The sequence below is a fragment of the Xylocopa sonorina genome, unplaced genomic scaffold (assembly GCF_050948175.1).
Source record: "Xylocopa sonorina isolate GNS202 unplaced genomic scaffold, iyXylSono1_principal scaffold0085, whole genome shotgun sequence".
NCBI classification, from domain to species: domain Eukaryota; kingdom Metazoa; phylum Arthropoda; class Insecta; order Hymenoptera; family Apidae; genus Xylocopa; species Xylocopa sonorina.
In genome coordinates, this window is record NW_027490156.1 from 107,781 (window position 1) to 179,869 (window position 72,089).

Consider the following 72,089-nt stretch of genomic DNA (forward strand, 5'->3'; position numbering starts at 1 on the left):
ACGATACGTTGACATCTGCAAACGCTATTTCCTAGCATGGAAGTTTCGCATTTACATTCTTTTGAAGTGAATACGAGATATACATGACACTTCGCAAAGAATATTATATCTTATCATGAAACATAGGAATGAGTTGCGATATCGCGTTTTGAGAAGCATTAGAAATCTATTACTACGATACGTAGACATCTGCAAACGCTATTTCCTAACATGGAAGTTTCGCATTTACATTCTTTTGAAGTGAAATCGAGGTATACATGACACTTCGCAACGAATATTACATCTTATCATGAAACATAGGAGTAAGATGCGATATCGCGTTCTAAGAAGCATTAGAACTCTATTGCTACGATACGTAGACATCTGCAAACTCTATTTCCTAGCATGGAAGTGTCGCATTTACGTTCTTGTGAAGTGAAATCGAGGTATACATGACAATTCGCAATGAATATTATATCTTATCATGAAACATAGAAGTGAGATGCGATATCGCGTTTTAAGAAGCATTAGAACTCTATTGCTACGATACTTGGACATCTGCAAACGCTATTTCCTAACGTGGAAGTGTCGCATTTACATTCTTGTGAAGTGAACTCGAGGTATACATGACACTTCGCAATGAATATTATATCTTATCATGAAACATAGAAGTGAGATGCGATATGGCGTTTTAAGAAGCATTAGACCTCTATTGCTACGATACGTTGACATCTGCAAACGCTATTTCCTAGCATGGAAGTTTCGCATTTACATTCTTTTGAAGTGAATACGAGATATACATGACACTTCGCAATGAATATTATATCTTATCATGAAACATAGGAATGAGTTGCGATATCGCGTTTTGAGAAGCATTAGAAATCTATTACTACGATACGTAGACATCTGCAAACGCTATTTCCTAACATGGAAGTTTCGCATTTACATTCTTTTGAAGTGAATACGAGGTATACATGACGCTTCGCAATGAATATTATATCTCATCACGAATCATAGATGTGAGATGCGATATCGCGTTTTAAGAAGCACTAGAAATCTATTACTACGATACGTAGACATCTGCAAACGCTATTTCCTAGCATGGAAGTGTCGCATTTACATTCTTTGGAATGAAATCGAGGTATACATGACACTTCGCAACGAATATTATATCTTATCATGAAACATAGGAGTAAGATGCGATATCGCGTTCTAAGAAGCATTAGAACTCTATTGCTACGATACGTAGACATCTGCAAACACTATTTCCTAGCATGGAAGTGTCGCACTTACATTCTTGTGAAATGAAATCGAGGTATACATGACAATTCGCAATGAATATTATATCTTATCTTGAAACATAGAAGTGAGATGCGATATCGCGTTATAAGAAGCACTAGAAATCTATTACTACGATACGTAGACATCTGCAAACGCTATTTCCTAGCATGGAAGTGTCGCATTTACATTCTTTTGAAGTGAATACGAGATATACATAAAACATCGGAATCAATATTATATCTTATCATGAAACATAGGAATGAGTTGCGATATCGCGTTTTGAGAAGCATCAGAACACTACTGCTTCGATACGTAGACATCTGCAAGCGCTACTTACTAGGAAAGAAGTGCCGGTTTTACATTCTTGTGATGTGAGTACGAGGTATACATGACACTTCGCAATGAATATTATATCTTATCATGAAACATAGAAGTGAGATCCGAATTCGCGTTTTAAGAAGCATTCGATCTCTATCGCTACGATACGTAGACATCTGCAAACGCTATTTCCCAGCACGGAAGTTTCGCATTTACATTATTTTGAAGTGAATACGAGGTGTACATGACGCTTCGCAATGAATATTATATCTTATCATGAAACATAGAAGTGAGATGCGACATCGCGTTTTAAAAATCACTAGAACTCTATCGCTACGATATGTAGACACCTGCAAACGCTATTTCCTAGCGAGGGAGTGTCGCGTTTACATTCTTTTGAAGTGAATACGAGATATACATGACACTTCGCAATGAATATTATATATTATCGTGAAACATAGGAATGAGTTGCGATATCGCGTTTTGAGAAGCATTAGAACTCTATTGCTACGATACGTAAACATCTGCAAACGCTATTTCCTAGCATGGAAGTATCGCATTTACATTCTTTTGAAGTGAATACGAGATATACATGACACTTCGCAATGAATATTATATTTTATGGCGAAACATAGAAGTGAGATGCGATATCGCGTTTTATGAAGCATTAGAACACTATTGCTTCGATACGTAGACATCTGCAAGCGCTACTTACTAGGAAAGAAGTGCCGGTTTTACATTCTTGTGATGTGAGTACGAGGTATACATGACACTTCGCAATGAATATTATATCTTATCATGAAACATAGAAGTGAGATGCGATTTCGCATTTTAAGAAGCATTAGAACTCTATTGCTACGATACGTAGACATCTACAAACGCTATTTCCCAGCATGGAAGTTTCGCATTTACATTCTTTTGAAGTGAACACGAGGTATACAAGACACTTCGCAATGAATATTATATCTTATCATGAAACATAGAAGTGAGATGCGATATGGCGTTTTAAGAAGCATTAGAACTCTATTGCTACGATACGTAGACATCTGCAATCGCTATTTCCTAGCATGGAAGTTTCGCATTTACATTCTTTTGAAGTGAATACGAGGTATTCATGACGCTTCGCAATGAATATTATATCTTATCATGAAACATAGATGTGAGATGCGATATCGCGTTTTACGAAGCTCTAGAACTCCATTGCTACGTGCGCAGACATCTGCAAACGCTATTTCCTAGCATGGAAGTTTCGCATTTACATTCTTTTGAAGTGAATACGAGGTATACATGACGCTTCGCAATGAATATTATATCTTATCGTGAAACACAGATGTGGGATGCGATATCGCGTTTTAAGAAGCACTAGAGCTCTATTGCTACGATACGTAGACATCTGCAAACGCTATTTCCTAGCATGGAAGTGTCGCATTTACATTCTTGTGAAGTGAAATCGAGGTATACATGACACTTCGCACTGAATATTATATCTTATCATGAAACATAGAAGTGATATGCGATATGGCGTTTTAAGAAGCATTAGAGCTCTATCGCTACGGTACGTAGACATCTGCAAACGCTATTTCCCAGCACGAAAGTTTCGCATTTACATTATTTTGAAGTGAATACGAGGTATACATGACGCTTCGCAATGAATATTATATCTTATCATGAAACACAGATGTGAGATGCGATATCGCGTTTTAAGAAGCATTAGACCTCTATTGCTACGATACGTTGACATCTGCAAACGCTATTTCCTAGCATGGAAGTTTCGCATTTACATTCTTTTGAAGTGAATACGAGGTATACATGACACTTCGCAATGAATATTATATCTTATCATGAAACATAGAAGTGAGATGCGATTTCGCATTTTAAGAAGCATTAGAACTCTATTGCTACGATACGTAGACATCTACAAACGCTATTTCCCAGCATGGAAGTTTCGCATTTACATTCTTTTGAAGTGAACACGAGGTATACAAGACACTTCGCAATGAATATTATATCTTATCATGAAACATAGAAGTGAGATGCGATATGGCGTTTTAAGAAGCATTAGAACTCTATTGCTACGATACGTAGACATCTGCAATCGCTATTTCCTAGCATGGAAGTTTCGCATTTACATTCTTTTGAAGTGAATACGAGGTATTCATGACGCTTCGCAATGAATATTATATCTTATCATGAAACATAGATGTGAGATGCGATATCGCGTTTTACGAAGCTCTAGAACTCCATTGCTACGTGCGCAGACATCTGCAAACGCTATTTCCTAGCATGGAAGTTTCGCATTTACATTCTTTTGAAGTGAATACGAGGTATACATGACGCTTCGCAATGAATATTATATCTTATCGTGAAACACAGATGTGGGATGCGATATCGCGTTTTAAGAAGCACTAGAGCTCTATTGCTACGATACGTAGACATCTGCAAACGCTATTTCCTAGCATGGAAGTGTCGCATTTACATTCTTGTGAAGTGAAATCGAGGTATACATGACACTTCGCACTGAATATTATATCTTATCATGAAACATAGAAGTGATATGCGATATGGCGTTTTAAGAAGCATTAGAGCTCTATCGCTACGGTACGTAGACATCTGCAAACGCTATTTCCCAGCACGGAAGTTTCGCATTTACATTATTTTGAAGTGAATACGAGGTATACATGACGCTTCGCAATGAATATTATATCTTATCATGAAACACAGATGTGAGATGCGATATCGCGTTTTAAGAAGCATTAGACCTCTATTGCTACGATACGTTGACATCTGCAAACGCTATTTCCTAGCATGGAAGTTTCGCATTTACATTCTTTTGAAGTGAATACGAGATTTACATGACACTTCGCAATGAATATTATATCTTATCATGAAACATAAGAATGAGTTGCGATATCGCGTTTTGAGAAGCATTAGAACTCTATTCCTACGATGCGTAGACATCTGTAAACGCTATTTCCTAGCATGGAAGTTTCGCATTTACATTCTTTTGAAGTGAATACGAGGTATTCATGACGCTTCGCAATGAATATTATATCTTATCATGAAACATAGATGTGAGATGCGATATCGCGTTTTACGAAGCTCTAGAACTCTATTGCTACGATACGTAGACATCTGCAAACGCTATTTCCTAGCATGGAAGTGTCGCAATTACATTCTTGTGAAGTGAAATCGAGGTATACATGACAATTCGCAACGAATATTATATCTTATCATGAAACATAGGAGTGAGATGCGATATCGCGTTCTAAGAAGCGTTAGAACTCTATTGCTACGATACGTAGACACCTGCAAACTCTATTTCCTAGCATGGAAGTTTCGCATTTACATTCTTTTGAAGTGAAAACCAGATGTACTTGACACTTCGCAATGAATATTATATCTTACCATGAAACATAGGAATGAGTTGCGATATCGCGTTATAAGAAGCATTAGAACTCTATCGCTACGATACGTGGACATCTGCAAACGCCATTTCCTAGCATGGAAGTTTCGCATTTACATTCTTTTGATGTGAAATCGAGGTATACATGACACTTCGCAATGAATATTATATTTTACCATGAGGCATAGGAATGAGTTGCGATATCGCGTTTTGAGAAGCATTAGAACACTATTGCTTCGATACGTAGACATCTGCAAACGCTAGTTCCTAGGAAGGAAGTGCCGCTTTTACATTCTTGTGGTGTGAGTACGAGGTATACATGACACTTCGCAATGAATATTATATCTTATCATGAAACATAGAAATGATATGCGATGGTGTGTTTTAAGAAGCATTAGTACCCTAATGTTACGATACGTAGACATCTGCAAACGCTATTTCCTCCGAAGGAAGTGCCGCATTTACCATCACCTGAAGTGAATACGAGGTATAAGCGACACTTCGCAATGATTATTATAACTTATCACGAAACATAGAAATGAGATGCGATATCAGGATTTAAGAAGCATTAGAACTCTACTGCTTCGATACGGAGACATCTGCAAACGCTATTTAATAGGAAGGAAGTGTCGCATTTACATACTTTTGAAGTGAATACGAGATATACATAACACTGCACAATGAATATTATATCTTATCAAGAAACATAGTAATGAGAGGCGATATCGCGTTTTAAGATGCATCAGAACAATATTGCTTCGTTAAGTAGACATCTGCAAACGCAATTTCCTAGGAAGGAAATGTCGCATTTACATTCTTTTGAAGTGAATACGGGGTATATATAATACTCCACAATGAATATTGTACCTTATCACGAAATTAGAAATGAGGTGCGATATCGTGATTTATGAAGCATTAGAACTCAAATGCTTCGATACGTAAACATCTGCAAACGCTATTTCATAGCAAGCAAGTGTCGCATTTACATTCCTTTGAAGTGAATACGAGGTATACATGACACTTCGCAATGAATATTATATCTTATCAGGAAACATAGAAATGATATGCGGTATCGCGTTTTAAGAAGCGTCAGAACTCTATTGTTACGATACGTAGACATCTGCAAACGCTATTTCCTAGCAAGAAAATGTCGCATTTACAATCATTTGAACTGTGTGCGAGGTATATACGACACTTCACAATGAATATTATATCTTATCATGAAACATAGAAATGAGATGCGATATCACGTTTTAAGAAGCATTAGAACTCCATTACAACGATACGAAGACATCTGCAAACGGTATTTCCTAGCAAGGAAGTGTCGCATTTGCATTCTTTTGAAGTGAATACGAGGTATAAATGAAGCTTCGCAATGAATATTATACCTTACCATGGAACATAGAAGTGAGATGCGATATCGCGTTTTAAGAAGCATTAGAACCCTAATGCTACGATACGTAGACATCTGCAACCGCTATTTCCTAGGAAGGAAGCGTGGCATTTACATTCACCTGATGTGAATACGAGGTATAAGAGACACTTCGCAATGATTATTATATCTTATCCTGAAACATAGAAGTGAGATGCGATATCACGTTTAAAGAAGCATTAGAACTCTAATGCTACGATACGTAGACATCTGCAAACGCTGTTTCCTAGCAAGGAAGTTTCGCATTTGCATTATTTTGAAGGGAATACGAGGTATACATGACACTTCGCAATGAATATTATACCTTATCATGAAACATAGAAGTGAGATGCGATATCGCGTTTTAAGAAGCATTAGAACTCTATTGCTACGATACGTAGGCATCTGCAAACACTATATCCTAGCAAGGAATAGTCGCATTTACATTCTATTGAAGTGAATACGAGGTATACATGACACTTCGCAATGAATATTATATCTTATCATGAAACATAGAAATGAGATGCGATGGTGTGTTTTAAGAAGCATTAGTACCCTAATGCTACGATACGTAGACATCTGCAAACGCTATTTCCTCGGAAGGAAGTGCCGCATTTACCTTCACTTGAAGTGAATACGAGGTATAAGCGACACTTCGCAATGATTATTATTACTTATCACGAAACATAGAAATGAGATGCGATATCAGGATTTAAGAAGCATTAGAACTCTACTGCTTCGATACAGAGACATCTGGAAACGCTATTTAATAGGAAGGAAGTGTCGCATTTACATTCTTTTGAAGTGAATACGAGATATACATAACACTGCACAATGAATATTATAACTTATCACGAAACATAGAAATGAGGTGCGATATCGGGATTTAAGAAGCATTAGAACTCTACTGCTTCGATACGGAGACATCTGTAAACGCTTTTTAATAGGAAGGAAGTGTCGCATTTACATTCTTTTGAAGTGAATACGAGATATACATAACACTACACAATGAATACTATATCTTATCAAGAAACATAGAAATGAGAGGCGATATCGCGTTTTAAGATGCATCAGAACAATATTGCTTCGTTAAGTAGACATCTGCAAACGCAATTTCCTAGGAAGGAAGTGTCGCATTTACATTCTTTTGAAGTGAATACGGGGTATATATAATACTCCACAATGAATATTGTACCTTATTACGAAATTAGAAATGAGGTGCGATATCGCGATTTATGAAGCATTAGAACTCAAATGCTTCGATACGTAAACATCTGCAAACGCTATTTCATAGCAAGCAAGTGTCGCATTTACATTCATTCGAAGTGAATACGATGTATACATGACACTTCGCATTGAATATTATATCTTATCATAAAACATAGAAGTGAGATGCGACATCTCGTTTTAAGCAGCACTAGAAATCTATTGTTTTGATACGTAGACATCTGGATACGCTATTTTCTAGCAAGAAAGTGTAGCATGTACATTCTTTTGAAGTAAATACGAGGTATACATGACACTTCGCAGTGAATATTATATCTTATCAGGAAACATAGAAATGATATGCGGTATCGCGTTTTAAGAAGCGTCAGAACTCCATTACTACGATACGTGGAAATCTGCAAACGCTATTTCCTAGCAAGGAAGTGTCGCATTTACATTCACCTGAAGTGAATACGAGGTTTAAGTGACACTTCGCCATGATTATTATATCTTATCCTGAAACATAGGAGTGAGATGCGATATCACGTTTTAAGAAGCATTAGAACTCTAATGCTACGATACGTAGATATCTGCAAACGCTATTTCCTAGCAAGGAAGTGTCGCATTTACATTCTTTTGAAGTTAATACTAGATATACATGACACTTCGCAATGGATATTATATCTTATCATGAAACATAGAAATGAGATGCGATATCGCGTTTTAAGAAGCGTCAGAACACTAATGCTACGATACGTAGACATCTGCAACCGCTATTTCCTTGGAAGGAAGCGTGGCATTTACATTCTCCTGATGTGAATACGAGGTATAAGTGACACTTCGCAATGATTATTACATCTTATCCTGAAACATAGAAGTGAGATGCGATATCACGTTTAAAGAAGCATTAGAACTCTAATGCTACGATACGTAGACATCTGCAAACGCTGCTTCCTAGTAAGGAAGGTTCGCATTTGCATTATTTTGAAGGGAATACGAGGTATACATGACACTTCGCAATGAATATTATACCTTATCATGAAACATAGAAGTGAGATGCGATATTGCGTGTTAAGAAGCATTAGAACTCTATTGCTACGATACGAAGACATCTGCAATCGGTATTTCCTAGCAAGGATGTATCGCATTTACATTCTTTTGAAGTGAATAGGAGGTATACATGACACTTCGCAATGAATATTATACCTTATCATGAAACATAGAAGTGAGATGCGATATCGCGTTTTAAGAAGCATTAGAAATATATTGCTACGATATGTAGACTTCTGCCAATGCTATTTCCTAGGAAGGAAGTGTCGCATTTACATTCACCTGAAGTGAATACGAGGTATACATGACACTTCGCAATGAATATTATATCTTATCAGGAAACATAGAAATGATATGCGATATCGCGTTTTAAGAAGCGTCAGAACTCTATTGCTACGATACGAAGACATCTGCAAACGGTATTTCCTAGCAAGAAAGTGTCGCATTTACATTCTTTTGAAGTGAATACGAGGTATAAATGAAACTTCGCAATGAATATTATACCTTACCATGGAACATAGAAGTGAGATGCGATATCGCGTTTTAAGAAGCATTAGAACCCTAATGCTACAATACGTAGACATCTGCAACCGCTATTTCCTAGGAAGGAAGCGTGTCATTTACATTCTCCTGATGTGAATACGAGGTATAAGTGACACTTCGCAATGATTATTATATCTTATCCTGAAACATAGAAGTGAGATGCGATATCACGTTTAAAGAAACATTAGAGCTCTAATGCTACGATACGTAGACATCTGCAAACGCTGCTTCCTAGCAAGGAAGTTTCGCATTTGCATTATTTTGAAGGGAATACGAGGTATACATGACACTTCGCAATGAATATTATACCTTATCATGAAACATAGAAGTGAGATGCGATATCGCGTGTTAAGAAGCATTAGAACTCTATTGCTACGATACGAAGACATCTGCAATTGGTATTTCCTAGCAAGGATGTGTCGCATTTACATTCTTTTGAAGTGAATGGGAGGTATACATGACACTTCGCAATGAATATTATACCTTATCATGAAACATAGAAGTGAGATGCGATATCGCGTTTTAAGAAGCATTAGAACTATATTGCTACGATATGTAGACTTCTGCCAATGCTATTTCCTAGGAAGGAAGTGTCGCATTTACATTCACCTGAAGTGAATACGAGGTATACATGACACTTCGCAATGAATATTATATCTTATCAGGAAACATAGAAATGAATTGCGATATCGCGTTTTAAGAAGCGTTAGAACTCTATTGTTACGATACCTAGACATCTGCAAACGCTATTTCCTAGCAAGAAAATGTAGCATTTACATTCATTTGAACTGTGTGCGAGGTATATACGACACTTCGCAATGAATATTATATCCTATCATGAAACATAGAAATGAGATGCGATATCGCGTTTTATGAAGCATTAGAAATCCATTACTACGATACGTAGAAATCTGCAAACGCTATTTCCTAGCAAGGAAGTGTCGCATTTACATTCTTTTGAAGTTAATACTAGATATACATGACACTTCGCAATGGATATTATATCTTATCATGAAACATAGAAATGAGATGCGATATCGCGATTTAAGAAGCATTAGAACTCTGTTGTTTCGATTCGTAGACTTCTGCAAATGTTATTTCGTAGCAAGGAAGTGTCGGATTTACACTCATTTGAAGTGGATACGAGGTATACATGACACTTCGCAATGAATATTATATCTCATCGCGAAATATAGAAATGAGATGCGATATTGCGATTTAAGTAGCATTAGAACTCTATTGCTACAGTACGTAGACATCTGCAAATGCCATTTCCATCAACGAATAGTCGCATTTACATTCTTTTGAAGTGAATACGCGGTATACATGACACTTCGCAATGAATATTATATCTTATCATGAAACATAGAAATGAGATGCCATATCGCGTTTTAAGAAGCATTAGAACTCTATTGCTACGATACGTAGACACCTGCAAACGCTATTTCCGAGAAGTAAATGTCGCATTTACATTCATTTGAAGTGTATGCGAGGTATACATGACATTTCGCAATGTATATTATATCTTATCATGAAACGTAGAAATGAGATGCGATATCACGATTAAAGAAGCATTAGAACTCTAATACTACGATACGTAGACATCTGCAAACGCTGTTTCCTAGCAAGGAAGTTTCGCATTTACATTATTTTGAAGTGAATACGAGGTATACATGGCACTTCGCAGTAGATATTATATCTTATCATGAAACATAGAAATGGAATGCGATATCCCGTTTTAAGAAGCATTAGAACTCTATTGCTTCGATACGTAGACATCTGCAGACGCTATTTCCTAGGATGGAAGTGTCGCATTTACATCCATTTGAAGTGAATACGAGGTATACATGACACTTCACAATGAATATTATACGCTATCACGAAACATAGAAATGAAATGCGATATCGGGATTTAAGAAGCATTAGAACTCTGCTGTTTCGATACGGAGACATCTGCAAACGCTATTTAATAGGAAGGAATAGTCGCATTTACATTCTTTGAAGTGAATACGAGGTATACATGACATATAGCAATGAATATTATATCTTATCGTGAAATATAGAAATGAGATGTGATATCGCGTTCTAAGAAGCGTTAGAACTCTATTGCTTCGATACGTAGACATCTGCAAACGCTACTTCCTAGCAAGGAAGTGTCGCATTTACATTCTTTTGAAGTGAATACGAGGTATAAATAACATTGCACAATGAATATTATATCTTATCATGAAACACAGAAATGAGATGCGATATCGCGTTTTAAGAAGCATTGGAACTCTATTGCTACGATACGTAGACATCTGCCGGCGCTATTTCCTGGCAAAGTAGGGTCGCATTTACATTCACTTGATGTGTATGCGAGGTATGCACGACACTTCGCAATGAATATCGTATCTCGTCAGGGAACATAGAAATGAGATGCGATATCGCGTTTTGAGAAGCATTAGAAATCTACTGCTTCGATACGTAGACATCTGCAAACGCTATTTCCTAGCTAGGAAGTGTCGCATTTACATTCTTTTGAAGTGAAACCAAAGTATACATAACATTGCACAATGCATATTATATCTTGTCGTGAAACAAAGAAATGAGATGCGATATCGTGTTTTAAGAAGCATTAGAACTCTACTGCATCGATACATATACACCTGCAAACGCTATTTCCTAGCAAGGTGGCGTCGCATTTACATTCTTTTGATTAGAATACGAGATACACATAACACTGCCCAATGAATATTATATCTTGTCATGAAACATAGAAATGTGGTGGGAGTTCGCGTTTTAAGAAGCGTTAGATCTCTATTGCTACGATACGTAGACATCTGCAAATGCTATTTCCTAGCAAGGGAGATTCGCATTTACATTCTTTTGAAGTGAATACGAGGTATACATGACAATTCGCAATGAACATTATATATTATCGCGAAACATGGAAGTGAGATGCGAAATCGCGATTTAAGTAGCATTAGAACTCCATTGTTACGATACGTATACATCTGCAAACGCTATTTCCTAGCATGGAAGTGTAGCATTTACATTCTTTTGAAGTGAATACGAGGTGTACATGACACTTCGCAATGAATATTATATCTTATCACGAAACATAGAAGAGAGATGCGATATCGCGTTTTAAGAGGCATTAGAAATCTATGGCCTCGATGCGGAGACATCTGCAAACGCTATTTCCTAGCATGGAAGTGTCGCACTTACATTCTTTTGAAGTGAATACGAGGTATACAAGACACTTCGCAATGAATATTATATCTTATCATGAAACGTAGAAATGAGATGCGATATCACGATTAAAGAAGCATTAGAACTCTAATACTACGATACGTAGACATCTGCAAACGCTGTTTCCTAGCAAGGAAGTTTCGCATTTACATTATTTTGAAGTGAATACGAGGTATACATGGCACTTCGCAGTAGATATTATATCTTATCATGAAACATAGAAATGGAATGCGATATCCCGTTTTAAGAAGCATTAGAACTCTATTGCTTCGATACGTAGACATCTGCAGACGCTATTTCCTAGCTAGGAAGTGTCGCATTTACATTCTTTTGAAGTGAAACCAAGGTATACATAACATTGCACAATGCATATTATATCTTGTCGTGAAACAAAGAAATGAGATGCGATATCGTGTTTTAAGAAGCATTAGAACTCTACTGCATCGATACATATACACCTGCAAACGCTATTTCCTAGCAAGGTGGCGTCGCATTTACATTCTTTTGATTAGAATACGAGATACACATAACACTGCCCAATGAATATTATATCTTGTCATGAAACATAGAAATGTGGTGGGAGTTCGCGTTTTAAGAAGCGTTAGATCTCTATTGCTACGATACGTAGACATCTGCAAATGCTATTTCCTAGCAAGGGAGATTCGCATTTACATTCTTTTGAAGTGAATACGAGGTATACATGACAATTCGCAATGAACATTATATATTATCGCGAAACATGGAAGTGAGATGCGAAATCGCGATTTAAGTAGCATTAGAACTCCATTGTTACGATACGTATACATCTGCAAACGCTATTTCCTAGCATGGAAGTGTAGCATTTACATTCTTTTGAAGTGAATACGAGGTGTACATGACACTTCGCAATGAATATTATATCTTATCACGAAACATAGAAGAGAGATGCGATATCGCGTTTTAAGAGGCATTAGAAATCTATGGCCTCGATGCGGAGACATCTGCAAACGCTATTTCCTAGCATGGAAGTGTCGCACTTACATTCTTTTGAAGTGAATACGAGGTATACAAGACACTTCGCAATGAATATTATATCTTATCATGAAACGTAGAAATGAGATGCGATATCACGATTAAAGAAGCATTAGAACTCTAATACTACGATACGTAGACATCTGCAAACGCTGTTTCCTAGCAAGGAAGTTTCGCATTTACATTATTTTGAAGTGAATACGAGGTATACATGGCACTTCGCAGTAGATATTATATCTTATCATGAAACATAGAAATGGAATGCGATATCCCGTTTTAAGAAGAATTAGAACTCTATTGCTTCGATACGTAGACATCTGCAGACGCTATTTCCTAGGATGGAAGTGTCGCATTTACATCCATTTGAAGTGAATACGAGGTATACATGACACTTCACAATGAATATTATACGCTATCACGAACCATAGAAATGAAATGCGATATCGGGATTTAAGAAGCATTAGAACTCTGCTGTTTCGATACGGAGACATCTGCAAACGCTATTTAATAGGAAGGAATAGTCGCATTTACATTCTTTGAAGTGAATACGAGGTATACATGACATATAGCAATGAATATTATATCTTATCGTGAAATATAGAAATGAGATGTGATATCGCGTTCTAAGAAGCGTTAGAACTCTATTGCTTCGATACGTAGACATCTGCAAACGCTACTTCCTAGCAAGGAAGTGTCGCATTTACATTCTTTTGAAGTGAATACGAGGTATAAATAACATTGCACAATGAATATTATATCTTATCATGAAACACAGAAATGAGATGCGATATCTCGTTTTAAGAAGCATTGGAACTCTATTGCTACGATACGTAGACATCTGCCGGCGCTATTTCCTGGCAAAGTAGGGTCGCATTTACATTCACTTGATGTATGCGAGGTATACACGACACTTCGCAATGAATATCGTATCTCGTCAGGGAACATAGAAATGAGATGCGATATCGCGTTTTGAGAAGCATTAGAAATCTACTGCTTCGATACGTAGACATCTGCAAACGCTATTTCCTAGCTAGGAAGTGTCGCATTTACATTCTTTTGAAGTGAAACCAAGGTATACATAACATTGCACAATGCATATTATATCTTGTCGTGAAACAAAGAAATGAGATGCGATATCGTGTTTTAAGAAGCATTAGAACTCTACTGCATCGATACGTATACACCTGCAAACGCTATTTCCTAGCAAGGTGGCGTCGCATTTACATTCTTTTGATTAGAATACGAGATACACATAACACTGCCCAATGAATATTATATCTTGTCATGAAACATAGAAATGTGGTGGGAGTTCGCGTTTTAAGAAGCGTTAGATCTCTATTGCTACGATACGTAGACATCTGCAAATGCTATTTCCTAGCAAGGGAGATTCGCATTTACATTCTTTTGAAGTGAATACGAGGTATACATGACAATTCGCAATGAACATTATATCTTATCGCGAAACATGGAAGTGAGATGCGAAATCGCGATTTAAGTAGCATTAGAACTCCATTGTTACGATACGTATACATCTGCAAACGCTATTTCCTAGCATGGAAGTGTAGCATTTACATTCTTTTGAAGTGAATACGAGGTGTACATGACACTTCGCAATGAATATTATATCTTATCACGAAACATAGAAGAGAGATACGATATCGCGTTTTAAGAGGCATTAGAAATCTATGGCCTCGATGCGGAGACATCTGCAAACGCTATTTCCTAGCATGGAAGTGTCGCACTTACATTCTTTTGAAGTGAATACGAGGTATACAAGACACTTCGCAATGAATATTATATCTTATCACGAAACATAGTAATGAGATGCGATATAGCGTTTTAAGAAGCATGAGAACTCTATGGCCTCGATGCGGAGACATCTGCAAACGCTATTTCCTAGCATAGAAGTGTCGCACTTACAATCTCTTGAATTGAATACGAGGTATACATTACACTTCGCAATGAATATTATATCTTATCTTGAAACATAGAAGAGAGATACGATATCGCGTTTTAAGGAGCATTAGAACTCTATGGCCTCGATGCGGAGTCATCTGCAAACGCTATTTCCTAGCATGGAAGCGTCGCGCTTACATTCTCTTAAAGTGAATACAAGGTATACATGACACTTCGCAATGAATATTATATCTTATCATGAAAAATAGAAGAGAGATGCGATATCGCGTTTTAAGAAGCATTAGAACTCTATGGCCTCGATGCGGAGACATCTGCAAACGCTATTTCCTAGCATAGAAGTGTCGCACTTACATTCTCTTGAATTGAATACGAGGTATACATTACACTTCGCAATGAATATTATATCTTATCTTGAAACATAGAAGAGAGATACGATATCGCGTTTTAAGGAGCATTAGATCTCTATGGCCTCGATGCGGAGTCATCTGCAAACGCTATTTCCTAGCATGGAAGCGTCGCGCTTACATTCTCTTAAAGTGAATACAAGGTATACATGACACTTCGCGATGAATATTATATCTTATCATGAAAAATAGAAGAGAGATGCGATATCGCGTTTTAAGAAGCATTAGAACTCTATGGCCTCGATGCGGAGACATCTGCAAACGCTATTTCCTAGCATGGAAGTGTCGCACTTACATTCTTTTGAAGTGAATACTAGGTATACATGACACTTCGCAATGAATATTATATCTTATTTTGAAACATAGATGTGAGATGCGATATCGCGTTTTTAAGAAGCATTAGAAGTCGATTGCTGCGATACGTAGACATCTGCAATCGCTATTTCCTAGTAGGAAAGTGTTTCCTAGCAAGGAAGTGTCGCATTTACGTTCATTTGAAGTGTATGCGAGGTATACACGACACATCGCAATGAATATTATGTCCTATCATGAAACATAGGAATGAGATGCCATATCACGTTTTAAGAAGCATTACATTCATTTGAAGGGTAGTCGAGGAATACATAACACTCCACAATGAATATTATATCTTATCATGAAACATAGAAATGAGATGCTATATCCCGTTTTTAGAAGCATTAGAACTCTATTGCTTCGATAAGTAGACATCTGGAAACGCTATTTCCTAGAAAGGAAGTGTCGCATTTACATTCTTTTGAAGCGAATATGGGGTATACATATCATTGCACAATGAATATTATATTTTATCATGGAACATAGAAATGAGATGCGATATCGCGATTTACGATGCATTAGAACACTTGCTTCGATACGTAGACATCTGCAAACGCTATTTCCTAGAAACGAAATGTCGCATTTACATTCATTTGAAGTGCAGACGAGGAATACATAACACTTCGCTATGAATAAAATATCTTATCATGAAACACAGAAATGAGATGCGATGTCGCGTTTTAAGAAGCATTAGAACTCTATTGCTACGATACGTAAACATCTGCAAACGCTATATCCTAGCAAGGAAGTGTCGCATTTACATTCATTGGAAGTGTAGGCGAGGAGTACATAGCACTTCGCAACGAATATTATATCTTATCATGAGACATAGATATGAGATGCGATATCGCGCTTCACGAAGCTTTAGTACTCTATTGCTTCGATACGTAGATATCTGCAAACGCTACTTCCTAGCATGGAAGTGTCGCATTTACATTCCTTTGAAGTGTAGACGTGGAATACATAACTCTTCGAAATGAATATTATATCGTATCATGCAACATGGAAATGAGATGCGATATCGCGTTCTAAGAAGCGTTAGAAACCTATTGCTTCGATACGTAAACGTCTGCAAACGCCACTTCCTAGCAAGGAAGTGTCGCATTTACATTCATTGGAAGTGTAGGCGAGGAGTACATAGCACTTCGCAACGAATATTATATCTTATCATGAGACATAGATATGAGATGCGATATCGCGCTTCACGAAGCTTTAGTACTCTATTGCTTGGATACGTAGATATCTGCAAACGCTACTTCCTAGCATGGAAGTGTCGCATTTACATTCCTTTGAAGTGTAGACGTGGAATACATAACTCTTCGAAATGAATATTATATCGTATCATGCAACATGGAAATGAGATGCGATATCGCGTTCTAAGAAGCGTTAGAAACCTATTGCTTCGATACGTAAACGTCTGCAAACGCCACTTCCTAGCAAGGAAGTGTCGCATTTACATTCTTTTGAAGTGAATACGAGGTGTACATGACACTTCGCAATGAGTATTATATCTTATCATGAACCATAGAAGAGAGATGCAATATCTCGTTTTAAGAAGCATTAGAACGCTATTGCTTCGATACCTAGACATCTGAAAACTCTATTTTCTAGGAAGGAAGTGTCGCATTTACATTCATTTGAAGTGTATGCGAGGTATACGTGCCACTCTGCAATGAATATTATATCTTATCATGAAACATAGAAATGAGAAGCAATATCTCGTTAAGAAGCATTAGAACTCTATTGCTTCGATACGTAAACATCTGTAAGCGCTAATTCCTAGCAAGGAATTGTCGCATTTACATTCATTTCAAGTGAATACGAGGGACACATAACACTCCACAGTGAATATTATATCTAATCATGAAACGTAGAAATGAGATGCGATATCGCGATATATTCAGCATTACAACTCTATTGCTTCGATACGTAGATATCTGCAAACGCTACTTCCTAGCAAGGAAGTGTCGCATTTACATTGCATTGGTGTGAATACGAGGTATACATGCCACTCCGCAATGAATATTATATCTTATCATGACACATAGAATTGAAATGCGATATCGCGATCTAAAAAGCATTAGAACCCTATTGCTGCGGTACGTAGACATCTGCAAACGCTATTCAATAGAAAGGAAGTGTCGCATTTACATTCCTTTGGAGTGTAGACGAGGAATACACAACTCTTCGCAATGAATATTATATCTTATCGTAAAACATAGAAATGAGATGCGATATCGCGTTTTGAGAAGCATCAGGACTCTATTGCTACTATACGTAGACATCTGCAAACACTATTTCCCTGCAAGGAAGTGTCGCATTTACATTCATTTGAAGTGAATACGAGGTACAAGTGTCACTTCGCAAAGAATATTATACCTTATCATGAGACATAGAGATGAGGTGCGATATCGCGTTTTAAGGAGAATTAGAACTCTATAGCTTCGATACAGAGATATCTGGCAACGTAATTTCCTAGAAAGGAAGTGTCGCATTTTGTGACTTCAGGCGTACCGCCTGCCACCCATCAACCTCCTCGCACCCCCCAGCATCAACCCTTGGACGCATGCAACCAGCCAAACTCGCCTGCAGAACCAGCAACTGGAAGTGTTCGCGCTCGCATACCTGCACGCACTCACTCACACCGAGTTCCGCTGCCTCACTCGCATCTCCGAGTATACGTTTGTCGCTCGTACCGGGCACCAGTGTCTCACTCGCACCACCGAGTATACCTGTCTCGCCCGCACCAAGGACGGGCAGCCCTATCTCCCTCGCACCGAGGATCCCGTCCTGCAGGAAGACGTAGCCGCAGCCCTTCACCTGAATGGGGTCTTTTCCAATTCCGGGAACAGGATCTGCTAGAACCTATATATTACTTCTAAGCTAGGACATACATACCATATCATGAGGCATATATAAGAATTCCTAGATCTATGTTACACTAAGTAAAATGCGTCCGGCCAGCGTCATGCGCCGCTAGCCCCACAACGAGCCGCGAGACCCCACTCGTTGGACCGCGCGCTCTCCGCCTCGAGACGCGAGTCCCCCACTCGCGGGACCGCGGTCTCCCTACCACGAGCGTCCGCGACCGTAACTCCCCGCGAACCGAGGAGGTCAGAGACGCGTCACCAGAGCACACACTCCGACTCGAGATCTCCTACCGAGGAGTCGAAACCTCTAGTTCTAGATCGTTAGCCACCTCAATGTGGGGTTCAGGCATCGTATTTCTATTTCCATTTTAAATTAGTCTTAGTCTTAGAATAATTCCAGTTCTTGTATACTTTGAACCTAGAATATATTTTATTTTTACTTTTACTATATCCAAGTACAAGTTCTTTTACCAAGTCTACTATTTCCATATCCATTAATTTTATCAAGTGTTTATAATACTAGTTCTACTTTTACATTACATTTAACTACGAATTCCTCCACGGGTTCTTCCATACAACTGGGGTTGCTCTTCATCAAATTGAAGGAGTATAGAAATCGGTTTGTGACGCTGAGACCGCCGCTTATCCTTCAGATCTTAGTCGAAAGTACAGAAAAACCTGGTGAATGTATCGTGCTTCAGGTTTGCGAAGAACGCGACGTGCGAGTAGGAAGAATTTCATACGATCACTTGTGCGTGAATATTTGGAGGGCGTTCCGAGAGTCCTCGTATACCAGCGACCTGCCTTCGCACCAGCCCAGACGCCGCTTTCCGAAGCGACCGTCGACGCTTCCGATCGAGACACCACGACGCATCAAGCCGATACTGCCACATTCAGCATCATCGCTGAATTCCGACCGCCGTCCTCCTCTTCGCTGGCCACTGATCGAGATTTCCGTAGCAGCCAACAGAACGAAATCCGCTACGATCCCAGCGAACGATCCTCCACGCCGTTTCTACGTACAAATCGAGAGAGATGTCATCGAAAGGTAGGGTCATTCCCTTATTATCGCGAGTGTTTTCACTAGTGTCGCGTAAGCCGAAATTGTCGGACCCGGCCTTAACGCGTTCTCGCGGACCCAATTACCGAAAAATAGGCTCGTGTCGTAAAGCATCCGGAGCAACGCAAAATAGTTTCACCGGACGTGACACCTCGTATTCACTTCAAAAGAATGTAAATGCGACACTTCCTCGCTAGGAAATAAAGTTTGCAGATAACTACGAATCGAAGAAATAGAGCTCTAATGCTTCTTGAATCGCCATATCGCATCTCATTTCTATGTTTCATAATAAGATATAATATTCATTGCGAAGTGTCATGTATACATCGTATTCCTCTCAAGAGAATGTAAATGCGACACTTCCTTTCTAGGAAATTACGTTTCCAAATGTCTACGTATCGAAGCAATAGAGTTCTAAAGCTCCTTAGAACGCGATTACGCATCTCATTTCTATGTTTCATGATAAGATACAATATTCATTGTGCAGTGTTATGTACATCTCGTCTACACTACAAATGAATGTAAATGCGATACTTCCTTCCTAGGAAATAGCGTCTGCACATGTCTACGTACCGATGCAATAGAGTTCTAATGCTTCTCAAGACGCGAAATTGCTCCTCATTTCTATGTTTCGTGATAAGATATAATATTTATTGTGGAGTGTTATGTATACCTCGTATTCGCTTCAAAAGAATGTAAATGCGACACTTCCTTGCCAGAAATTAGTGACGGCAGATGTCTACGTATCGAAGCTACAGAGATCTAATGCTTTTTAAATCGCGATATCGCTTGTCACTTCTATGTTTCATGATAAGATATAATATTCATTGCGAAGTATTATGTATACTTCGTCTATACTCCGAATGAAAGTAAATGCCACACTTCCTTGCTGGGAAGTATTCCTCCATTGCTTCGATACGTGGACATCAGGAAACGCATTTCCTAGGATGGAAGTGTGTAATTTACATTCTTTTGTAGTGTACACGACGTATGCATAACACTTCGCAATGAACATTATATCTTATCATGCAACATAGAATTGAGATGAGATATCGCGTTTTAAGAAGCATTTGATCTCTACTGCATCGATACGGAGATATCTGCAAACGCTATTTCCTAGAAAGGAAGTGTCGCATTTACATTCTTTTGAAGTGAATACGAGGTATACATGACACTTCGCAATGAGTATTATATCTTAGCATGAAACATGCGAATGAGATGCGGTATCCGGATTTAAGAGGCTTTAGATCTCTATTGCTTCGATTCTGAGACCATCTGCAAACGCTATTTCCTAGCAAGGAAGTGTCGCATTTACATCCTTTTGAACGGAATACGAGGTATACATGACACTTCGCAATGAAAATTGTATCTTATTACGAAACATAGAAATGATGTGCGATATCGCGATTTAAAAAGCATTAGAATACATTTGCTACGACAAGCAGACATCTGCAAACGCTATTTAATAGCACGAAAGTGTCGCATTATATTCTTTTGAAGTGAATACGAAGTAAACATAACACTCCACAATGAATATTATACCTTATCATGAAACATAGAAATAAGTAGCGATATCGCGTTTTAAGAAGCATTAGAAATCTATTGCTACGATACGTAGACATCTGCAAACTCTATATCCTAGCAAGGAAGTGTCGCACTTACATTCTTTCGAAGTGAATACGAGGTACACGTGACACTACGCAATTAATGTTATATGTTATCATGAAACGTAGAAATGAGATGCTTTATCGCGTTTTAAGAAGCATTAGAACACTATTGCCACGATACGTAGACATTCGCAAACGCTATTTCCTAGCAAGGAAGTATTGCATTTACATTCATTTGAAGTGTATGCGAGGTATACATGACACTTCGCAATGAATATTGTATCTTACAAAGTAACATGGAAATGAGATACGATATCGCGTTTAAAGAAGCATTCGAACACTATTGCTACTATACGTAGACATCGGCAGACGCTATTTCCTAGCAAGAATGTGTCGTATTTACATTCTTTGAAGCGAATACGTGCTATACATAACGCTCCACAACGAATATAATATAATAACGTGAAACAGAAATGAGGATCGATTTCGCGTTTTAAGAAGCATTAGAATTCTATTGCTACGATACGTAGTCATCTGCAAGAGATATTTCCTAGCAAGGAAGTGTCGCATTTACATTCATTTGAAATGTATGCGAGGTGTACATGACACTTCGGAATGAATATTATATCTTATCATGAAACATGGAAATGAGATGCGATATGGCGTTTTAAGAAGCATTAGAACTCTATTGCCACGATACGTAGACATCTGCAAACGCTATTTCCTAGGAAGGAAGTGGTGCATTTACGTTCTTTTGAAGTGAATACGGCGTATACATGACACTTCGCAATGAATATTATATCTTATCATGAAACATGCGAATGAGATGCGGTATCCGGATTTAAGAGGCTTTAGAACTCTATTGCTACGATACGTAGACATCTGCAAACGTAAGTTCCTAGCAAGGAAGTGTCGCATTTACATCCCTTTGAACGGATTACGATGTGTACATGACACTTCGCAATGAATATTGTATCTTATGACAAAACATAGAAATGATGTGCGATATCGCGTTTTAAGAAGCATTAAACCTCTATTGCTTCAATACGTAGAGATCTGCATACGCTATTTCCTAGCAAGGAAGTGTCCCATTTACATTCTTTTGAAGTGAATACGAGATACACATGACACTTCGCAATGAATATTATATCTTATCATGAAACATAGAAGTGAGATGCGATATCGCGTTTTAAGAAGCATTAGAACTCTATTGCTACGATACTTGGACATCTGCAAACGCTATTTCCTAGCGTGGAAGTGTCGCATTTACATTCTTTTGAAGTGAATACGAGGTATACATGACACTTCGCAATAAATATTATATTTTATCATGATACATAGAAATGAAATGCGACATCTCGTTTTAAGTAGCATTAGAACTCTATTGCTACGATACGTAGACATCTGGAAACGCTATTTCCTAGCATGGAAGTGTCGCATTTGCATTCTTTTGAAGTGTATACGAGGTATACATGACACCTCATAATGAATAATATATCTTATCATGAAACAATGGAATGAGGTTCTATATCGCGTTTTGAAAAGCATTAGTACTCTATTGCTACGATACGTAGACATCTGCAAATGCTACTTCCTAGCAACGAAGTGTCGCAATTACATTCTTTTGAAGTGAATACGAGGAATACATGACACTTCATAATGAATAATATATCTTATCATGAAACATAGGAATGAGATGCTATATCGCGTTTTGAAAAGCATAAGTACTCTATTGCTACGATACGTATACATCTGCAAACGCTATTTCCTAGCATGGAAGTGCCGTATTTACATTCTTTTGAAAATAATACGAGGTATACATGACACTTCGCAATGAATATTATATCTTATCTCTAAACATAGAAGTGAGATGCGATATCGCGATTTAAGAAGCACTAGAACTCTGTTGCTACGATACGTAGACATCTGCAAACGCTATTTCCTAGCATGGAAGTGTCGCATTTACTTTCCATTGAAGTGAATACGAGGTATACATGACACTTCGCAATGGATATTATATCTTATCATGAAACATAGAAATGAGATGCGACATCTCGTTTTAAGAAGCATTAGAACTCTATTGCTACGATACGTAGACATCTGCAAACGCTAGTTCCTAGCAAGGAAGTGTCGCAATTACATTCTTTTGAAGTGAATACAAGGTACACATGACACTTCATAATGAATATTATATCTTATCATGAAACATAGAAATGAGATGCGGCATCTCGTTTTAAGAAGTATTAGAACACTATTGTTTCCATACGTAGTCGTCTGGAAACGCTATTTCCTAGCAAGGAAGTGTCGTTTTTACATTCTTTTGAAGTGAATACGAGGTATACATAACACTTCGCAATGAATATTATATCTTATCTCGAAACATAGAAGTTAGATGCGATATCGCGATTTATGAAGCACAAGAACTCCATTGCTACGGCGCGTAGACATCTGCAAATGTTATTTCCTAGCAAGGAAGTGTCGCATTTAGATTCTTTTGACGTGAATACGAGGTATACATAACACTCCAAAATGAATATTATATCTTATCACGAAACATAGAAATGAAATGCGACATCTCGTTTTAAGTAGCATTAGAACTCTATTGCTACGATACGTAGACATCTGGAAACGCTATTTCCTAGCATGGAAGTGTCGCATTTGCATTCTTTTGAAGTGTATACGAGGTATACATGACACTTCGCAATGAATATTATATCTGATCATGAAACATAGAATGGAGATGCGACATCGCGTTTTGAGAAGCATTAGAACACTATTGCTTCGATACGTAGACATCTGCAAACGCTACTTCCTAGCAAGGAAGTGTCGCAATTACATTCTTTTGAAGTGAATACGAGGAATACATGACACCTCATAATGAATAATATATCTTATCATGAAACAAAGGAATGAGGTGCTATATCGCGTTTTGAAAAGCATTAGTACTCTATTGCTACGATACGTAGACATCTGCAAACGCTACTTCCTAGCAACGAAGTGTCGCAATTACATTCTTTTGAAGTGAATACGAGGAATACATGACACTTCATAATGAATAATATATCTTATCATGAAACATAGGAATGAGATGCTATATCGCGTTTTGAAAAGCATAAGTACTCTATTGCTACGATACGTATACATCTGCAAACGCTATTTCCCAGCACGGAAGTTTCGCATTCACATTATTTTGAAGTGAATACGAGGTATACATGACGCTTCGCAATGAATATTATATCTTATCATGAAACATAGATGTGTGATGCGAAATCGCGTTTTACGAAGCTCTAGAACTCTATTGCTACGATACGTAGACATCTGCAAACGCTATTTCCTAGCATGGAAGTGTCGCAATTACATTCTTGTGAAGTGAGATCGAGGTATACATGACAATTCGCAACGAATATTATATCCTATCATGAAACATAGGAGTGAGATGCGAAATCGCGTTCTAAGAAGCATTAGAACTCTGTTGCTTCGATTCGTAGACATGTGGAAACGCTATTTCCTAGCATGGAAGTGTCGCACTTACATTCTTTTGAAGTGAATGCGAGGTATACATGACACTTCGCAATGAATATTATATCTTATCCCGAAACACGTAAATGGGATGCGATATCGCGATTTAAGTAGCATTAGGACTCTATTGCTACGATACGTAGACATCTGAATACCCTATTCCCTAGCAAGGATGTGTCGCATTGAAATTCGTTTGGAGTGAATACGAGGTATACATGACACTTCGCAATGTATATTATATCTTATCATGAAGCATAGAAATGGGATGCGATATCGCGTTTTGGGATGCATTAGAACTCTATTGCTACGATACGTAGGCATCTGCAAACGCTATGCCCTAGCAAGGAATAATCGCATTTACATTCTTTTGAAGGGAATACGAGGTATACATGACACATCGCAATGAATATTATATCTTCTCATGAAACAGTGAAGAGAGATGCGATATCGCGTTGTAAGAAGCATTAGAACTCTATGGCCTCGATGCGGAGACATCTGCAAACGCTATTTCCTAGCATGGAAGTGTCGCACTTACATTCTTTTAACGTGAATACGAGGTATACATGAGACATCGCAATGAATATTATATCTTATCACGTAACATATAAATGAGTTGCGATATCGCGATCTATGTAGCATTAGAACTCTATTGCTACGATGCGTAGACATCGGTAAACGCTATTTCCAAGCAAGCAATAGTCGCATTTACATCCTTATGAAGTGTATACGAGGTATACATGACACTTCGCAATGATTATTATATCTTATCATGAAACATAGGAGAGAGATGCGATATCGCGTTTTAAGAAGCATTAGAAATCTATGACCTCGATGCGGAGATATCTGCAAACGCTACTTCCTAGCATGGAAGTGTCGCATTTACATTCTTTTGAAGTGAATTCGAGGTATACATGACACTTCGGAATGAATATTATAACTTATCACGAAACATAGAAATGAGATGCGATATCGAGATCTAAGAAGCATTAGAACACTATTGCTACGATACGTAGGCATCTGCAAACGCAATGTCCTAGCAAGGAATAGTCGCATTTACATTCTTTTGAAGTGAATATGAGGTATACATGACACTTGGCAATGAATATTGTATCTTATCATGAAACATAGAAGTGAGATGCGATATCGCGTTTTTAGAAGCATTCGAACTCTATTGCATCGAGGCGTAGACATCTGCAGACGCCATTTCCTAGCGTGGAAGTGTCGCATTTACATTCTTTTGAAGTGAATACGAGGTATACATGACAATTCGCAATGAATATTATACCTTATCACGAAACGCAGGAGAGAGATGCGATATCACTATTTAAGTAGCATTAGAACTCTATTGCTACGATACGCAGACATGTGAATACGCTATTTTCTAGCAAGCAAGTGTCGCATTTACATTCGTTTGGAGCGAATACGAGGTATACATGACACTTCGCAATGAATATTATATCTTATCACGAAACATATATATGAGATGCGATATCGCGATATAAGTAGCATTAAACGCTATTCCTACGATACGTGGACATCTGCAAACGCTATTTCCTAGCAAGCAATAGTCGTATTTACATTCTTTTGATGTTAATACGATGTATACATGACACTTCGCAATGAATATTATATCGTATCATGAAACATAGAAGAGAGATGCGATATCGCGTTGTAAGAAGCATTATAACTCCATGGCCTCGATGCGGAGACATCTGCAAACGCTATTTCCCAGCAAGCAATAGTCGCATTTACATTCTTTTGAATTGAATACGAGGTATACATGACACTTCGCAATGAATATTATATCTTATCACGAAACATAGAAATGAGATGCGATATCGCGATTTAAGTAGCATTAGAACTCTATTGCCACGATACGTAGACATCTGCAAACGCTATTTCCTAGCAAGGAACATTCGCATTTACATTCTTTTGAAGTGAATACGAGGTATACATGACACTTCGCAATGTACATTATATCTTATCATGTAACGTAAGAGTGAGATGCGATATCGCGTTATAAGAATCATTAGAACCCTATTGCCTCGATGCGGAGATATCTGCAAACGCTACTTCCTAGCATGGAAGTGTCGCATTTACATTCTTTGAAGTGAATTCGAGGTATACATGACACTTCGGAATGAATATTATAACTTATCACGAAACATAGAGATGAGATGCGACATCGCGATCTAAGAAGAATTAGAACTCTATTGCTACGATACGTAGGCATCTGCAAACGCAATTTCCTAGCATGGAAGTGTCGCACTTACATTCACTTGAAGTGAATACGGTGTATACATGACACTTCGCAATGAATATTATACCTTATCATGAAACATAGAAGTGAGTTGCGATATCGCGTTTTAAGAAGCATTAGAACTCCATTGCTACGATACGTAGACTTCTGGAAACGCTATTTCCTAGCAAGGAAGTGTCGCATTTACAATCTTTTGAAGTGAATACGAAGTATACCTAAGTCTGCACAATGAATATTATATCTTATCATGAAACATAGAAGTGATATGCGTTATTGCGATTTAAAAAGCATTGGATCTCTATTTCTTCGATACGGTGACATCTGCAAACGCAATTTCCTAGCAAGGAAGTGTCGCATTTATATTCTTTTGACGTGAATACGAGGTATGCATGACACTTCGCAAAGAACATTATATCTTATCATGAAACATAGGTATGAGGTGCAATATCGCGTTTTGAGAAGCATTAGAACTCTATTGCTAATATACGTAGACATCTGCAAACTCTATTTCCTAGGAAGGAAATGTCGCATTTACATTCGACTGAAGTGAGCACGAGGTATACATGACACTTCGCAATGAATATTATATTTTATCATGAAACATAGAAGTGAGATGCGATATCGCATTTTAAGAAGCATTAGAACTCTAATACTACGATACGTAGACAACAGCAAACGTTGTTTCCTAGCAAGGAAGTTTCGCATTTACATTATTTTGAAGGCAATAGGAGGTATACATGACACTTCGCAATGAATATTATACCTTATCATGAAACATAGTAGTTTGATGCGATATCGCGTTTTAAGAAGCATTAGAACTCTATTGCTACGATACGTAGACAACTGCCAACGCTATTTCCTAGCAAGGAAGTGTCGCATTTACATTCCTTTGAAGTGAATACTAAGAATACATGACACTTCGCAATGTATACCATATCTTATCATGAAACATAGAAATGAGATGCGATATCGCGTTTTAAGAAGCATTAGAACTCTATTGCTACGATGCGTAGACATCTGCAAACGCTATTTCCTAGCAAGTAAGTGTCGCAGTTACATACATTTGAAGTGTATGCGAGGTATACATGACACATCGCAATGGATATTATATCTTATAATGAAACATAGAAATGAGATGCGATACCTCATTCTAACAAGCATTAGAACTCAATCGCTTCGTTACGTAGACATGTGCAAAAGCTATTTCCTAGCAAGGAAGTGTCGCATTTACAGTCATTTGCGGAGTATGCGAGGTACAAGTGACACTTCGCAATATATATTATATCTTATCATGAACGATAGAAATGAGATGCGATATCCCGTTTTAAGAAGCATTAGAACTCTATTGCTTCGATACGTATTGATCTGCAAACGCTATTTCCTAGCAAGGAAGTGTCGCATTTACATACTTTTGAAGTGAATACGAGGTATACATGACAATTCGCAATGAATATTATATCTTACCATGAAACATAAAAATGAGATGCGATATCGCGTTTTGAGAAGCATTAGAACTCTATTGCTACGATACTTAGGCATCTGCAACCGCTATTTCCTAGCGTGGAAGTGTCGCATATACATTCTATTGAAGTGAATACGAGGTACACATGACACTTCGCAAAGAATATTATATATTATCAGGAAACATAGGAATGAGATGCGATATCGCGTTTTAAGAAGCATTAGAACTCTATTGCTTCGATACTGAGACATCTGCAGACGCTATTTCCTAGCAAGGAAGTGTCGCATTTACGTTCCTTTGAAGTGAGTACGATGTATAAATGACACTTCGCAATGCATATGATATCTTATTTAGAAACAAAGAAATGATATGCGATATCGCGTTTTAAGAAGCGTCAGAACTCTGTTCTTACGATACGTAGACATCTGCAAACGCTATTTCCTAGCAAGAAAATGTAGCATTTACATTCATTTGAACTGTGTGCGAGGTATATACGACACATCGCAATGAATATTATATCTTATCATGAAACATAGAAATGAGATGCGATATCGCGTTTTAAGAAGCATTAGAACTCCATTACTACGATACGTAGACATCTGCAAACGCTATTTCCTAGCAAGGAAGTGTCGCATTTACAATCTTTTGAAGTGAATACGAGGTATACATGACACTTCGCAATGAATATTATAATTTATCACGAGACATAGAAATGTGGTGCGATATCGCGATTTAAAAAGCAATAGAACTCTATTGCTACGATACGTAGACATCTGCAAACGCTATTTCCTCGGAAGGAAGTGCCGCATTTACCTTCACCTGAAGTGAATACGAGGTATAAGCGACACTTCGCAATGAATATTGTACCTTATCATGAAACATAGGAGTGAGATGCGATATCGCGTTTTAAGAAGCATTAGAACTCTACTGCTTCGATGCGGAGACATCTGCAAATGATATTTCTTAGCAAGGAAGTATCGCATTTACATTAATTTGAAGTGCATACCAGGTATACATGACAGCTCGTACTGAATATTATATCTTATCACGAAACGTAGAAATGAGATGCGACATCTCGTTTTAAGAAGCATCAGAACTCTATTGCTACGATACGTGGACATCTGCAAGCGCTATTTCCTAGGATGAAAACGTCGCATTTACATTCATTTGAAGTGAATACGAGGTATACATGACACTTCGCAATGAATACTATATCTTATCATGAAACGTAGAAATGAGATGCGACATCTCGTTTTAAGAAGCACTAGAAATCTATTGTTTTGATACGTAGACATCTGGATACGCTATTTCCTAGGAAGGAAGTGTCGCATTTACATTCTTTTGAAGTGAATACGAGGTATACATGACACGTCGCAATGAATATTATATCTCATCACGAAACATAGAAATGATATGCGATGTCGCGATTTAAGAAGCATTAGAACTCAATTGCTTCGATACGTAGACATCTGCAAACGCTATTTCCTAGCAGGGAAGTGTCGCATTTACATTCTTTTAATGTGAATACTAGGTATACATGACACTTCGCAATGGATATTATATCTTATCATGAAACATAGAAATGAGGAGCGATATCGCGTTTTGTGAAGCATTATATCTCTGTAGCTTCGATACACAGATACCTGGGAACGTAATTTCCTAGAAAGTAATTGTCGCATTTACATTCATTTGAAGTGTAGGCGAGGAATACATAACACTTCGCAATGAATAATATATCTTATCATGAGACATAGAGGTGAGATGCGATATCCCGTTTTAAGAATCATTAGAACTATATTGCTTCGATAAGTAGACATATGTAAACGTAATTTCCTAAAAGGAAGTGTCACATTTACATTCTTTTGAAGCGAATAGGAGGTATACATAACACTCCACAATGAATATTATATCCTATCATGGGACATAGAAATGAGATGCGATACCCCGTTTTAAGAAGCATTAGAACTCTATTGCGTCGATACGTAGATATCTGCACACGCCTAGCACGGAAATGTCGCCTTTTGTGACGTCAGGCGTACCGCCTGCCACCCTCAGACGCCGCCTGCCACCCTCGACGGCCACAGATCAGCATCCGCATCTCCTCCAGCATCCGGAATCCCAACACGCTGGCAACCCGCATGCTCCCCGCCACGGAACGGGGAGGCGACGCCACACATACGCATGGGTGGATTCCACCCCACGCTACGAGGATGAGGAGAGCTACGACGCCTACGAACTGGATTCTCCTGCAATCACGTATCCGTACACGCTATTCTCGTACCGACGATATTAGGATAAGCACACTACACACTCATGTACATACATAAACCACAGTCACATCGAAATAAGCAAAGATCTGTAAATATGTATTTATAAATGCGATATAGATTAAGACGCGCTCACGCTCGAGCTTGCGGCCCACGCGCGTGGCTCACCGCGTATCGCGGACGACCCCACCACGAGCAGTCTCCCCGCTCTACTCCCACGCGCCGTCCTCACTCTGGGGCCCAGCGATTCGCGCGCCGCGCTACCCGAGGAGGTCGCGGACGCGCCGATCCGACATCAGTATCATTCTTCGATCCGAACAGAGCAATTGGCTCACAGGCATACGAGCTCGCAGCTCAATGCACCGAACTCATTCGCATCTCCCATAGTGGAGTCTTTATTTTATTCAACTTCCATTTCTCTTATTGTACATTACGTAGTAACTTAGATTTAGTGTGTTAGGGTATTCAAGTAAGAATATATCTTAGTTTATAACAAGTCAAAGTGTTTATTCTGTTTCAATTACAAATTCCTTTTACATTCCATTCCACGGGTACGCTCGCGATTAGTTACTATTTCTATTAAATCATCCTCAACGGTTTTATGGCTGGACGGTTAGAGCGAACCAACGCTCAGCCGCTCTTACTTTATTTCTGTTGTGTCAAGGTATATTGCGCCTAGGTGGATCCGGTAAGCTAGAGCGAACCAGCGCTTAGCCTTGCCGTCCTTTACCGAAGTGCAAGGACTTTCGATGAGCTTCGATTCTTGGGCAAAGCGTACACGACGCGCGGGGAGGAAGGAATTCATCCGTCGGCTTGCGCGTGAATACGTGGGTGGTGCACCCAAATATTCGGACCGTCGCAGAGCTCTTCCGTATCCTGCCAAGGAAGTCTTCGCCGCCGTACGTCCCGTACGAGCCTCCGAGCGCCCGATTCCAGCTTCAATACCGGTTAGCCGGGATCTGCCTACCTGGCGCCTGATTCCAGTCTCCATTCCGCCGTTCCTGCCGTACGCCACCGTTATCCGGGTCACCGATCCTCGGCGCCTACGCTACCTGGACCGAGAAAGAAGTCAATGAATTAAGAGCATCGAAAGGTAAGTTGCACGTCTTTGTACCCGGTAAATCCAGTCTTGTCCGCCGACGAACCCAGCTCCGCGCAGTTCGCGTCGATATCGGGAACGGCTACGATAAGTGTCCACGTGACGAGCGCTTTCGCGACTTCAGGACGTGACACGAACATATTTTTGGTGACAGCGGTGGGATTTGCCACGCGTTTCCCCCGGAAATTCTGCCGTTAGGGACCGCGAATTAAACATGGCGACTAGGACTCCACCAACAAAGACGCGACAACAAGCGCAAAAGGCCGCCGCCATGCAGGAAGCCGATCGCGACAAACGTAAATAACGTTCTCGATTTCGAAGACGCCGTAAGCGAGCCAATTCCGTGTACCGCACAGCCGAGCACCTCCGCGAAAGCAATAGATACCGCTGCTCTGCGTACCGCTGCATTACTTCAGCAGGTCGAAATGTTACGCCGCGAGTTAGAGTCGATTCGTCGTACGCCCGACTTACCACGCGACGATACGGTATCGCTAGATATGCCGCGTTTAGATCCGCAATCAGTTCAAAATTCAAATACGATATCGCACGTACACAGTTCGCAGCATGACGAACTTTCACTTAAGCAGGCACTCGAGGCCGTACCTAATTTTGACGGGCAAAACATTCCCGTTTTACAATTTACCCGGGCGTGTAAAAGGGCTTACGACCTTATTCCTAATGGTTGCGAGCGTACGTTTACGCGTTTGATCAAGGGTAAGCTTAAAGGTCGCGCATACGCCGCGGTAGAGGATGAACCCTGCCAAACAATATTAGAATTAACGGACATTCTTCGTTGCTTGTTCGGTACCGTTAAATCCGCCGCGCACTATAGGGGCGAACTCGTCAACATTTTCATGTCTACAAACGAACACATTTTAGACTACATTTGGCCGCGTTAAGGACTTGAGAAATGCTATTATAGACTGTGGCCGTCTCACTCAGCGGGATACTCAAGAGTCTCTCGAATCCGTAAACGAGTTCACGCTACAGTGTTTCAGGGACGGGCTTATCCCTGAAATTAGAATTCAGCTAACGATAAATCCGTGCACTACGTTACAGCAAACGTTTACTCGGGCGCGGGAAATATTCCAAATTCACGAACGCGACCTCAGTCGTGCAGCTAAACCGCGACCGCGAGCAGAGTCACGCGAAAAACGCGCCGAAATTATTTGTAATAAGTGCACTAACCCAGGTCACTACGCGACCGAATGTCGGCTTAAAACAGTCCCGCCATACCGATCGCAGGAACACCGGGAAACATACCTGCGTCTCAGGGACGCACCCGTTCCCATTCAGCGCCCCGCGTACGAGCAACCGCGGCAAATTTTTTCTCGGAACGTCTCAAAATTCTGCAAATATTGCAACACTCCAGGACACGATATTGATGAGTGCCGAAAAAGACAATATAATAATAACTTGAACCGGAACTAGGGAAACGATCACGGCTTCCACACCCGCCGCGAGACAGGTCGCGAGGCCGCTTCCAGGGTACGCTCTCTCGCAACGAGCAACTCCGACGCGGAATACAACGAGGCGCAGCAGTAAATATAACTGGAAAAACGAGTACGCCTAATGTAGTTTTACAAACGGACCTTTTAGTCGCGCCAACGCGATTTATGATCGACACCGGGGCGGAGATCAATATTATAAAAAAATCTGCTTTGAAAACATCCGCGCGCATAGATACCGCGGAAATAGTGGTGATAACGGGAGTCACAGACGGAAAGACCGCTACCTTAGGGACGGTGAATCTAGTAATTTTCAACCGCGTCGTTCCGTTTAACGTCTTTGGGGACAACTTTCCCCTTAAGACCGAAGGAATTCTCCGTTCGGGTTTCTGCGTGGTCGCGGAGATCTCGTTCCTCAAAAAATGTATTAGATGGAACGGAAAAGAAATTCCATTCGAAAAAGATGTAGAATCACTCGAAGAAACGACGACGCGACCGGAATCCACTCCTTCGTTATCGCTCCCTCTCCGCCGCCGCAGTCTTCGCCTAGAGTATCAGCTTCTCCGAGACGCAATGCTTCGGCGAAGCATAAACAAACAATACCGAAGAAAGCCTCTTCTCCGAAGCCCGGGGATCGGATCGCGATTCCCCCGCGATCGAATATCGGAGTTAAGGTTCGCGTTTCCAATATAAACCTTCCGGAAGGTATAACTCCGCGGTTAGATTTAGCGCCGGGAATCTTCTTTGGAAACGCCCTGGTAAGAGTCGTACGCGGTAGAGTCGTCACCCGAATAATTAATTCGTCAGGTCGCACGGTCCAAATCACGCTACCCGATGTAACACTCGAACCAGCTCGAACCATGGCTCCCCTCCACCGGGAGGAGAGTCCGCTGCTATTTCCGGTTTTCGCAAAATCCAGTGTCTTCGAATCCACTGTTTCTAATTCCTCTGTATCCGCCGTACCGACCGGCGCATCCCGAAAAAGGGAAATTTTAAATTCAAAATCAAATTCAGAGTCAGGCTCGACGAACGAAACTCCTCCTTTGCACTGCAAAATAGCCAACGTGCAAAAGATCTCCTATGCGCAAGCGGTCGGTAACCGCACAAAGCGAGTTCCAAAATCGGAAACGCCGCCATCGCAGAAATCCGTCGATCTGTCTAAACCTCGCCTAGAACGAATTCTCGAACTCCTCCGTCTCAATCATTTAAACTCCGAAGAAAAGGATCACGTCATTCGCCTCGTCCATAGCGCGCAGTAACTTTTCCACATCGAAGGCGATAAACTAGGGCATACGTCGGCCACTACGCACAAAATCCCGAAGATCGACGATCGCCCGATTAATGTTAAACAATATCGCTTTCCACCGGCGCATAAGGAGGAGATTCGGCGACAGGTCGATAAGCTTTTACAAAAGGAGATCATCTCTCCTTCGAAATCACCGTACAATTCACCACTGCGGATCGTGCCCAAGAAGCCAGACTCCTTGGGCAACAAGCAGTGGCGAGTGATAATAGATTATCGCGCTCTGAACGAGAAGTCCATAGCCGACGCGTATCCCCTCCCCTGTATCACCGAAATCTTAGATCAGCTCGGGAGCGCGAAATACTTCAGCACATTTGATCTCGCGAGCGGGTTCCATCAAATACCTATGGAACCCGCTGACATTCCAAAAACCGCATTTTCCACGCCTCACGGGCATTATGAGTTTAAGAGGATGCCGTTCGGTTTGAGAAATGCGCCCGCGACGTTTCAAAGGCTAATGGACAACGTTCTCTCGGGTCTTCAGGGTAACGAAATTTTTGTAAATCTGGACGATATAGTCATATATGCGAGCTCTCTTCTGGAACATAAAGTTAAATTCGAGAAACTAACGCAACGATTGAAAGATGCCAATTTAGTGTTACAAACGGACAAATGCGAGTTTCTGAGGAGAGAAGTCACTTACCTGCGACATATAATTAGCGAGCACGGCGTAAAACCCGATCCCGCCAAAATAAGCGCGGTAAAAAACTTTCCACGATCTCAAAACGCGAAACAAATTAAGCAATTTCTCGGGCTCGCGGGCTATTATAGGCGATTCATCGCGAACTTTTCGCAGATAGCTAAACCACTAACGAATTTACTAAAAAAAGACGCGCCTTTCACATGGCGCAATGAACAGGAAAATTCATTCGTAAAACTTAGAGACTGCCTATGCGAGGTCCCTATACTACAATACCCTAATTTCAAACAGCCATTTGTTATAATTACCGATGCGTCCGCCGAAGCGATCGGCGCCATTCTAAGTCAGGGGCCGATAGGCCGCGATTGGCCAATCGCGTATACGTCACGGTTATTGAACACAGCGGAACGGAATTATTCTACTATCGAGAAGGAGTGTCTGGCGATAGTCTACGCTGTCCACTATTTCCGGCCGTACATATACGGTAACCAGTTTAAACTTGTTACCGATCATCGACAGTTAGTGTGGATGAACTCGGTCAAAGACCCATCCAGCAAGCTCGTGCGTTGGAGACTTAAACTCGCCGAATTCGATTATGAGATGGTTTATAAGAGCGGAAAAACTAACCTTAATGCGGACGCACTGTCGCGAAACCCGGTTCAAATTCTCCCGCTCTCCCATAGCCATGACGCCGAGGACGACATCTTTGACGTTTCTCCTCAAATTCGTAAGAAATACTCCACTCCAGCGCCACCTCCTTCTCCGGTAACGTCGGAAACTAACTTACCAACTTCGAGTAATACCTTCTCTACCGACGACAGTCCAATTACCTACATTCCTGCGCCATACGAGCATATCAGGCGCGAGCCATTATTTCAAATCAGCCGAGACTCAATTTCGACGAGACGAGACAACCTGGTCGTGTTCGTTACACAATGAGGACACCCATACGATACGGGTGCCAAGGATCTCGAGAGAGCCGGCAAATTTATTCCTCATAAAAACCTCACAATTTCCAAAGCAAAAGTCGTGAAAATCGAACAGGAATTCCAAATTCAACTACCAATCCTCGAACATCCTAGTCGAACAGTCGACTTCCAAATAGCCATCGAAACCTTCCGTTCACTTTACGATGTAGTGAGCGAACTCCAACTATCTTCCTTCAGCATAGCGCAAACATCCATCGACTCCATCTGCTGGTCCAGAATCCAGAAAGTACTCCAAGATTTATTCGATGAAACAGACGTTCACATCACAGTCTGCCAGGGATTGATCCGAACACCTTCAATCGAAGATCGATTGAAAATTATCAAAGAAAACCACGACTCGCCTGTCGGAGGTCACAAGGGGGTCAATAAAACCTACTTCCGCATTAGGCAACAGTATTTTTGGCCTAATATGAAGAATCAGATTCAGGAGTACATTGGCAAATGTAAGAGTTGCCAGACTGAAAAAGTAGTCAGGATCAAAACCAGGCAACCTCTTACCTTAACAGACATACCTGGCAGGGCTTTTGATAGAATTTCTATGGATGTGATGGGTCCCCTTCCCGAAACACCCGAAGGTTTCACTAATATATTAACCGTCCAGGACCTCCTTACCAAATACTCCATCGCCGTTCCTTTAAAATCAACGACCGCAGTCGACATTGCCGACGCACTAATAAGGGAGTTTATCTGCAAATTCGGATGCCCGAAAGGCATTCTCACTGATCAGGGCTCAAATTTTATAAACAGTTTAATCAAAACTATTGCCATCATGTTTCGTATCAAACAGTATAAGTCTACCGCATTCCATCCGCAAACGAACGGGTCTGTTGAGAGATCCCACCAAGTCTTGGCCGAGTAATTGAAACATTATATCGAGTCGAGTAACAATTGGGAAAAGTAGTTGCCGTATGCAATGTTTTCGTACAATACCAGCGTACACAAGGGAACGCTATATACGCCACACGAATTAGTGTTCGGTAGAATAGCGAGGACACCGACCGCCACTCCTTTCCAAGATAATTCCGAGAACGAGACGTATAGCGACTACCTCATAGAACTACATGAAAGAATTTCTAAATCGCAAGAATTACCCAGAGCCAATCTAGGTAACGCGAAGCGTAGGTCAAATTATTACTACGATCGAAACCTAAATGTTAAAAATTTCGAGGTGGGCCAGTGGGTTTACCTTCTCAAAGAACCAAATAAACACAAATTTCAATCGCAATATTCCGGACCATATAGAATCCACGAAATTTTAAGCAATAGTAATGTAAAATTAAATGTAAAAGACCGACACAAATTCGTCCATACCAACAAAATCAAATTATGTAAGAGAATGCACAGTATGCATACCGCGGGTATGAGTGAGAGAGAAATGAAAAGGACTGAACTGAGAGATAGTAAACATAATGAATTCGAAACGAACGCTACACGTGAAAGTGATACTAGTTCCTCCAGTTCCGATGATACTCGCAACCGTAGACTTGCAGCCAAACGATCTCGACAAGATGAGCCAGGCGAGATGTTCCACCATTCCGAGGCCTCCAGATCAGACAAGAGATCTCGGCATTGCCGAAATTCTTTCTCCAAGGGGGGTGGTGTGACGTCAGGCGTACCGCCTGCCACCCTCAGACGCCGCCCGCAACCCTCGACGGCCACAGATCAGCATCCGCATCTCCTCCAGCATCCGGATCCCCTACACGCAGGCAACCCGCATACTCGCCGCCACGGAACGGGGAGGCGACGCCACACATACGCGAGGGAGGATTCCACTCCACGCTACGAGGATGAGGAGAGCTACGACGCCTAGAGCATCGAAAGGTAAGGTGCACGTCTTTGTACCCGGTAAATCGAGTCTTGTCCGCCGACGAACCCAGCTCCGCGCAATTCGCGTCGATTACGGGAACGGCTACGAAAAGTGTCCACGTGACGAGCGCTTTCGCGACTTCAGGACGTGACACTTCAAAAGAATGTAAATGCGACACTTCCCTGCTAGGAAATAGCGTTTGCAGATGTCTCCGTATCGTAGCAACAGAGTTCAAAAGCTTCTTAAATCGCGATATCGCACCTCATTTCTATTTTTCATGATACGATATAGTATTCATTGACAAGTGTCATGTATACCTCGCGTACACTTTAAATGAATGTAAATGCGACACTTCCTTGCTAGGAAATAGCGTTTGTAGATATCTCCGTATCGATGCAATAGAGATCAAATGCTTGTAAAAACGCGATATCGCATCTCACTTCTATGTTTCATGATGTGATATAATATTCATTGCGAATTGTTTAGTATACCTCGTCTACATTTCAAAAGAATGTAAATGTCACACTTCCTTGCTAGGAAATGCGATTCCTGGAGTCCAAGTATCGAAGCAATGGAGTACTAATGCTTCTCAAAACGCGATATCGCATTTCATTTCTACGTTTCATGATAAGACATAATATTCATCGCAAACTGTTATGTATACCTCGCATACACTCAACAGAATGTAAATGTCACATGTGCTTGCTAGGAAATAGCGTTTCCAGATGTCTACGTATCGAAGCAATAGAGATCTAATGCTTCTAAAGACGCGATATCGCATCTCATTTCTATGTTTCATGATAAGATATATTATTCATCGCGAAGTGCTATGTAACCTCGTCTGCACTTCAATAGAATGTAAATGTCCCACGTCCTTGCTTGGAAATTGCGTTTCCAGATGTCTACTTTCCGTAGCAATATAGTTCTAATGCTTCTTAAAACGCGATATCGCATCCTATTTCTATGTTTCATGATAAAATATAATATTCATTGCGAAGTGTTATGTATACCTCGTCTACAGTTCAAAAGAATGTAAATGCCATACATACCTGCTAGGAAAAGGCTTTATCAGATGTCTACGTATCGAAGCAATAGTGTTCTAATGCTTCCTAAAACGTGATATCGCATCTCATTTCAATGCTTCATGATAAGATATAATATACATTGCGAAGCGTTATGTAAACCTCGTCTATACTTGAAAAGAATGTAAACGCCACACTTCCTTGCTAGGAAATAGTATTTCCAGATTTCTACGTATCCAAGCAATAGAGTTCTAATGCTTCTTGAAATGTGATATCGAATCTCATTTCTGTATTTCATGGTAATATATAATATTCGTTGCGAAGTGGTATGTACATCTCGTCAACACTTCAATAGAATGTAAATGTCACACGTCCTTGCTAGGAAATAGCGTTTCCATATGTCTACGTATCGAAGCAATAGAGTTGTAACGCTTTTTAAAACGCCATATCGCATCTCATATCTATGTTTCATGTTATGACATAATATTCATTGCGAAGTGTTATGTACACATCGTCTACACTTCAAACGAATGTGAATGCCACACTTCCTTGCTAGGAAATGCGTTTCCTGGAGTCCAAGTATCGAAGCAATGGAGTTCTTATGCTTCTTAAAACGCGATAACGCATCTCATTTCTGTGTTTCATGATAGGATGTAATATTCATTGCGATGTGCTATGTATACCTCGTCTACACTTCAAAAGATTGTAAATGTCACACCACCTTGCTAGGATGTGCCTTTCCAGATGACTGCCTATCGAAGCAATAGATCTCTAATGCTTCTTAATACGCGATGTCACATCCCATTCCTATGTTTCATGATGAGATATAATATTCATTGCGAAGTGTTACGTATACCTCGTCTAGACTATAGAAGAATGTAAATGCCACACATCCTTGCTAGGAATTGCGTTTCCAGATGTCTACGTATCGAATCAATAGAGTTCCAATGCTTCTTAAAACGCGATATCGCATCTCATTTCTCTGTTTCATGATAAGATGTAATTTCAATGCAAATTGATATGTATATCTCGTCTACACTTCAAATGAATGTAAATGCATCACTTCCTTGCTACGGAATTTCGTTTCTATATCTGAAGGTTTAGAAGCAATAGAGTTCTAATGCTTCGTAAAACGCGGCTGCGCATCTTACTTCTATATTTCATGATAAGATGTAATATTCATAGCATCGCGTTATGTTTATCTGCTTCTGCACATGAATTGAGTGTGAACCCTACACTTTCTTGCCCGGGGATAGCGTTTCTAGATGTCCAAGTGCCGAAGCATTTACTTTGTCATGCTTCATGCACCGCAATATCGCATTTCATATAAACAGTTCAAAGTAAGTTAGAAGGTTGTAAAGCTCTATGCATTGCATTATGCTTATGTGCTTTTGTGCTTTATAATGCTCTGGGATGTGAGAAGGTCCTCAACCATCCTTAACCCCCTAAAGAGAAGTCAAAAGTCCAGCGGCCCTGCAGGTGGGCCATGGGAGCGCGGCGCGCGAGGCGCTACGCAATTTAAATGATCAGGAGGATCCCCTCAGGGACACCCAAGTGGGCGAGAAGAGGAAATCGCCGAAGTCCACTGATCGATGGACCCGAACAATACGGAAGCCTACAGCCCACTCCACCAAGGAGCTACGAGGAGGATGCAGGAGACCCAAGGACCACCAGCGAATTCAAGGAACCTGATGAAGAGAACGTGAGAGCATATTCGCTAAAGCGTCCCATTTCTTGTGTCGCATATTGTATATTGTATCTTATATCGTGAAGCGAGTTATGATACCCGGTAATTTGCGGCGTGTTGCGTAGTTTCCGTAGCCCTTGTTAGTTAAGCCCACGTCGAGACCATAAATAAACATGCCGTGACATCAGTATCTCGCGACCTGAGTGTGTGTACTTGGCTAGGCGTAGTCGAGAGGAGGAGCATTTCGAAGTTTCAAGGGTTGTTCCGCCCCAGGGTTCCCGGGGTCGTGTAGTCTATCCCTTTGCTACTTTCTGAGCAGCTGGCGCCCAAGAAAAGTTGTACGTGAGCGGATACCTTGGAACGATAGATCGCTTTAGATTAAAGTACGTTTTACACCTTAAAGCATTTAGATAATTAACCCCTTCGAGCTTCCCTGACTTACTATATATAGGTTTCCGTCACAGCTAATAGGAACCATCACTTTACATAGATATATAGAACACACATAGTTTTAAACGTAGAACTGAGAATTTGAGAACTTACTTTGAAACGTTAGTAGTGAGGAATTCCAGGTTTTTGATAAACCACATGCTTTTCACGCTTCTGATATCTTTGAAAGTTCGCGAAATGTAATCGTTTAAGTTTTAAAATGATTACTTAGTGTGGATTATTATTTAGTAACTCGCTCATAAACGAGTCTGCATAGGATTTAATCCATAAGTTTTTAAGCCTGGAATTTATGCAGTTATTTGTTATTCACTTATTGCTCAAACGACAAAGATTCTGACCACTTCAAAATGGTTGACCTTCATCAATTTTCTTAAAAATTGAAATACTGCCCAACTGCTTGCATTCAAGACTGTAATTAAAGCTTTCGAAACATTTTACCTCTTATAGATGAATTCTGGAATTGAAATTGAATGTTTGACTTTTTTAACTCCTGTTTAGACATCTTTCTATTGGAATGTTCAAGTATTATTCATATTCGTAATTATTAAAAATGTTTTATTTGATTCTTTAATTTAATATTTAGAATTTTCTGAGGAATATTTTTTATCGTAATGAACTATATAATTGCAATTATAATTCTTTATGAAATAATAATAACAGAAAGGTATGTATCAATTCTTGTAGTTTTGTAAAGAGTATTTAATCTTACTATCTAAAATGAAACATTGAGATCTGTTTACAATCTAATGGAATTTAATTACCTTTTGATTCAAATTCACATTGATAATCTTCCATAGCTCAACAATTTTGTGAGCTGTCCTCAGGAATCCGCAGCTCAGTACTTATAAAATGAACGACACAAAGACAAGCCTAACCAAACGTATTCGAACCGATTTTTCAATACTAATCTTATCATGTTTAACTTATGCTGCAAACTATTGAAATGCCTTTCGAAAAGTGTTTATTCACAGTGAAGTAAACAGTAAGTATTACGCCTTCCACCACTGGTTACAATACGTATGTTTGATTTACTATCAAAACCATGAGTATTATCGCCTTTCTTTACTTTTTGTAACCTTCAATGTCTTCGTGTTACAGATCGTTAAACTTGCTTTAAAATGCTCTATCGTATTACGGAAGAATGGACATACCAATTCATTTTAAAAAATGAAGGTAACCTTCATATGTCCAACATAACTCCACTTACAAAAAAACTATTTTCATCAACGGATGGCCTCTTTGTACTATGCAATTTTATATTAGCAAAAACTTCTATGAAACTTATAGTTTCGTGGATATCTGAGGTGCTAATTATTACTGCCCCACCCTGTATATTGTTATGGATGTGTCTAACAAGGCAACGATGAACAGAGTTAAATTTAATATTATGATGTTTATTATTTTACTTATAGTATATTTGTTTTTCTGGAATTTTGCCAAAAAACAATGTTCACGATGTCGACAGATGAATATATTTGCCTTAGAATTACAAGAGCCAACAATTTCGAAAGTAGAATATTACTTTACTTCGCTAACCGAATCATTGCAAACGTTAAGTAAAGTGCGTGCCTTTCAAAACAGTCAGATGCAAATTACGATACAACGTTTCCAAGAAATGGTACGTGCCACTGTTTTTTAATTTCCGTTTATTTAATCAAAGGAAATTTAATTGAAATATCCGCAAAATTTGAGGACAAAAAGTTATTGTAATTTTACGCAACATATCTGATGGTGATAAAGGATAAGTATACGGAACTGAAAATGGAAAGTAGCGAGCAGAAAAAGAAACTGATGGAGCTACAAAGTAGATTGATACATCCGTCAAATGATGATTCTAGGTTAATAAAATCTGTTAATCAAAGAACTATTGCAAAAATCAAGTATAATCAATATTACTTCTGCTCAAAGGCTATAATAGAATTGGACCGAAATGGGTACAAAACAGGCAATTATATCTATACGTTCTATTCTATGCAAAGGCAAATATTTCAAAGAGAAAAGATGTGTTACTTACAAATTACTTATGTTCCTAGATATCTCACTAATTCAGGCTTCTTGTCTTGCAGAACTTATCATTCATGTAACATGTAAAGGGGTCGAAGAATAGTAAAAGATTTTTATATTTCAAGCCTCACTTGATACGTCGATTGGATCACGTAAAATATCGGACATTAATTGCATCTACATCTTCAGACCTTAAATATATAATTGCAACATCATATTTAACAGCCTTTTAATAACATTTTTCTAATTGTTTATATCTATGTCTAATAAATATATATTAATCGAATAAGTTGCTTTACCAAAGAATAAAAGTATCTGAGGCTTACAAATCGGAGCATTACATAACAAACGTGCATCACATATATAATATTTCATGTAACAAAAGATGAAGACCAAAAAGATCGTACATAAGTTGAATCCACAATGCGGTCATAGAGATACAGAAACGGCAAAAATTCCAATCAATAATTTAAAAAATTCAAAAAGGGGGGAGTGAAAATCCATCTCCTTGACGATGATAAGGAACAAGTCTGCCTCATGCACTACAATATCCCAAACAGCCAGCGATTGGCACGCCAATGACAATGGAAGGAACGAATTCTGTGACAGAACTGTGCTAACAAAGTGCTCCTACTCAGCTTTCGAAATGGCATACTGTTAGTACTGGGGCGGCATTCGTACCACAGCACTATTAAAGCACCGAGATATAGCACACGGGCTACACGGCCGTGACAATGACACTATCAGCTCACCATAGCTACACGCGTGGTTGTGGCGTAGGCTGACATTTACTAATGGGGAAGCTGTTTCCATAAAAATTATAAGCAAATATGAAAAATGAATAAACTGGGCAATTTATTTATTTTGATTCCAATATAGATACACCGGCACAAAACAAAGATATAAGAACTCGATTTTATTATTTTCTATAAACTATAAATATAGGAAAACGACCATCAAAATGTCTATCAATAGTCATATGCTGAAGATCTACTGACATCTAACGGTTTTAATTTGTATGAAAGCACAGGTTCCCCATTGCCAAATGTGATCCTGCGTCATTGCTAAGGAGATTCATGAATGGAGCGATGATACGCGTGTCACCATGGTGCTGGTGCTGCGCGATTCGCTTGTCTAGAACGTGCTGGTAACACGTTCTGGCATTTTAATTAACGAGTCCGGTCACAGATGACTACGAATCAGTTGACACTCCTCGGAAGTGGCAATATAGTGCCGGCATGGTGTCGCTACCATCTTGCCGTTTGTTATCTGGGATGCTTTTTAGTGCATTATTCGGAATTGAATTTGAACACATAGCTACTTAATCGCAAATTTGTATGTACTGTGACGTGGTGACGTCACAAGGCTCGCTCAACCCCCGCCCCTGCTTCGGTTAGACTAGCTCGCAGATCACCACCCATGCGAGAAGCGCGACACGGACCATCGCGATAGCTGTATTTGCGAAGAGCGTGAAATACACGATGGTAGAACCCCCCCCCCCCCCTCGTTCGTTTCTCTCTCACCGTTCTACGGATTAGACTGGCGAGCTGGTGGAAGAAGCGACCCATAATACGCCTCTTCGGCGGATAATAGGACCGCAGGTTTGCGGAAGGGCTGTGCGCCGAGGTAGCGTGACGGGCTCGACGGTGGAGGAGTCGGGAAGTGAGCAAGAAGAGACCCTGAAGCCCGAAGGATACGATCCAGAGCTCTGCAACGATAAGACCGCTGCCATAGTCCATCGAGACAAACAGGATGGTTCTCGGGTGTGAGAAGGACCTTTACCCCTCCCCTGAGCCCATGGAGAGGAAAACTCAAGATGCGCAGTGGAATTGCAGGTGAGCCGTGGAAAGCGCGGCGCGCGACACGCGCCGCAGTTCAAATAATCCAGAGGACCCCCTCTAGACACGCCAGAGGGGATGATCAGGGAAGATCACCGAAATCCACCGATCGATGCCCCGAACAATACCGAAGCGTATGGCCCTACCCCATCAAGGAGCCCTAAGGAGGATCTAAGGGGATCCGAAGACCCCCAGCAAACTTATATAATGAGCTAGCCAGCACGAAGACAGCCACTTATTCTTCTGAACGACTTAGCGACTACTTAGCGAGCAACCGAGCAAGCGATTATACGGAGCGATTCGGAGGAGAGAGAGAGAGAGAGAGAGAGAGAGAGAGAGATGTAGACGGACTGAACGAGATCCATACTTATTGGAAACGAGAACGTGAGTCCTTATACGCTAAAATGTCCCATTTGTTCCCTGCCGCAATTGTGATATCGCGTATTGTAATTTGTATTGTATAACGGGTGGTGATCCTCGGTCATTCGCGGCGTGTCGTATACCCTTTTGTAATACCGCGACGAGGCAATCTAGAAAGAAGCCGTGAGTTCAGAATGCCGCGACCCCAATTTGCGCACTCGGCTAGAAGCAGTCGAGCGAAAGAGTATTTCGAAATTTCGAGGGTTATCTTGCACCGGGTTTCCCCGGGTTGCGTGGTTTACTAGTTTTTGCTACTTCTTGAGTAGCTGGAGCCCAAAAAGTCCCAGCCTCGCAGCTTCGAAATACTTGCTGGATAGGAAATTTATTGTTCTGTACTTCGCGTTGCCGAATCACGCGGATATTCTGTACCCCGATATAACACCGGATTAAACTTCTGGATACCCCGTTATTATTGGTTCTATATACCCTTTTCTTGCGGATTGTAACGGGAAAAACCGTCACAGTACATAATTATACATGACTGCATAAAAAGGATGTCATATACTTTTATAATAAATGCGATATAAGAATATAAAACGAAGAACTATCCACTTCCATCAGGAGTAAAAACAATGTTTCGTACGCAAAGTTCATTGCAAAATATAATCAAGCAGTTAATATATCAAATTACAGCACACAATAAATCACTGAATGTATAATGATATAAATAGTAAGAAAAACATATTTACCTGTTAGATGTTTATAAATTCAAATTTAAAAGTCCAAGTCACATTTAATAAATTATTGTTTAACAAGGTGATTTAATGTTGTTTCAAATAGGCGTGCAGAACTAGCTCGTACTTCTGTCAATGTAATGTCATTCGAAAGATACAAAGGATAAGAGGAAATATTCTCCAATATGTAACATATATAAATCAACGGATGCAAGAGAGAACACTCGATCTCTGTGTAACGAGACCGGGGCGTCATCCTGCAGTAACCGTATAACGCCTGTCCCGAGATGGTGTAGAGAGTGAATGTGGAGGGTGAAAAGCATAAAATAACAACAATGTAACTAAAGAGAAAGAGAAAGAAAATATGTGGAAGCATTGCATTCCTTAAGAGGAAATCCTAGAAATATCAAACAACAGATTAAATACCGTACTGTAAGGATAAGGTACAACGAAATAGACGATATCGTGAGAGAAACTAAAAAAATCGAGAAACTTAAAAACAAAATAATAATTTAGATTGAGCGAATCAATATCACTGATCCCGGCAAGCTTAATGGAAAACGCATAACGATGAATCGGTTAGAGTATAAGATAGATGTTGGTCGTGGCTTGAGTGGCCCTGGGAATCCTTTGCCCGCATCAGGGCAGGCAGTAGGATGGTGGAGGGCCTGCCTTCCTGTTACTTGAATCTATAGAGTTCACATTCTATTGTAGAGTAGAAGCAGATAATTATAATGCAATTCATAGAAGATTACAGCTTACTTAATTCGAAACGTTGAAATGAGATGAGTCATGGCATTGTATAATGCATTAATACTCTATTGTCTCGACATGTAGACACTATGAAGGGCAATCCTGTTGCATAAAGCTGTAGAATTTCCATTCTTATGAAGTGTTAAAGCAGATAAGCATAGAGCTATGCATAAGAGATTACAGCATTCTTACTTTGAAACAATGAAATGGGATGCGCTAGCGCATTGCATGGAGAATTCTAGCTCGATTGCTTTAACAGACAGACACTACGGAGCACCATGCCGTTGCATGGAATTATACAGTTCACATTCTATTGAAGACCTCTAACAGTTAAGCATAATGCTATGGATATACGATTACAGAGCCTTTGCTTTGAAACGTTGAAAGGAGATGCGACATCGCGCTGCATGAAGTATTAGAAATGTCTTGCTTGGACACATAGAGATCTGGAAACGATATTCTGTTGCAAGTAAGTATAGGATTCACATCCTTCTAAGGTCTAGATGCAGACAAATGTAACATATTGCATAGAACATTGCAATTTACCATGAATCATTGAAATGACTTGCGACATCGTGTTGAATGAAGCAATAGAACTCTATTGCTCCGATAAGTAAACAACTGGAAACGCTATTTCCGAGCAAGGAAGTGTGGCATTTACATCCTTTTGGAGTGTAGACGAGGTATACATAATAATTCGCAATGAATATTATATCTTATCATAAAACATAGAAATGAGATGCGATATCGCGATTTAAGAAGCATTAGAACACTATTGCTTCGATACGTAGACATCTCCAAGACCCTAATTCCTAGCAAGGAAGTGTGGCATTTACATTCTTTTGAAGTGTAGACGAGGCATACAAAACACTTCGCAATGAATACTATAAATTATCTTGAAACATAGAAGTGAGATGCGATTTCGCGTTTTAAGAAGCATTAGAACTCTATCGCTACGATACGTAGACATCAGTAAACACTATTTCCTAGCAAGGGAGTGTCGCATTTACATTCTTTTGAAGTGAGTACGAGATATACATGACACTTCCCAATGAATATTATACCTTATCTCGAAACATAGAAGTGAGATGCTATATCGCGATTTATGAAGCACTAGAACTCTATTGCTACGATGCGTTGACATCTGCAAACGCTATTTCCTAGCATGGAAGTTTCGCATTTACATTCTTTTGAAGTGAAAACGAGATGTACATGACACTTCGCAATGAATATTACATCTTATCATGAAACATAGGAATGAGTTGCGATATCGCGTTTTGAGAAGCATTAGAACTCTATTGCTACGATACGTAGACATCTGCAATCGCTATTTCCTAGCATGCGAGTGTCACATTTACATTCTTGTGAAGTGAAACCGAGGTATACATGACACTTCGCAATGAATATTATATCTTATCACGAAACATAGGAATGAGTTGCGATATCGCGTTTTGAGAAACATTAGAACTCTATTGCTACGATGCGTTGACATCTGCAAACGCTATTTCCTAGCATGGAAGTTTCGCATTTACATTCTTTTGAAGTGAATACGAGATATACATGAAACATCGGAATCAATATTATATCTTGTCATGAAACATAGGAATGTGTTGCGATATCGCGTTTTAAGAAGCATTAGAACACTATTGCTACGACACGTAGACATCTGCAAACGCTATTTCCTAGCATGGAAGTGTCGCATTTACATTCTTTTGAAGTGAATACGAGATATACATAAAACATCTGAATCAATATTATATCTTATCATGAAACATAGGAATGAATTGCGATATCGCGTTTTGAGAAGCATTAGAGCTCTATTACTACGATACCTAGACATCTGAAAACGCTATTTCCTATCATGGAAGTTTAGCATTTACATTCATTTGAAGTGAAACCGAGGTATACATGACACTTCGCAATGAATATTATATCTTATCACGAAACATAGAAATGAGATTCGATATCGTGATTTAAGAAGCACTAGAACTCTATTGCTACGATACGTAGACATCTGCAAACAATATTTCCTAGCAAGGAAGTGTCGCACTTACATCCTTATGAAGTGAATACGAGGTATACATAACACTCCACAACGAATATTATATCTTATTACGTAACAAAGAAATGAAATGCGACATCTCGTTTTAAGTAGCATTAGAACTCTATTGCTACGATACGTAGACATCTGCAAACGCTACTTAGTAGCATGGGAGTGTCGCATTTACATTCTTGTGAAGTGAAATCGAGGTATACATGACACTTCGCAATGAATATTATATCTTATCATGATACATAAAAGTGAGATGCGATATCGCGATCTAAGAAGCATTAGAACACTATTGCTACGACACGTAGACATCTGCAAACGCTATTTCCTAGCATGGAAGTGACGCATTTACAATCTTGTGAAGTGAACTCGAGGTATACATGACACTTCGCAATGAATATTATATCTTATCATGAAACATAGAAGTGAGATGCGATATGGCGTCTTAAGAAGCATTAGACCTCTATTGCTAAAGATACGTAGGCATCTGCAAACGCTATTTCCTAGCACGGAAATTTCGCATTTACATTCTTTTGAAGTGAATACGAGGTATACATGACACTTCGCAATGTGCATTATATCTTACAATGAAACATAGGGATGAGATGCGATATCGCGTTTTGAGAAGCATTAGAACTCTATTGCTACTATACGTACATATCTGCAAACGTTATTTCCTAGCATGGAAGTGTCGCATTTACATTCTTGTGAAGTGAAATCGAGGTATACATGATACTTCGCAATGAATATTATATCTTATCATGAAACATAGAAGTGAGATGCGATATGGCGTTTTAAGAATCATTAGAGCTCTATCGCTACGGTACGTAGACATCTGCAAACGCTATTTCCCAGCACGGAAGTTTCGCATTTACATTATTTTGAAGTGAATACGAGGTATACATGACGCTTCGCAATGAATATTATATCTCATCATGAATCATAGATGTGAGATGCGATATCGCGTTTTAAGAAGCACTAGGAATCTATTACCACGATACGCAGACATCTGCAAACGCTATTTCCTAGCATGGAAGTGTCGCATTTACATTGTTGTGAAGTGAAATCGAGGTATACATGACGCTTCGCAATGAATATTATATCTTATCATGAAACATAGAAGTGAGATGCGATATCGCGTTTTGAGAAGCATTAGAACTCTATTGCTACGATACGTAGACATCTGCAAACGCTATTTCCTAGCAAGGGAGTGTCGCATTTACATTCTTTTGAAGTGAAAACGAGATGTACATGTCACTTCGCAATGAATATTATATCTTACCATGAAACATAGGAATGAGTTGCGATATCGCGTTTTGAGAAGCATTAGAACGCTATTGCTTCGATACGTAGACATCTGCAAGCGCTACTTCCTTGGAAGGAAGTGCCGCTTTTACATTCCTGTGATGTGAGTACGAGGTATACATGACGCTTGGCAATGAATATTATATGTTATCATGAAACACAGATGTGAGATGCGATATCGCGTTTTAAGAAGCACTAGTACTCTATTGCTACGATACGTAGACATCTGCAAACGCTATTTCCTAGCATGGAAGTGTCGCATTTACATTCTTGTGAAGTGAAATCGAGGTATACATGACACTTCGCAATGAATATTATATCTTATCATGAAACATAGAAGTGAGATGCGATATCGTGTTTTAAAAAGCACTAGAACTCAATCGCTACGATATGTAGACACCTGCAAACGCTATTTCCTAGCAAGGGAGTGTCGCATTTACATTCTTTTGAAGTGAATACGAGATATACATGACACTTCGCAATGAATATTATATATTATCATGAAACATAGGAATGAGTTGCGATATCGCGTTTTGAGAAGCATTAGAACTCTATTGCTACGATACGTAGACATCTGCAAACGCTATTTCCTAGCATGGAAGTATCGCATTTACATTCTTTTGCAGTGAATACGAGGTATACATGACGCTTCGCAATGAATATTATATCTCATCATGAAACATAGATGTGAGATGCGATATCGCGTTTTAAGAAGCACTAGAAATCTATTGCTGCGATACGTAGACATCTGCAAACTCTATTTCCTAGCATGGAAGTTTCGCATTTACATTCTTTTCAAGTGAAAACCAGATGTACATGACACTTCGCAATGAATATTATATCTTACCATGAAACATAGGAATGAGTTGCGATAACGCGTTATAGGAAGCATTAGAACTCTATCGCTACGATACGTAGACATCTGCAAACGCTATTTCCTAGCATGGAAGTTTCGCATTTACATTCTTTTGAAGTGAATACGAGGTAAACATGACGCTTCGCAATGAATATTATATCTTATCATGAAACATAGAAGTGAGATGCGATATCGCGTTTTGAGAAGCATTAGAACTCTATTGCTACGATACGTAGACATCTGCAAACGCTATTTCCTAGCATGCAAGTTTCGCATTTACATTCTTTTGAAGTGAAAACGAGATGTACATGTCACTTCGCAATGAATATTATATCTTACCATGAAACATAGGAATGAGTTGCGATATCGCGTTTTGAGAAGCATTAGAACGCTATTGCTTCGATACGTAGACATCTGCAAGCGCTACTTCCTTGGAAGGAAGTGCCCCTTTTACATTCCTGTGATGTGAGTACGAGGTATACATGACGCTTGGCAATGAATATTATATGTCATCATGAAACACAGATGTGAGATGCGATATCGCGTTTTAAGAAGCACTAGTACTCTATTGCTACGATACGTAGACATCTGCAAACGCTATTTCCTAGCATGGAAGTGTCGCATTTACATTCTTGTGAAGTGAAATCGAGGTATACATGACACTTCGCAATGAATATTATATCTTATCATGAAACATAGAAGTGAGATGCGATATGGCGTTTTAAGAAGCATTAGAACTCTATCGCTACAATACGTAGACATCTGCAAATGCTATTTCCCAGCATGGAAGTTTCGCATTTACATTCTTGTGAAGTGAAACCGAGGTATACATGACACTTCGCAATGAAAATTATATCTTATCACGAAACATAGAAATGAGATTCGATATCGTGATTTAAGAAGCACTAGAACTCTATTGCTACGATACGTAGACATCTGCAAACGCTATTTCCTAGCATGGAAGTTTCGCATTTACATTCTTTTGAAGTGAATACGAGGTATACATGACGCTTCGCAATGAATATTATATCTTATCATGAAACACAGATGTGAGATGCGATATCGCGTTTTAAGAAGCACTAGAACTCTATTGCTACGATACGTAGACATCTGCAAATGCTATTTCCTAGCATGGAAGTGTCGCATTTACATTCTTGTGAAGTGAAATCGAGGTATACATGACACTTCGCAACGAATATTATATCTTATCATGAAACATAGGAGTAAGATGCGATATCGCGTTCTAAGAAGCATTAGAACTCTATTGCTACGATACGTAGACATCTGCAAACTCTATTTCCTAGCATGGAAGTGTCGCATTTACATTCTTGTGAAGTGAAATCGAGGTATACATGACGCTTCGCAATGAATATTATATCTTATCATGAAACATAGAAGTGAGATGCAATATCGCGTTTTAAGAAGCACTAGTACTCTATTGCTACGATACGTAGACATCTGCAAACGCTATTTCCTAGCATGGAAGAGTCGCATTTACATTCTTGTGAAGTGAAATCGAGGTATACATGACAATTCGCAATGAATATTATATCTTACCATGAAACATAGGAATGAGTTGCGATATCGCGTTTTGAGAAGCATTAGACCTCTATTGCTACGATACGTTGACATCTGCAAACGCTATTTCCTAGCATGGTAGTTTCGCATTTACATTCGTTTGAAGTGAATACGAGATATACATGACACTTCGCAATGAACATTATATCTTATCATGAAACATAGGAGTGAGATCCGATTTCGCGTTTTAAGAAGCATTAGAACTCTATCGCTACGATACGTAGACATCTGTAAACGCTATTTCCTAGCATGGAAGTTTCGCATTTACATTCTTTTGAAGTGAATACGAGGTATACGTGACATTTCGCAACGGATATTATATCTTATCACGAAACATAGAAATGAAATGCGACATCTCGTTTTAAGATGCATTAGATATTTATTGCTACGATACGTAGACATCTGCAAACGCTATTTCCTAGAAAGTATATGTCGCATTTACATTCATTTGAAGTGTATGCGAGGTATACATGACACTTCGCAATGAATATTATATCCTATCATGAAACATAGAAATGAGATGCGATATCTCGTTTTAAGTAGTATTAGAACTCTATTGCTTCGATAAGCAGACATCTGCGAACAGAATTTCCCGGCAAGGATGTGGCGCATTTACATTCTTTTGATGTTAATACGTGGTATACATGACTCTTCGCAATGAATATTATATCTTGTCATGAAACATTGAAATGAGATGCGGTATCGCGTTTTAAGAAGCGACAGAACTCTATTGCTTCGATTCGTAGAAGTATGCAAACACTTTTTCCTAGCAAGGAAGTGTCGCATTTACATTCATTTGACGTGAATACGAGGTACAAGTGACACTTCGCAATGAATATTGTACCTTATCATGAAACATAGAAATGAGATGCGACATCGCGATTTAAAAAGCATCATAACTCTATTGCTACGATACGTAGACATCTGCAAACGCTATTTAATGGCACGGAAGTGTCGCATTTACATTCTTTTGAAGTGAATATGCGTTTACATAACACTTCGCAATGAATATTATATCTTATCATGAAACATTGAAATGAGATGCGATATCGCGTTTTATGAAGCATTAGAACTCCATTGCTACGATACGTAGAAATCTGCAAACGCTATTTCCTAGCAAGGAAGTGGCGCATTTACATTCTTTTGAAGTGAATACGAGGTATACATGACACTTCGCAATGGATGTTATAACTTGTCACGAAACATAGGAATGAGATGCCATTTCGCGATTTAAGAAGCATTAGAGCTCTATTGCTACGATACGTAGACATCTGCAAACGCTATCTCCTGGAAAGGAAATGTCGAATTTACATTCAGTTGAAGTGTATGCGAGGTATAGATAACAATCAACAATGAATATTATATCTTATCACGAAACATAGAAATGAGGTGATATGGTGTTTTAAGGGGAATTAGTACTCTATAGCTTCGATACAGAGATATCTGGGAACGTTATTTCCTAGAAAGGAACCTCCTTGCACCCCCCAGCATCAACCCCTGGACGCATGCAACCAGCCAAACTCGCCTGCAGAACCAGCAACTGGAAGTGTTCGTGCGCGCGCTCACTCACACCGAGTTCCGCTGCCTCAGTCGCACCGCGGAGTATACCTGTCTCGCTCGTACCGGGCACCAGTGTCTCACTCGCACCACCGAGTATACCTGTCTCGCCCGCACCAAGGACGGGCAGCCCTATCTCCCTCGCACCGAGGATTCGTCCTGCAGGAAGACGTAGCCGCAGCCCATCACCTGAATGGGGTCTTTTCCAATTCCGGGAACCGGATCTGCTAGAACCTATATATTACTTCTAATCTAGGACATACATACCATATCATGACGCATATATAAGAATTCCTCGATCTAAGTTACAGTAAGTAAGATGCGTCCGGGCAGCGGCATGCGCCGCTAGCCCCACCACGAGCCGCGAGTCCCCACTCGCTAGACCGCGCGCTCTCCGCTTCGAGACGCGAGTCCCCCACTCGCGGGACCGCAATCTCCCTACCACGAGCGTCCGCGACCGTAGCGCCCCGCGAACTGCGGAGGTCAGAGACGCGTCTCCAGTGCACACACTCTGACGCGAGATCTCCTACCGAGGAGTCGAAAGCTCTAGTTCTAGATCGTTAGCCACCTCAATGTAGGGTTCAGGCAACGTATATCTATTTCCATTTTAACTTAGCCTTAGTCTTAGAATAATTCCAGTTCTTGTATACTTTAAACCTAGAATATATTTTATTTTTACTTTTACTATATCCAAGTACAAGTTCTTTTACCAAGTCTACTATTTCCACATCCATTAATTCTATCAAGTGTTTACAATACTAGTTCTACTTTTAACATTACATTTAACTACGAATTCTTCCACGGGTTGTTCCATACAACTGGGGTTGCTCTTCATCAAATTGAAGGAGTATAGAAATCGGCTTTGTGACGTTGAGACCGCCGCCTATCCTTCAGATCTTAGTCGAAAGTACAGAAAAACCTGGTGAATGAATCGTGCTTCCGGTTTGCGAAGAACGCGACGTGCAAGTAGGAAGATTTTCATACGATCACTTGTGCGTGAATATTTGGAGGGCATTCCGAGAGTCCTCGTATACCAGAGACCTGCCTACGCGTCAGCCCAGACGCCGCTTTCCGAAGCGACCGCCGACGCTTCCGATCCAGACACCACGACGCATCACGCCGATTCTGCCACATTCATCATCATCGCTGAATTCCGACCGCCGTCCTCCTCTTCGCTGGCGACTGATCGAGATTTCCGTAGCATCTAACAGAAAGAAATCCGCTATGATCCCAGCGAACGATCCTCCACGCCGTTTCTACGTACAAATCGAGAGAGAAGTCATCGAATGGTAGGGTCATTCCCTTATTATCGCGAGTGTTTTCGCTAGTGTCGCGTCAGCAGAAATTGTCGGACCCGGTCTTAACGCGTTCCCGCGGACCGAATTACCGAAAAATAGACTCGTGTCGTAAAGCCTCCGGAGCAACGGAAAATAGTTTCGCCGGACGTGACACCTCGTATTCACTTCAAAAGAATGCAAATGCGACACTTCCTTTCTAGGAAATTACGTTTCCAGATGTCTACGCATCGTAGCAATAGAGTTATAATGTTTCCTAAAACGCGATATCGCATCTCACTGCTATGTTTCATGATAAGATATAATATTCGTTGCGAAGTGTCATGTATACCTCGATTTCACTTCACAAGAACGTAAATGCGACACTTCCATGCTAGGAAATAGCGTTTGCGGATGTCTACGTATCGTAGCAATAGAGTTCTAGTGCTTCTTAAAACGCGATATCGCATCTCACATCTGTGTTTCATGATAAGATGTAATATTCATTGCGAAGCGTCATGTATACCTCGTATTCACTTCAAAAGAATGTAAATGCGAAACTTCCATGCTAGGGAAAAGCGCTTGCAGATGTCTACGTATCGTAGCAATAGAGTTCTAATGCTTCTCAAAACGCGATATCGCAACTAATTCCTATGTTTCATGATAATATATAATATTCATTGCGAAGTGTCATGTATATCTCGTATTCACTTCAAAAGAATGTCAATGCGACACTCCCTTGCTAGGAAATAGCGTTTGCAGGTGTCTACATATCGTAGCGATAAAGTTCTATTGCTTTTTAAAACGCGATATCGCATCTCACTTCTATGTTTCATGATAAGATATAATATTCATTGCGAAGTGTCATGTATACCTCGGTTTCACTTCACAAGAATGTAAATGCGAAACTTCCATGCTAGGAAATAGAGTTTGCAGATGTCTACGTATCGTAGCCATAGAGTTCTAATGCTTCTTAAAACGAGAAGTCGCATCTCACTTCTATGTTTCATGATAAGATATAATATTCATTGCGAAGTGACATGTACATCTAGTTTTCACTTCAAAAGAATGTAAATGCGAAACTTCCATGCTAGGAAATAGCGTTTGCAGATGTCTACGTATCGTAGCAATAGAGTTCTAGTGCTTCTTAAAACGCGATATCGCATCTCACTTCTCTGTTTCATGATAAGATATAATATTCATTGCGAAGCGTCATGTATACCTCGTATTCGCTTCAAAAGAATGTAAATGCGAAACTTCCATGCTAGGAAATAGCGTTTGCAGATGTCTACGTATCGTAGCGATAGAGTTCTAATGCTTCTTAAAACGCGAAATCGCATCTCACTTCTTTGTTTCATGATAAGATATAATATTCATTGCGAAGTGTCATGTATACCTCGTACTCACACCACAAGAAAGTAAAAGCGGCACTTCCTTCCTAAGAAGTAGCGTTTGCAGATGTCTACGTATCGAAGCAATAGTGTTCTAATGCTTCTTAGAACGCGATATCGCATTTTACTCCTATGTTTCATGATAATATATAATATTCGTTGCGAAGTGTCATGTATACCTCGATTTCAGTTCACAAGAATGTAAATGCGACACTTCCATGCTAGGAAATAGCGTTTGCAGATATCTACGTATCGTAGCAATAGAGTTCTAGTGCTTCTTAAATCACGATATCGAATCTCATTTCTATGTTTCGTGATAAGATATAATATTCATTGCGAAGTGTCATGTATACCTCGGTTTCACTTCACAAGAATGTAAATGCGAAACTTTCATGCTGGAAAATAGCATTTGCAGATGTCTACGTATTGTAGCGATAGAGTTCTAATGCTTCTTATAACGCGAAATGGCATCTCACTTCTATGTTTCTTGATAAGATATAACATTCTTCGCGAAGTGTCATGTATACCTCGTACTCACATCACAGGAATGTAAAAGCGGCACTTCCTTCCAAGGAAGTAGCGCTTGCAGATGTCTACGTATCGAAGCAATAGCGTTCTAATGCTTCTCAAAACGCGATATCGCAACTCATTCCTATGTTTCATGGTAAGATATAATATTCATTGCGAAGTGACATGTACATCTCGTTTTCACTTCAAAAGAATGTAAATGCGAAACTTCCATGCTAGGAAATAGCGTTTGCAGATGTCTACGTATCGTAGCAATAGAGTCCTAGTGCTTCTTAAAACGCGATATCGCATCCCACATCTATGTTTCATGATGAGATATAATATTCATTGCGAAGCGTCATGTATACCTCGTATTTACTTCAAAAGAATGTAAATGCGAAACTTCCATGCTAGGAAATATCGTTTACAGACGTCTACGTATCGTAGCGATAGAGTTCTAATGCTTCTTAAAACGAGATGTCGCATTTCATTTCTTTGTTACGTAATAAGATATAATATTCGTTGTGGTGTGTTATGTATACCTCGTATTCACTTCATAAGGATGTAAATGCGAAACTTCCATGCTAGGAAATAGCGTTTGCAGATGTCTACGCATCGTAGCAATAGAGTTCCAATGCTTCTCAAAACGCGATATCGCAACTCATTCCTATGTTTCATGATAAGATATAATATTCATTGCGAAGTGTCATGTATATCTCGTATTCACTTCAAAAGAATGTAAATGCGAAACTTCCATGCTAGGAAATAGCGTTTGCAGATGTCAACGTATCGTAGCAATAGAGGTCTAATGCTTCTCAAAACGCGATATCGCAACTCATTCCTATGTTTCATGGTAAGATATAATATTCATTGCGAAGTGTCATGTATACCTCGAGTTCACTTCACAAGAATGTAAATGCGACACTTCCATGCTAGGAAATAACGTTTGCAGATATGTACGTATAGTAGCAATAGAGTTCTAATGCATCTTAGAACGCGATATCGCATCTTACTCCTATGTTTCACGATAAGATATAATATTCGTTGCGAAGTGTCATGTATACCTCGATTTCACTTCACAAGAATCTAAATGCGACACTTCCATGCTAGGTAATAGCGTTTGCAGATGTCTACGTATCGTAGTAATAGATTTCTAGTGCTTCTTAAAACGCGATATCGCATCTCACATCTATGATTCATGATGAGATATAATATTCAATGCGAAGTGTCATGTATACCTCGTACTCACACCACAAGAAAGTAAAAGCGGCACTTCCTTCCTAAGAAGTAGCGTTTGCAGATGTCTACGTATCGAAGCAATAGTGTTCTAATGCTTCTTAGAACGCGATATCGCATTTTACTCCTATGTTTCATGATAATATATAATATTCGTTGCGAAGTGTCATGTATACCTCGATTTCAGTTCACAAGAATGTAAATGCGACACTTCCATGCTAGGAAATAGCGTTTGCAGATATCTACGTATCGTAGCAATAGAGTTCTAGTGCTTCTTAAATCACGATATCGAATCTCATTTCTATGTTTCGTGATAAGATATAATATTCATTGCGAAGTGTCATGTATACCTCGGTTTCACTTCACAAGAATGTAAATGCGAAACTTTCATGCTGGAAAATAGCATTTGCAGATGTCTACGTATTGTAGCGATAGAGTTCTAATGCTTCTTATAACGCGAAATGGCATCTCACTTCTATGTTTCTTGATAAGATATAACATTCTTCGCGAAGTGTCATGTATACCTCGTACTCACATCACAGGAATGTAAAAGCGGCACTTCCTTCCAAGGAAGTAGCGCTTGCAGATGTCTACGTATCGAAGCAATAGCGTTCTAATGCTTCTCAAAACGCGATATCGCAACTCATTACTATGTTTCATGGTAAGATATAATATTCATTGCGAAGTGACATGTACATCTCGTTTTCACTTCAAAAGAATGTAAATGCGAAACTTCCATGCTAGGAAATAGCGTTTGCAGATGTCTACGTATCGTAGCAATAGAGTCCTAGTGCTTCTTAAAACGCGATATCGCATCCCACATCTATGTTTCATGATGAGATATAATATTCATTGCGAAGCGTCATGTATACCTCGTATTTACTTCAAAAGAATGTAAATGCGAAACTTCCATGCTAGGAAATATCGTTTACAGACGTCTACGTATCGTAGCGATAGAGTTCTAATGCTTCTTAAAACGAGATGTCGCATTTCATTTCTTTGTTACGTAATAAGATATAATATTCGTTGTGGTGTGTTATGTATACCTCGTATTCACTTCATAAGGATGTAAATGCGAAACTTCCATGCTAGGAAATAGCGTTTGCAGATGTCTACGCATCGTAGCAATAGAGTTCCAATGCTTCTCAAAACGCGATATCGCAACTCATTCCTATGTTTCATGATAAGATATAATATTCATTGCGAAGTGTCATGTATATCTCGTATTCACTTCAAAAGAATGAAAATGCGAAACTTCCATGCTAGGAAATAGCGTTTGCAGATGTCAACGTATCGTAGCAATAGAGGTCTAATGCTTCTCAAAACGCGATATCGCAACTCATTCCTATGTTTCATGGTAAGATATAATATTCATTGCGAAGTGTCATGTATACCTCGAGTTCACTTCACAAGAATGTAAATGCGACACTTCCATGCTAGGAAATAACGTTTGCAGATATGTACGTATAGTAGCAATAGAGTTCTAATGCATCTTAGAACGCGATATCGCATCTTACTCCTATGTTTCACGATAAGATATAATATTCGTTGCGAAGTGTCATGTAGACCTCGATTTCACTTCACAAGAATCTAAATGCGACACTTCCATGCTAGGTAATAGCGTTTGCAGATGTCTACGTATCGTAGTAATAGATTTCTAGTGCTTCTTAAAACGCGATATCGCATCTCACATCTATGATTCATGATGAGATATAATATTCAATGCGAAGCGTCACGTATACCTCGTATTCACTTCAAAAGAATGTAAATGCGAAACTTCCATGCTAGGAAATAGCGTTTACAGATGTCATCGCATCGTAGCAATAGAGTTCTAATGTTTCTCAAAACGCGATATCGCAACTCATTACTATGTTTCATGATAAGATATAATATTGATTCCGATGTTTCATGTATATCTCGTATTCACTTCAAAAGAATGTAAATACGAAACTTCCATGCTAAGAAATAGCGTTTGCAGATGTCATCGCATCGTAGCAATAGAGTTCTAATGTTTCTCAAAACGCGATATCGCAACTCATTCCTATGTTTCATGATAAGATATGATATTCATTGCGATGTGTCATGTATACCTCGATTTCACTTCACAAGAATGTAAATGCGACACTTCCATGCTAGGAAATAACGTTTGCAGATATGTACGTATAGTAGCAATAGAGTTCTAATGTTTCCCAAAACGCGATATCGCATCTCATTCCTATGTTTCATGATAAGATATAATATTCATTGCGAAGTGTCATGTACATCTCGTTTTCACTTCAAAAGAATGTAAATGCGAAACTTCCATGCTAGGAAATAGCGTTTGCAGATGTCTACGTATCGTAGCAATAGAGTTCTAATGCTTCTTAAAACGCGATATCGCATCACACTTCTATGTTTCATGATAAGATATAATATTCATTGCGAGGTGTCATGTATACGTCGATTTCGCTTCACAAGAATGTAAATGTGACACTTCCTTGCTAGGAAATATTGTTTGCAGATGTCTGCGTATCGCAGCAATAGAGTAAGTAATACTTCTTAAAACAAGATGTGGCATTTCATTTCTATGTTTCGTAATAAGATGTAATATTCATTGTGGAGTATTATGTATACCTCGTACTCACTTCAGAAGGATGTAAGTGCGACACTTTCTTGCTAGGAAATATTGTTTGCAGATGTCTACGTATCGTAGCAATAGAGCTCTAATGCTTCTCAAAACGCGATATCGCAACTCATTCCAATGTTTCATGGTAAGATATAATATTCATTGCGAAGCGTCATGCATACCTCGTATTCACTTCAAAAGAATGTAAATGCTAAACTTCCATGATTGGAAATAGCGTACTCAGATGTCCACGTATCGTAGCAATAGAGTTCTAATGCTTCTTAAAACGCCATATCGCATCTCACTTCTATGTTTCATGATAAGATATAATATTCATTGCGACGTGTCATGTATACATCGTATTCACTTCAAACGAATGTAAATGCGACACTTCCATGCTAGGAAATAGCGTTTGCAGATGTGTACGTATCGTAGCAATAGAGTTCTAGTGCTTCTTAAATCGCGATATAGCATCTCACTTCTATGTTTCGAGATGAGGTATAATATTCATTGCGAAGTGTCATGTATATCTCGATTTCATTCCACAATAATGTAAATGCGACACTTCTACGCTAGGAAATAGCGTTTGCAGATGTCTACGTATCGTAGCAATAGAGTTCTAGTGCTTTTTAAAACGCGATATCGCATCTCACTTCTATGTTTCACGATAAGATATAATATTCATTGCGAAGTGTCATGTATACCTCGTATTCACATCACAAGAATGTAAAACCGGCACTTCTTTCCTAGTAAGCAGCGCTTGCAGATGTCTACGTATCGAAGCAATAGTGTTCTAATGCTCCTTAAAACGCGATATCGCATCTCACTTCTATGTTTCATCATATAATATAATATTCATTGCGAAGTGTCATGTATATCTCGTATTCACTTCAAAAGAATGTAAATGCGATACTTCCATGCTAGGAAATAGCGTTTGCAGATGTCTACGTATCGTAGCAATAGAGTTCTAATGCTTCTCAAAACACGATATCGCAACTCATTCCTATGTTTCATGATAATATATAATATTCATTGCGAAGTGTCATGTATATCTCGTATTCACTTCAAAGGAATGTAAATGCGACACTCCCTTGCTAGGAAATAGCGTTTGCAGATGTCTACATATCGTAGCAATAGAGTTCTAGTGCCTTTTAAAACGCGATATCGCATCTCACTTCTATGTTTCACGATAAGATATAATATTCATTGCGAAGCGACATGTATACCTCGATTTCATTCCACAATAATGTAAATGCGACACTTCTACGCTAGGAAATAGCGTTTGCAGATGTCTACGTATCGTAGCAATAGAGTTCTAGTGCTTTTTAAAACGCGATATCGCATCTCGCTTCTATGTTTCACGATAAGATATAATATTCATTGCGAAGCGACATGTATACCTCGATTTCATTCCACAATAATGTAAATGCGACACTTCTACGCTAGGAAATAGCGTTTGCAGATGTCTACGTATCGTAGCAATAGAGTTCTAGTGCTTTTTAGAACGCGATAACGCATCTCACTTCTATGTTTCATGATAAGATATAATATTCATTGCGAAGCGTCATGTATACCTCGTATTCACTTCAAAAGAATGTAAATGCGAAACTTCCATCCTAAGAAATAGCGTTTGCAGATGTCAACGCATCGTAGCAATAGAGTTCTAATGTTTCTCAAAACGCGATATCGCAACTCATTCCTATGCTTCATGATAAGATATGATATTCATTGCAATGTGTCATGTATACCTCGATTTCACTTCACAAGAATGTAAATGCGACACTTCCATGCTAGGAAATAACGTTTGCAGATATGTACGTATAGTAGCAATAGAGTTCTAATGTTTCTCAAAACGCGATATCGCATCTCATTCCTATGTTTCATGATAAGATATAATATTCATTGCGAAGTGTCATGTACATCTCGTTTTCACTTCAAAAGAATGTAAATGCGAAACTTCCATGCTAGGAAATAGCGTTTGCAGATGTCTACGTATCGTAGCAATAGAGTTCTAATGCTTCTAAAAACGCGATATCGCATCACACTTCTATGTTTCATGATAAGATATAATATTCTTTGCGAAGTGTCATGTATACGTCGATTTCGCTTCACAAGAATGTAAATGTGACACTTCCTTGCTAGGAAATATTGTTTGCAGATGTCTGCGTATCGCAGCAATAGAGTAAGTAATACTTCTTAAAACGAGATGTGGCATTTCATTTCTATGTTTCGTAATAAGATGTAATATTCATTGTGGAGTATTATGTATACCTAGTACTCACTTCAGAAGGATGTAAGTGCTACACTTTCTTGCTAGGGAATATTGTTTGCAGATGTCTACGTATCGTAGCAATAGAGCTCTAATGCTTCTCAAAACGCGATATCGCAACTCACTCCAATGTTTCATGGTAAGATATAATATTCATTGCGAAGCGTCATGCATACCTCGTATTCACTTCAAAAGAATGTAAATGCTAAACTTCCATGATAGGAAATAGCGTATTCAGATGTCCACGTATCGTAGCAATAGAGTTCTAATGCTTCTTAAAACGCCATATCGCATCTCACTTCTATGTTTCATGATAAGATATAATATTCATTGCGACGTGTCATGTATACATCGTATTCACTTCAAACGAATGTAAATGCGACACTTCCATGCTAGGAAATAGCGTTTGCAGATGTGTACGTATCGTAGCAATAGAGTTCTAGTGCTTCTTAAATCGCGATATAGCATCTCACTTCTATGTTTCGAGATAAGGTATAATATTCATTGCGAAGTGTCATGTATATCTCGTACTCACTTCAAAAGAATGTAAATGCGACACTCCCTTGCTAGGAAATAGCGTTTACAGATGTCTACGTATCGTAGCGATAGAGTTCTAATGCTTCTTAAAACGCGATATCGCAACTCATTCCTATGTTTCATGATAAGATATGATATTGATTCCGATGTTTCATGTATATCTCGTATTCACTTCAAAAGAATGTAAATGCGAAACTTCCATGCTAGGAAATAGCGTTTGCAGATGTCAACGCATCGTAGCAATAGTGTTCAAATCTTTCTCAAAACGCGATATCGCAACTCATTCCTACGTTTCATGATAAGATATAATATTCATTGCGAAGTGACATGTACATCTCGGTTTCGCTTCAAAAGAATGTAAATGCGAAACTTCCATGCTAGGAAATAGCGTTTGCAGATGTCTACGTATCGTAGCAATAGAGTTCTAATGCTTCTTAAAACGCCATATCGCATCTCACTTCTATGTTTCATGATAAGATATAATATTCATTGCGAAGTGTCATGTATACCTCGTGTTCACTTCAAGCGAATGTAAATGCGACACTTCCATGCTAGGAAATGGCGTTTGCAGATGTCTACGTATCGTAGTAATAGATTTCTAGTGCTTCTTAAAACGCGATATCGCAACCCACATCTATGTTTCATGATGAGATATAATATTCATTGCGAAGCGTCATATATACCTCGTATTCACTTCAAAAGAATGTAAATGCGAAATTTCCGTGCTAGGAAATAGCGTTTGCAGATGCCTACGTATCGCAGCGATAGAGGTCTAATGCTTCTTAAAACGCGAAATCGCATCTCACTTCTTTGTTTCATGATAAGATATAATATTCATTGCGAAGTGTCATGTATACCTCGTACTCACACCACAAGAATGTAAAAGCGGCACTTCCTTCCTAGGAACTAGCGTTTGCAGATGTCTACGTATCGAAGCAATAGTGTTCTAATGCTTCTCAAAACGCGATATCGCAACTCATTCCTATGTTTCATGGTAAGATATAATATTCATTGCGAAGTGTCATGTATACCTCGATTTCACATCACAAGAATGTAAATGCGACACTTCCACGCTAGGAAATAGCGTTTGCAGATGTCTACGTATCGTAGCAATAGAGTTCTAATGCTTCTCAAAACACGATATCGCAACTCATTCCTATGTTTCATGATAATATATAATATTCATTGCGAAGAGTCATGTATATCTCGTATTCACTTCAAAAGAATGTAAATGCGACACTCCCTTGCTAGGAAATAGCGTTTGCAGATGTCTACATATCGTAGCAATACAGTTCTAGTGCTTTTTAAAACGCGATATCGCATCTCACTTCTATGTTTCATGATAAGATATAATATTCATTGCGAAGCGTCATGTATACCTCGATTTCATTCCACAATAATGTAAATGCGACACTTCTACGCTAGGAAATAGCGTTTGCAGATGTCTACGTATCGTAGCAATAGAGTTCTAGTGCTTTTTAAAACGCGATATCGCATCTCACTTCTATGTTTCATGATAAGATATAATATTCATTGCGAAGCGTCATGCATACCTCGTATTCACTTCAAAAGAATGTAAATGCTAAACTTCCATGATAGGAAATAGCGTATTCAGATGTCCACGTATCGTAGCAATAGAGTTCTAATGCTTCTTAAAACGCCATATCGCATCTCACTTCTATGTTTCATGATAAGATATAATATTCATTGCGACGTGTCATGTATACATCGTATTCACTTCAAACGAATGTAAATGCGACACTTCCATGCTAGGAAATAGCGTTATCAGAAGTGTACGTATCGTAGCAATAGAGTTCTAGTGCTTCATAAATCGCGATATAGCATCTCACTTCTATGTTTCGAGATAAGGTATAATATTCATTGCGAAGTGTCATGTATATCTCGTACTCACTTCAAAAGAATGTAAATGCGACACTCCCTTGCTAGGAAATAGCGTTTACAGATGTCTACGTATCGTAGCGATAGAGTTCTAATGCTTCTTAAAACGCGAAATCGCATCACACTTCTATGTTTTACGATAGGATATAATATTCATTGCGAAGTGTCATGTATACCTCGTACTCACATCACAAGAATGTAAAATCGGCACTTCTTTCCTAGTAAGTAGCGCTTGCAGATGTCTACGTATCGAAGCAATAGTGTTCTAATGCTTCTCAAAACACGATATCGCAACTCATTCCTATGTTTCATGATAATATATAATATTCATTGCGAAGCGTCATGTATACCTGGTATTCACTTCAAAAGAATGTAAATGCTAAACTTCCATGATAGGAAATAGCGTTTTCAGATGTCTACGTATCGTTGCAATAGAGTTCTAATGCTTCTTAAAACGCCATATCGCATCTCACTTCTATGTTTCATGATAAGATATAATATTCATTGCGAAGAGTCATGTATACCTCGATTTCATTCCACAATAATGTAAATGCGACACTTCCACGCTAGGAAATAGCGTTTGCAGATGTCCACGTATCGTAGCAATAGAGTTCTAATGCTTCATAAAACGCGATATCGCATCTCACTTCTATGTTGCATTATAAGATATGATATTCATTGCGAAGTGTCATGTATACCTCGTATTCACTTCAAAAGAATGTAAATGCGAGACTTCCATGCTAGGAAATAGCGTTTGCAGATGTCAACGTATCGTAGCAATAGAGTTCTAATGCTTCTTAATACGAGATGTCGCATTTCATTTCTTTGTTTCGTAATAAGATATAATATTCGTTGTGGAGTGTTATGTATACCTCGTATTCACTTCATAAGGATGTAAGTGCGACACTTCCTTGCTAGGAAATATTGTTTGCAGATGTATACGTATCGTAGCAATAGAGTTCTAGTGCTTCTTAAATCACGATATCGAATCTCATTTCTATGTTTCGTGATAAGATATAATGTTCACTGCGAAGTCTCATGTATACCTCGGTTTCATTTCACATGAATGTAAATGCGACACTTCCATGCTAGGAAATAGCGTTTGCAGATGTCCACATATCGTAGCAATAGAGTTCTAATGCTTCTTAAAACGCGATATCGCATCTCACTCCTATGTTTCTCTATAAGATATGATATTCATTGCGAAGTGTCATGTATATCTCGTATTCACTTCAAAAGGATGTAAATGCGACACTTTCTTCCTAGGAAATATTGCTTGCAGATGTCTACGTATCATAGCAATAGAGCTCTAATGCTTCTCAAAACGCGATATCGCAACTCATGCCTATGTTTCATGATAAGATATAATATTGATTCAGATGTTTTATGTATATCTCGTATTCACTTCAAAAGAATGTAAATGCGACACTTCCATGCTAGGAAATAGCGTTTGCAGATGTCAACGTATCGTAGCAATAGAGTTCCAATGCTTCTCAAAACGCGATATCGCAACTCATTCCTATGTTTCATGATAAGATATAATATTCATTGCGAAGTGTCATGTACATCTCGTTTTCACTTCAAAAGAATGTAAATGCGAAACTTCCATGCTAGGAAATAGCGTTTGCAGATGTCTACGTATCGTAGCATTAGAGTTCAAATGCTTCTTAAAACGCCATATCGCATCTCACTTCTATGTATCATGATAAGATATAATATTCATTGCGAAGTGTCATCTATACCTCGATTTCACTTCACAAGAATGTAAACGCGACACTCCCATGCTAGGAAGTAGCGTTTGCAGATGTCCACGTATCGTAGCAATAGAGTTCTAATTCTTCTTAAAACGCGATATCGCATCTCACTTCTATGTTTCATGATCAGATATAATATTCATTGCGAAGTGTCATGTATACCTCGTATTCACTTCGAAAGAATGTAAATGCGACACTTCCTTGCTAGGAAATATTGTTGGCAGATGTCTACGTATCGTAGCAATAGCGTTCTAGTGCTTCTTAAATCGCGATATCACATCCCACTTCTATGTTTCGAGATAAGATATAATCGTATTCACTTCAAAAGATTGTAAATGCGGCACTTCCATGCTAGGTAATAGCGTTTGCAGATGTCTACGTATCGTAGCAATAGAGTTCTAATGCTTCCTATAACGAGATGTCGCATTTCATTTCTATGTTTCGTGATAAGATATAATATCCATTGTGGAGTGTTATTTATACCTCGCATTCACTTCAAAAGAATGTAATTGCGACACTTCCCTGCTAGGAAGTAGAGTTTGCTTATGTCTACGTATCCAAGCAATAGGGTTCTAATGCTTCTCAAAACACGATGTCGCATCTCATTTCTATTCTTCATGATCAGATATAATATTCATTGCGAAGTGTCATGCATACCTCGTACTCACTTCAAAAGGTTGTAAATGCGACACTTCCTTGCTAGGAAATAGCGTTTCCAGATGACTACGTGTCGAAACAATAGAGATCCAATCATTCTTAAATCGCGATATCACATCTCACTTCTATGTTTCATTATAAGATATATTATTCATTATGGAGTGTTATGTATACCTCGTATTCACGTCAAAAAAATGTAAATGCGACCCTTCCATGCTAGGAAATAACACTTGCAGATGTCTACGTATCGTAGCAATAGAGTTCTAATGCTTCTGAAAATGAGAAGTCGTATTTCAATTCTATGTTTCGTAATAAGATAAAATATTCATGGTGGAATGTCATGCATACCTTGTATTCACTTCAAACGAATATAAATGCGACACTTCCTTGCTAGGAAATAACATTTGCAGATGCCTACGCATCGTAGCAACAGAGTTCTAGTACTTCTTAAATCGCGATATCGCATCTCACTTCTATGTTTCGAGATATGATATAATATTCATTGCGAAGTGTTATGTATACCTCGTATTATCTTCAAAAGAATGTAAACACGGCACTTCCATGCTAGGAAATAGCGTTTGCAGATGTCTACGTATCGTAGCAATAGAGTTCTAATGCTTCTTAAAACGCGATATCGCATCTCACTCCTATGTTTCACAATAAGATGTAATATTCATTATGGAGTGTTATGTATACCTCGTATTCACTTCAAAGGAATGTAAATGCGGCATTTCCATGTTAGGAAATAGCGTTTGCAGATGTCTACGTATCGCAGCAATAGAGTTCTAATGCTTCTCAAAACGCGATATCGCGACACATTCCTATGTTTCATGATAAGATATAATTTTCATTGCAAAGTGTCACGTATATCTCGTATTCACTTCAAAAGAATGTAAATGCGACACTTACATGCTAGGAAATAGCGTTTGCGGATGTCTACATATCGTAGCAATAGAGTTCTAATGCTTCTTAAAACGCGACATCGCATCTCACTGCTATGTTTCATGATAAGATATAATATTCATTATGGAGTGTTATGTATACCTCGTATTCACTTCATAAGAATGTAAATGCGACCCTTCCATGCTATGAAATATTGTTTGCAGATGTCTACGTATCGTAACAATAGAGTTCAAATGCTTCTCAAAACGCGATATAGCATCTCACTTCTACGTTTCATGATAAGATATAATATTCATTGCGAAGTGTCATTGATACGTCGTATTCACTTTAAAAGTATGAAAATGCGACACTTCCTTGCTAGGAAATAGCGTTTGCAGATGTCTACGTATCGTAGCAATAGAGTTCTAATCCTTCTTAAATCGCGATATCGCGTCTCATTTCTATGTTTCATGATAAAATATAATATTCACTGTGCAGTGTTATGTATATCTCGTCTTCACTTCAAATGAATATAAATGCGACACTTCTTTCTAAGAAACTACGTTTCCAGATGTCTACGAATCGGATCAAGACGGTTCATATGCTTCATAAAACGAGATATCGCATCTCATTTCTATGTTTCATGATAAAATATAATATTCATTGGGGAGTGTCATGTATACCTCGCATACACTTCAAATGAATGTAAATGCGACACTTCTTTCTAAGAAACTACGTTTCCGGATGTCTACGTATCGAAGCAAAGAAGTTCAAAAGCTTCTTAAAACGCGATATCGCATCCCATTTCTATGTTTCATGATAAGATATAATATTCATTGGGGAGTGTTATGTATACCTCGTATTCACTTCAAAATAATGTAATTGCGACACTTCCTTCCTAGGTGATAGCATTTGCAGATTTCTACGTATCGTTCTAATTGAGTTCTAATGCTTCTTAATTCGCGATATCGCATCTCATTTCTATGTTTCGTGATACGATATAATATTCATTGCGAAGTGTTATGTCCTACTCGTCTACACTTCAAATGAATGCAAATGCGTCACTTCGTTTCTAGGAAATAGTGTTTCCAGATGTCTACGTTTCGAAGCAACAGAGATCTAATGCTTCTCAAAACGCGATATCGCATTTCGTTTCTACGTTTCGTGATAAGATACAATATTCATTGCGAAGTGTTATGTATACTTCGTATTCACCTCACGTGAAAGTAAATCCGATACTTCCTTACTAGGAAATAGCGTTTGCAGATGCCTCCGTATCGAGGGAATAGAGCTCTAATGCTTCTTAATTCGCGATATCGCATTACATTTCTATGTTTCGTGATAAGGTATAATATTTATTGTGGAGTGTTATATATACCTCGTATTCACTTCGAGAAAATGTAAATGCGACATTTCCTTGCAAGGAAATTGCGTTTGCAGATGTCTACGTATCGTAGCAATAGAGTCCTAATGCTTCTCAAAACGAGATGTGGCATTTTGTTTCTATGCTTCATGATAAGATATAGTATTCATTGCGAAGTGTCATGTATACCTCGTATTCACTTCAAAAGAATGCAAATGCGACTCTTCCTTGCTAGGAAATAGCATTTGCAGATCTTTACGTATCGAAGCAATAGGGTTCTAATGCTTCTTAAAACGCGATATCGCATCTCACTTTTATGTTTCATGGTAAGATATAATATTCATTGCGAAGTGTCATGTATACCTCGATTTCACTTCACAAGAATGTAAATGCGACACTTCCTTGCTAGGAAATATTGTTTGCAGATGTCTACGTATATTAGCAATAGAGTTCTAATGCTTCTCAAAACGCGATATAGCACCTCATTCCTATGTTTCATGATAAGATATAATATTCATTGCGAAGTGTCATGTATACCTCGTATTCACTTCAAAAGGATGTAAATGCGACACTTCCTTGCTAGGAAATAGCGTTTCCAGATGACTACGTGTCGAAACAATAGAGATCTAATGATTCTTAAAACGCGATATCACATCTCACTTCTATGTTTCATGATAAGATATATTATTCATTATGGAGTGTTATGTATACCTCGTAATCACGTCAAAAGAATGTAGACGCGACACTTCCATGCAAGGAAATAGCGTTTGCAGATATCTAAGTATCGTAACAATAGAGTTCTAGTGCTTCATAGAACGCGATATCGAATCTCACTTCTATGTTTCATGATAAGATATAATATTCAATGCGAATTGTCATGTATACCTCGTATTTACTTTAAAAGAATGTAAATGCGACACTTCCATTCTAGGAAGTAGCATTTGCAGATGTCTACGTATCGTAGCAATAGAGTTCTAATGCTTCTTAAAACGAGATGTCGCATTTCATATCTATGTTTCGTGATAAGATATAATATTCATTGCGGATTGTTATGTATACCTTGTATTCACTTCAAAAGA